Source organism: Setaria italica, chromosome I (genome assembly GCF_000263155.2).
Source record: "Setaria italica strain Yugu1 chromosome I, Setaria_italica_v2.0, whole genome shotgun sequence".
In the NCBI taxonomy this organism is placed as follows: Eukaryota; Viridiplantae; Streptophyta; class Magnoliopsida; order Poales; family Poaceae; genus Setaria; species Setaria italica.
This window is the reverse complement of record NC_028450.1, coordinates 13,985,381-14,057,469: the sequence shown is the minus strand read 5'-3', so window position 1 is coordinate 14,057,469 and position 72,089 is coordinate 13,985,381. Positions and strand designations below refer to the sequence as shown.

General features: G+C 46.3%; 3 protein-coding genes across 7 annotated transcripts; all 3 read left to right on the top strand.

The window, feature by feature from the left end:
* Window positions 1-15,579: 15,579 nt before the first annotated feature.
* LOC106804221 (glutenin, high molecular weight subunit PW212-like) lies at window positions 15,580-16,403 on the top strand. The gene is made up of 2 exons (XM_014804912.1): window positions 15,580-16,075; window positions 16,369-16,403. Exons 1-2 carry the CDS (start codon window positions 15,580-15,582, stop codon window positions 16,401-16,403), a joined length of 531 nt encoding a protein of 176 aa, XP_014660398.1.
* Window positions 16,404-32,977: 16,574 nt separating this feature from the next.
* LOC101773960 lies at window positions 32,978-44,319 on the top strand. Of its 5 annotated transcripts, XM_004952262.2 has the most exons (10): window positions 32,980-33,341; window positions 33,703-33,830; window positions 40,632-40,685; window positions 41,111-41,224; window positions 42,013-42,081; window positions 42,149-42,229; window positions 43,100-43,225; window positions 43,529-43,687; window positions 43,821-43,901; window positions 43,993-44,319. In XM_004952262.2, exons 1-10 carry the CDS (start codon window positions 33,083-33,085, stop codon window positions 44,065-44,067), a joined length of 1,146 nt encoding a protein of 381 aa, XP_004952319.1. In that variant the 5' UTR covers window positions 32,980-33,082; the 3' UTR covers window positions 44,068-44,319. The 5 variants fall into 5 exon arrangements, with proteins under 5 accessions (XP_022679408.1, XP_012699466.1, XP_004952320.1 ...); XM_012844012.2 differs by lacking the exon at window positions 42,013-42,081 and having other exon boundaries at window positions 32,979-33,341; XM_004952263.2 differs by lacking the exon at window positions 43,100-43,225 and having other exon boundaries at window positions 32,979-33,341.
* On the top strand, window positions 34,721-37,727 carry LOC111256097. The gene has a single exon (XM_022823671.1). It carries the CDS (start codon window positions 35,667-35,669, stop codon window positions 37,002-37,004), a length of 1,338 nt encoding a protein of 445 aa, XP_022679406.1. The 5' UTR covers window positions 34,721-35,666; the 3' UTR covers window positions 37,005-37,727.
* Window positions 44,320-72,089: the final 27,770 nt, after the last annotated feature.

The window sequence follows — 72,089 nt, the reverse complement described above, 5'->3', positions numbered from 1 at the left end:
CCCATAAGTTTACCAAAAAAATTAAATGATTTTGATAAAGTTACAATATACATTGTTCACGATGGATACATCTCTCGTATAGTTTCTTATAACTCAAGTCAAACTTTGAGATTTGAATACCTCGTTACATTTTTGAACTGGTGCGCACCTCAAATTTGAACACAACCTTATGTTAATCATAACATTAGAAAATATCAAGTTACATTAGCAATTGTTATGAAAAACATGTTTTTCTATTCTCTATTTAGTTGGAAGAAAACATGTCAAATGATAAAAATTCAAGAAATAGCAATTAACATACAAACAAATGCCATTAAAGAAAATATGATGATTTATAAAAATTTAGAAAAAAACCTCATCAAATTTGGATAATGTATGATGGAGAAATACCATGTACAAATTTTGATTCTAGATTAAATAGAGAAAGATCACTATTCATATGTTCTTCAACCCAAATTAGTTGATCCGTCTATATATAAAAGGATTTGCTTCAAACTTCTAAAACGTCGCTGTAGTCTAGTGGTTTGCTGTTGCCTTACTAAATCTAGTCCCAAGTTTGAACCCAGTGTGGAGCAACAATAGTTCTTCTTTTTTTTTCATTTTTGCTGACCAAATTCCAGAGGGCAGGCCGGCCTAGCAGCAGCAAGCGAAGAAGTGCTCGCGGCCCAGGCCGGCCCAGCTACTCCGCCTGGTTCTAGAGGGCAGGCCAGCCCAGCGGCAGCAAGTTGCTCGCTGCCCAGGCGAGGCATCCCAGGCCGGCCTAGCGGAGCTAGTGTTTCGAGCGGCCCAGTGCCCGGGTAACATGGCGGGGGCATGCCGGGCGCCGTGGCTGGTTGACGTGGCGGGTGGCTGGGTGACGTGGCCGTGGGCTGGTGACCTGGCGTCCGCGCGCGGCCGGTGGCCTGGTGACATGGCGTGGCTGTGGCCGGGTTGCCACGGAAGCAACAGTGCAACAAATTGTGTCAAAACTATTAAATACCTAAAATCTAAACCAAAGAACTTGTAGCTTAGTGGTAAGTGTGGTGGTTCCTAACTAGGAGGTTCCATGATCAATTACTAAATTTTGCATGTTTTTCTCTTTTTTTCCTCAAAATTGTTGTTGAGTACCTCTGTTTTTCCTCAAAATTGTTGTTGAGTATCTCTTTTTTTAATCACTCCATACCATTCCATGCCATCATTGCCCTTGATGACAACACCACTGTTCTGTGTTAATAGATTTTTCTCTACATCTGATGTCCGGAAGAAATACCCATTGATGGAACACCTGCTCCTCACACTAACTATTTGTATGGCTCATTTGACTCCTGATCACCTCTAATTTCACCATGTATGGCACCACTAATTAGCGATGAAAGCAGTTTAGTGGATGACACGCCTGTCGAGCATGCATCCCAGGCCCATGAGTAGGCCCTTTGCAGCCCACTAAGGGGCGTACTCGGACATAATCAAGACTAGGGGGCTACGCGGCAAAAGAAGCGTATCCCACTCGGACTCCCGAAGACTAGTTAGGTATGCATATGGAAACTACTCGGTCTGCACCGAGTAGAACTCTGTAACCGTACTCGACTAGGATTCTAGCTTGTAACCCTGCTCCCCCGAGTATATAAGGGCGGGCAGGGACCCCCTCAAAGACAACTCTCTCAACACATCCAAGTTCAATACAATCAACACACAGGACGTAGGGTATTACGCGATCTAGCGAACCCGAACCTGTCTAAATCGTGTTCCTTGCGTCACCATTGACTCCTTGATTCTCGACGACACCCACCGCACAAAAGACCACCTAGGGTACCCCTAGGCGGGTTGCCGGTCTAAAACACCGACAGCTGGCATGCCAGGTAGGGCCAGTCGCCGAGTTTCTCTGCGCGAGTTCAATGGCACCTATCATTATCAAGCCTGCTTTCACCTTTGAGGCAGGCGCAACCTTTGTTTTCGGATCCTGGCTCTACATCGCTGACGGCGCTGGATCGTTTCAGCGTCAGATCATCAGCATCCAGGAGAAGAAACCCCTCAACAAAAGCTTTTCTTAGCCAAAAACGGAGGATTTTGTCAAGAAAAGCCAAAACTTCAAAGTCAACAACACCGAGTTCGACTATGGTTCGGACTCGACCCCAGTTTCGACTAGTCGACACAACTCGGAGCTCTAGTCACTTCACAAGTCGACTTCGACTCCAAAACGATTCCCATATGGACTCCGCAATACAGCCGAAGTCTACTAAGGTCTCCTCGCTCGAAGTAAACTCGAACACGGGGAAGACAAGGACTACGACTTTAACTCGAACTATGTCCAAGAAATCCCGTTATCAGAGCCAGCCCAAGGTTTGGTAATAACTTCAACACCGCAAGGCAGATTCGTTCACTAGCCATGAATGAGGCCATCTCTCCTCGCCTGCGACTACGAGTCACGCCTTGTCGCTCACATAGACAACCTTCCGTACCAGGAAGGCGTCCCGCTCACTTCAAGCCGCGAGGAGAGCTCCACAGAAATCGCAACATCAAGCTCTAGAAGCTACTACCCAGACAGAGAAGTCTTTGTCATCACTCAAAATAATAATGTGGGTACTAGCCAACAGAGAACCCCGCGACGGATAGCGCAGCTCGACAACGTTTCAAAGGATGAGTCATCAGCTAACGCTCCACAAGAAGAAACTTCCGATCAAAGAAACCAAAGAAGGATACAAAACATTACTCGGGCTGAACGCCGACAGTTGCTAGCTACAACAATTCCCATCACAAACCTTGAAAGAGCGTTTGATGCAGTACAAACTCAAGAACTCAACACTCTACTTGCAGCAATTGCCTCAATCAACCTCATATCAACTCTCATACCTCAAAATAGAGACAATGAAATAACAACTCAACTTGCGCAGCGAGGCAATGGGCTAATTGTGCAACTTGCAGAACAAGCATACAAACTACTCGATAAAGAATCACCAATCCCATATGTCCCTCGCAACTCGGCTCATCAAGAGGGTAGTAGGGGCGCTGCAGTCGACAATGGCCTTCACAAAACCCAAAGAAACAACGAGGTCATCAACCAACCAAGGCAACTTAGCCAAGGACAGAGCAAAAATGAAGCTCCAGTACGACACAAAGGATGTTGGAGAGGCCAGCTGCACCAATTCCGCAAGAAGTCCTCGCCATATCAGGAAAATCACGAAGTATCAAACTTCAGTGATCTACGAGAAATAATCAATAGTCGACGCGAACGAGAAGTCGACAACTACAACCACTTTCCCGCCTTCACAACTCGGGTAATGAGGACAAGACTACCCGAAAAATTCAAGTCAACAGGAATCACCAAGTATGATGGCAACCAAGATCCAATTCAATGGTTCCGATGCTACTCGTTGGCAGTCCAAGCAGCCGGAGGAAATAATGACACCAAAGTCATCCATTTTCCTATATGCATGGAACCCGCGCCTCTAGCATGGCTTGAGTCACTCAAGCCTAGAACAATTGACTCTTGGGAGGACTTGACAAAGGCTTTCACCAACAACTACGTAGGCTCCATGGCTAGACCAGGCAACAAGATTGACCTAAGTCAAGTAAAGCAGAAAGAAGGCGAAACACTGCGCGACTATCTACGACGATTCTTCAAAAAGAAGGCCACTATAGTCAACATTTCAGAAACAGACGTCATCGAGTGCTTCCAAAATGGCCTCTACGATCGTCAAACATACCAAGACTTCGGCAGACAACGACCAATCACTGTCAAAGACCTTAAAAACAGATAAGCCTCAAAGAAGAAGACCAAGCAAAAACAGCCTTCATCACTCCATTTGGGGCCTTTTGCTACAAAACAATGTCATTTGGATTAAAAAACGCGGGCACGACTTACCAACGCGCCATATAGATGTGCTTCGAAAGGCAATTTCATCGCAACATAGAAGCTTACGTGGACGACGTAGTCGTCAAAACAATAAACTAGGAGGACCTAATCATCGATTTGGAGGAAACCTTCTCAAGCCTAAGAGCTTTTCGCTGGAAGCTTAACCCTACCAAATGAGTTTTTGGTGTACCTTCCAGCAAACTACTCGGGTTCATCATTAGCCATCGCGGCATTGAGGCCAACCTAAAGAAAATATCTGCCATCACAAATATGCACGCACCAGCTAGCATCAAGGATGTGCAGAAACTCACGAACTACATGACCGCCCTTAATCGATTCATCTCGAGACTTGGAGAACGGGGACTAGCCTTCTTCAAGCTTCTCAAACGACAGGACAAGTTTAAATGGACAGAAGAGGTAGACAAAGCATTAACGCAACTCAAAGACTTTCTAGCAAAACCACCAATCCCCACCACTCCATCTCCAAACGAGGACTTACTCCTATACATAGCGGCTACTACTCACGTCATCAACACCGCAGTAGTAGTCGAATGGTCTGAACCAGGACACGTTTATAAAGTCCAGAGACCCGTGTACTTCGTCAGTGAGATACTCTCGAACTCCCAAACCCGGTACCCACCTATACAAAAGCTACTCTACGCAATTCTCCTCACCTCACGGAAGCTGCGACATTATTTTCAAGAACACAGCATTTCAGTCATCACCGACTTCCCGCTTGGCGAAATCCTCCACAACAGAGATGCCACGGGTAGAGTTTCCAAATGGGCAGTACAGCTTGGAGCTCTATTTTTGGACTTCAAACCAAGGACAGCTATCAAATCTCAGGCTTTGGTCGACTTCATAGCTGAATGGACAAAAAACCAAGTACCAACACCAGCCGAGAGGCCAGAGCACTGGGTAATGTACTTCGATAGTTCCCTTAAACTCGAAGGAGCTGGTGCAGGTGTACTCTTAATTTCCCCAAAAGGAGACCAACTCAAATACGTACTACAAATCTTTTGGGAAGTCTCAAACAATGAAGCCGAGTACGAAGCACTGCTACACGGCCTCCGTCTCGCGATCTCCCTCGGAATCAAACGACTACTCGTATACGGTGACTCACTAGTCGTTGTCAATCAAGTCAATGACGAATGGGATTGAAACAAGGACAACATGGACGCCTACTGCAAAGAAGTCCGTAAACTAGAAAACAAGTTCTCAGGCTTGGAGTTTCATCACATTGTTCACGACAACAACGTAGCCGCCGACGTATTATCAAAAATGGGCTCAACTCGTGCAGAGGTTCCAGCAGGAATTTTTGTACACGAACTCCATAAACCGTCCATACCGGAACAAATCACACCACTAGTGGTCAAGATTATAGAAACTAATCGAGAAATCATGATGATAGAGGTCGACTAGAGGACACCCTTCATCGATTACATCAAAGACCACAAGCTACCATCCGAAAAAATTCAAGCCGAGCAAATCTCCCGACGAGGAAAAAACTACGTTCTAGTCGGAGACAAGCTTTACAGGAAAAGCGCATCATCAGGGGTACTCATGAAATGTGTCACCCGAGAAGATGGCCAAGAAATCCTGGAAGAAATTCACAAAGGAATCTGTGGCAACCACGCATCTTCATGAACAATCATAGGCAAAGTTTTCCGAGCAGGCTTCTACTGGCCCATGGCGTTGGCCGATGCAAAAAAATTGGTCCAAAAATGTCAAGGCTGTCAATTCTTCACTAAACAGCAACACGTCCCTGCCTACAAACTAGTCACAGTCCCTCCAACATGACCTTTTGCTTGCTAGGGGCTAGACATGATAGGACCACTGCCAACTGCGCCAGGAGGTTTCAACCAAGTACTCATGACCATCGACAAGTTCACTAAATGGATCGAGGTCAAACCAGTTACTTGCCCCAAGGCAGACCGAGTCCTCGACTTCTTAGACGAAATCGTACACCATTACGGTTTTCCAAACAGAATCATCACCGACTTGGGATCCAACTTCAACAACCATGACTTCTGGGAATACTGCAAGAACAGTGGAATTGACGTCCACTACGTCTCAGTTGCTCATCCACGAGCCAATGGACAAGTCGAGCGTGCCAACGGCATGATACTCGAAGCTCTCAAGAAAAGGCTACACGATATCAGCAACACAAAAGGAGGCAAATGGCTCAAAGAGCTACCTAATGCTCTGTGGGGACTACGAACCCAACCATGCAAGACTACCGGGTTCTCCCTCTATTTTCTTGTATATGGATCAGAAGCTATCCTACCCACAGACGTCATGTGGCAGTCTCCTCCAGTTGAACAATACGATGAAGGAATGGCAGAAGAAACAAGACGCCTGGATCTGGATAGTCTGGAAGAAACAAGATGCGCAGCCCTAGTTCAATCAGCTAGATACCTCAACGGGTTAAGACGATACCACGACCGCAATGTTAAGGAGCGATCCTTCAACTTAGGCGACATGGTCCTCAAACGAATCCAGGACATGTCAGGGTTGCACAAACTCAATTCACTATGGGAAGGTCTCTACATCATATCCAAGGTCACAAGACCCGGATCTTACAGACTACAAGAACTTTTAGCAGAACAAATACCAAATTCCTGGAATATAAAACATCTCTTTCGCTACTACCCATAGTAGACAAAACATACTCGGACCTTCGTCCCAAGTCTCTCAAACAAACTCATTACCAGCTACTCGGAGCTTACAAGTCCGACTCCGACTACTGCTGCTCTACTCTTGGTAACAAGACTTTATCAAGACTAGCTCCTATAGGTACTGAAGCCTCAGTACGAGTTCCAAAACTCCAAAGGCCAAAATTTTTTTTTTACTCAAGATTGGTTCAAACAAGAACAAATTTTGAAGTTACATATGATTACTCATAGCAGAGTAAGGGTACTCAAAATACAACATAACAGCACAACAAAGACTACAAGCAATTGCCTACTGGCAGTCTGCATTTAAGTCTCAGGCTTTTTTCAATATCACAAGGACACACGGGCCTAACGACTACTGCAAATGGAAGGGCCCACACGCAAGCAAGCTGCGCAAAACGCAGCCACATCCAGGTCCTTCTCCCAAACAGCACCAGGAACTCCTGCACCGCTGCTACCTTGACAGCGGCAACGATGAATCCCGAGTGCTGCAAAAGGGAGAAAAAACAAGACTGCTCCCTTGGTAGCCTCGACGAGCTGTCCCATACTGCATGCCACACCTCCACCTCTAATAAGAGAGTCGGATAAAGACCGCGGCACTCATCACCCATCACTCGTGAGTTCCAGCATGGACTTAGCTGGATCACGAGCTGCAAGATGAGGCACACGACAAACCCTCCTATGAGGATTCTTCTAGGATCACGGCTATCCCTACGAGTGCTAGAGTCTGTGGAGGGAAGGTGGCTCTAATCTACGAGGAATCTTCTAGCACTGGAGTACTCTTTGAAGGCTCTCTACAATCAAATAACAGCAACCGAAAGCAATCCATTGCTACTCAAGCCTGATCTTGATCAACCCCCATGGCAGTCTATTTATAGCTAAGCGCCACAACTACTACCCACTTGGGAGTTACTATTCGCTCATGACAACAAAGTATTGATGAGTCAGCAAGATGCTCTCTGACTCCATTCACATGAAGGCATTCATGCCACAAAAAGACAAAAGAGTACAATACACCCGTGCACCTCTCTCGGAGAGTAAAGGGACATAGTACTTTCAAAATAGCAACGACAATAATTGACAACCGCACAACTACTCGACTAGTACTCAGACTTACTCTCAAGGACAAAGATTGACAATCATTCATTAGACTTCAAACAAAATTCAAAAGATTGTCTCGAGTAAACAAAATACTCGGCAGATTACAAGGTTACACAAGCCTAAGGCTCCTCCAAAGATACAAACTCAAACATCTTCGAAGCAATTGGCTTAGCCTCCTTGAGATATTGCGCATAAGCATCCTCCATGCAGTTCCGAGCAACTCCATCATTAGCCGCTGTTAAATCTGCCCTAGGGTAATAAGACTTGACCACCGCAATGACTTGTTTACAAACAGCCTTACAAAGGCCAGCAACCTTACCCGGAGCAGTCTTCAACCGCTCGACTAGTGAATGGGGCTCTGCATCATCCTGAAGAGGAGCAATGGCATTTACAACATCTTGCGCAGCATCAGTCAACTCTTGGAGCTCACCCCGTAGTTTTCCTATGGTCCGACCATGATCTCTACAAGCCACATGGCCATAGCGAGCATAACTCCGTTTTGGTTCTTTCTATCCCTCTGATGCTCACATGCAGCCTGAGCTTCAGCTAGAGATGCCCAGAGATGGTCAGCCTCGTTAGCTACTCGATCATGCGCATTCCTCCAGTCAAGAAGCTGGCTACTCACAACAACCTTTTTTCTCTTGAGCTCTGCAAAAAGCAACAAATTCAAAAACTCCCGACTATAGTCAGAAATACTCAAAAACCGCAAGTACTCACCTTGATACTTCTTGTTCAAAGACTTGTAGTGATTCTCCAACTTCTCTTGCAATACCTCATGGTCCCTCCGCTCAACGGCAAAAGACTTCGCAGCCTCCTCATGAACCTTCAAGGACTCAGTGAGACGGCTGCACTCTTGCTCCAATTGCGCTAGCCGTTGCACAGAATCATTTCGCTCCTGGAGGGCCCGGGCATTCCTTTGAGCTCTGTCATAAAGATCCTACAAATAAAAACAAATCGTCAAGTTTTCAAAAAAACAGTCAGACAAAAAGACAACACACCTGAAAGCTCTGGATAGCTCTCCGAAACTCCGACTCCGACGGAAGCTCGAGTACTGGACCTTCAGCATTTTTAACAACATGAGGCTCTGGAGCTCCACCTAAGACAGTACATGACAAGCGACACGCATTAGTCATTACAGGACACAATACATTGACTTCAACACCTGTACCCCGACTACGTACCCGGTGCGCCTACCTCATTGGCTTTAGCCACATCAACTAAAGCCAGAGTACCACCAATAGACGTTGAAGATGGCACACCACCAGAACCCGAAGGAACCGCAGGATTCTCCACTGAGCAGAGTATTTCTTGAAGAATGGACATAGTGGCACCAAGACGGCTTGTGTCAACCTCGGGTACATCATCAACGGTCAAATCAACCAAGGGACCAGAAAGAGTAGTCGAAGGACAAGACTCCACTCATGTGTCCACAGGGATAGTGTCCTCCGCATCCCTACATCAAAACACAAAGTCATCACACGTCCTTCAGAAAGCTCAAAAATGTGTTACAAAGAAAGACTTAGAACTCACCGAGATGACCGTGGCGGTAATCACACACGTTTCTTCTCAGCGACTGACGGTCGAGTACTCGGCACCCCAGGGTTAGCCAAAGGTACAATATTTTCGCCAAGTCCTGGAAAAATTAGAGATAAGACTACAAAAGCTTTAGACTAGCAAAAATAGTCAGAAAAAACTCACCACTGGCGATAGCACCAGATAACAAAGCGCCAGCAGCAATCACCGGCGACTTTGCAACATCTGCCACTTCAGAAGAAGCACCCACGACTACCTGCTCAGGACTGGCAACTCGGTAGCCGACGGCATTGGGACCGCGGCCTAGGGGGCTGCTCCCGAGTCTACAAGCGGCACCCCCACCGGCAAATCTTCAACAGCCGCAACGCTAACAGCATCCTTGGCGGTAGCGACTACCTCACCAGAAGTAGCCTCGTCACCACCAAGAGTCGCGTCGACAGCCTTCCCAGTCAACAAAAATCATCAAGGATTACAGGATAACTCTACAAAAAAAAACAAAGCATGCATGACTATGTACCTTGGTACTCTGCAACCTGTCAGGGATCAAACTCGAGGTCGAAACAGACTTCACAGTACCCCTCTTTCGAACTACTCGCTGCTTTTTCGCAGGAGGAGAAGGCTCATCTTCGGAGTCAGCCACAACCAACTCCTCCTCCTCAGACTGCGCCAGATAGCCAAAAAGAACCCAGGACTGCAAACGAATTGTTACTCGAAGATATCCTAACATCTCGAAAAATACAAGTCAAGCAAAAGAGCATACCTCTTGTGGCCTATACCAACTATCAAATTGACGAAGGACTCCTAGAATAACCGGTACTCCCTGATAATTCTTGAAGAATTTCACCAACAGCGCCTCCACATCATCATTGGATATGTTATCAGGAGACATACGGGACGGGTCATACAAACCCGAGTACTCCGAGCCTGAGCAAGCCCGCTGCTACAAAGGCTGAACTCTCCGCTTGAGAAAACTGGCAGCCACATTGATGCCAGTCATGCCCAATGACTTCAACTCAGCAATTTGACTCAGCAGGTTGGAAATCTCAGGGGTGTCTTCAGGCTCGCTAACCTAGTTCTCCGTGTGCTTTGGAGCATGTCCAGTGACTACCGGCAAAGCAGGGTCATGATTCCCAATATAAAACCACCTCCTCTTCCAGTCACCATGCGAGTCAGTCAAGTTGTAGTCAAGATAAGCGTCCGAGTTCCTAAGTTGGAACCCGGTACCTCCAAAAATGTAACACCCAAAATTTTGAATAATTTAAATTCATTAAATTTGCTCAAATTAAGGTGTCATTTAATTTCTAGGCATTTAAATTCATTTTCCTTTATTCAATTAATTCATCATAGGATTTATTTGTGCATTCATGCTGGTGCATTTATTTTGATTGCTTGAGTTTGAATCCAATTTAGAATTTCAAATTTAAATTCAAATCCTAAAACCCTTTTCCCCTTTTTCTTCTTTCTTTTCCTTTCTTCTTATTTTTCTCTGGGCCGAAACTCCTCTCTTCTTCCTTCTTCTTTTCTTCTTTCGGCCCAACACCCCGCCTCTTTTCTTTTCTTCCTCCGGCCCGCGACAGCTCCGCCGGCCCTCCTCCTTTTCTTCCTCCGCGGCCCAGCACCCCACCGCAACGGCCCAGCTCCGCTCGGCCGGCTCCGCTCGCCGCTTCCTCACCCGCGCCCCGCGGCCCATGCACGCGCACCGGCCCACGGCACCGCGCCAGCCCGCCTCCGCCCGCGTCCGCTGACGGGTGGACCCCACCCGTCATCTCCCTCCTCCGGCCGAATCCGGCCGGACTCCCGCAACCGCCGCGCGCCTTCTCCGCCTCGGTCTCCACCTCCGCTCCGACTCCTCCGGGGGTTTAAACCCGCGCCGCCTCTATCTCCAGCGCCTATATAAGCCGCCGCCCCCTCCCGGTCTCCTCCACCAGCACCCGCGCCCCCGAAACCCTAGCCGCCTTGAGCTCAAGCGCCGCCGCCGCTTCCCCGCCGCCGTCGCGAGTCGTGGACGACCGTGGCCGTCCGATCTCGATCCGACGGTCGGACGCGAGTCAATCAAGACCGCGTACCGGTCAACCGAGCCGCGCCGCGCCGCTTTTGCACTTGAGCCCCTGTCTTTTCCGCAAATCAACCCGCGGTCCAGATCGCGTTGAAAATATTTACAGATCTGCCCTCACCTTTTTCGGTTTAACCCTTGAGCTTTCCAGAAATCAACCCGCCGTCCGGGTTTGTTGTTTTTACGCGTCAGACCCTCGGTTTATACGCATAATTACGTATAAGCCCTCGGTTTTCGCGGATAGGCCCTACAAGTTTTGTTTTTCTTACAGAAAAGTCCCTGGATCTTGTTTTAATCATATCTTTTGCATCTTAACTCCGTTTTTCGTGTTCTTTATATCCACGTGTTCGTTTTAAAGCGTAGATCATCTTTTCAAGATTATTTTCTCTGTTTAACTATGTTTGGTGTACTGTTTTCTTACTTTTGCCCATGTTTGCTTGTATGTGCTCGTGTGACGCGTGTAGACGCCGCGCAGTTCGAGGGAGTTGCCGATCAAGCTTTCGAGGAGTACGAACAGCAGGAGCAAGGCCAAGAAGGCAAGTCATGTCCTTGATCACTACCTTTTTGTCCTATACACCTTTACTTTCTCGTACTCAACATTTATGCTATGCACATATTAAGATTAAATTGATGGGTCCCAATTAAGGTTCGCCTAGATTGATTTACCTTTGCCTTGACCAACCGGTTTACTTTATGTTGGGTAGCTCATGCTTAGTGCTTACTTGGTATATGGTGGTTTAACTAAACACAATGCTTAATCCTGCTTTACTTATGTTATACCTTTCATTAAGACAAGAACATTATTTGTTAATCGGAACATGGAGCGACCACCCAGGAAAACAGTGCTACCACAAGACTAAATGGCTCTGGTCTTGGCTGATTAATTAGAAACCTTAGTCTGGGGTGACCTTACTCGTGATGAGGCAAGAGGGGGGACTGAGTCGTTGCATTCACCTGGGATGGGTGGTGCACGCCAGACACCGAAACCTTAGCGGGTTACCACTGACTAAGGAATCTTTGTAAAGGCCTCGTAGCGTCCCTATGCAATCACACCTCGGAAGTGTGGTATGGTGCCTTGCAAACACCGCGTGGTTGGGTCCAAAGTTCTTATGAACTTTTACGCGACTTGTGGGTAAAGATGTGCCACCTCTGCAGAGTGTTAAACTGATCGATCAGCCGTGCTCACGGTTAAGAGCGGCCTGGACCCTCACATGATAATATTATCGAAAGATGGACTAAACTTGTTATCATTTCATGCATTTGTTGCTTACTTTTTGTTTATGTTTAATTTCGGGTGGTATGAACTTATACTTAGTTAATTGCTAATAAAACTTGACCAACTTAATTAAAAGCGAATGCTATTTATGCCTTAGCCATACCTTGAATTAGCCTTACACTACACTATTCCCCACGACTTGTTGAGTACCAACCATAAGTGTACTCACCCTTGCAAAACCGTTGTTCAGACCAAGCTAATTGGGAAGAGGAGTACTTCCCCGACTTCGAGGAGTTCTAGGCGTACGTTTCTTCAGTCAGCTGCCTGTGGAGTCGTCGTCATCTTTGGAGTTCCGCTGCGTAATAATTAGACTTTGTGGTTTATGTGAGACTTTCGGTCATGTAATAATGGTTAATACTCTCTTTATTCGATTTAACACTGTCTTTGATATTCACTATTGTCGTACATGTGTGTAACTTGATCCTGGCGCACATGTATTTAATGCACACGATTTTGTCCTTAAAATCGGGTGTGACAAAAGTGGTACCAGAGCCGTGTTGACTGTAGGACGTTAGCCTAGTTAGAAAATGGTCGTATTTAAGGATTATAATAATCTAGTAGCCATTCCTACCTTTCTTAATTTAAATCTACTTAATTATTCTTAAACTTGATTTGTCTCATCCTTATTTCTATTATCTAGCTTTGTTCAAAAATTTTATTCTAAAAATTTCTTCTTTCTTTCTGTTAGATGGCTCGCACCCGGTTGACCGCACGCAAGAGCACCCGTCCGCCGCGTCATGGCATCGCGCCGTCGCACGCCCCCGTGGATCCTTGGGACGAGGAAGAAGAGGAAGAGATCTTCCAGCATCCGGGGGATGACTCTAACGAGGATGCCATGACTGTGGAGCAGGAGACCACGCCGCCACCAGCACCGTCGCCAGCACCGGCGCCCGCTCCTGCGCCAGCACCGGCGCCCGCTCCTGCACCAGCCCCGACGCCCGTACCGGTCGTCGATTTGACGGATGATGAGCCTGAAGCAGATCCCGAGCCCGAGACATGGATCAAATGGGTGAAGGAAGATTATGGCCAAGGAGTGCAAATGGCCGACATACTCAGGTGGACTTGTCACCGCTTGGGGTACGGCATGAGGCCACTCTACAAGTGCTCCCGGTTCACCCACCCTCGCTATCCCACTTTTTGGGAGGTGAAGGTTGCCCTTCGTGAGGAGCACGAAGGAGGATGGGAGGTGAAGGCTATTCACCATGATGTGACCATCAGGAGGACCATGGAGTCCGGCATTGCCGAGGCCGCCAGGAGGGCACTTGAGGTCGTCTCCCACAATGAACGGCCGCGACTGCAGCACACTTACCATCGGTTCCTTCCTTACCGAGCTAGTGGGGAAGCAAGAACCTTCATCGCTACCAATGATGGGGTTGACATGGCTACAGACTTCCTCCGCAAGTACACGTCGGCAGCTCTCACCGCACTGAATGAAGCAAACAACCACATCCAGGAGCTTCAGCAGGAGGTTCAGGAACTCCGGTGGGAGAGGGATGTGAATATGGCTGCCGCGACGGGAGCACCGCCGCCGCAGGAGTTTGCTGTTCATCCCGCTTCGTCGCCGTCGCCTAAGCGTCCCCGCTACGACTCGCCCGGCGCCGCCGCAGAAGACCTCTAGGGAACTAGGAGTGTTTAGTTTAAAGTCTCGTAATCGTTAGACGTCGTTCGAGTGTGTTAGTTAAAGAGTGCTTAGCTGTTTGGTTTTGTGCTACATGTTTGAGTTGGATTTTGTAATGAGTGCGGTATGTGGGGCAATTGTCACACGATACTGGTCTTAATAAATAAAGTGTTTAGTTGGGTTTTATTTCTGTTCTAAATCAGTATTTAATCTTCCTTAATCATGATCTACCATCTGTCTAAATCTATCTATCATACAAGTTAAGCGACATTCAATTCTGCTCTCGACATTAACTGACACGCCAGTACTGTTTTATTTATATCTCGAGCTACAGAAGTCCAAATGACATAAAACCAGTGGGGTTAGTTTCAGAATTTCGTGGAGTACTTTCTGTGAATTTTTCAGAATTTTTGGAGTATCTGTCTGGGAGATGTATGCGAATTAGTAAAGCACTCAGAATCTGAAATTGTCGACCGACACTGTCAGCTTGTTAATTTTGTAACTCGAGATCCAGAAGTCCGATTGAGATGATTCCAGTTGGGATGGTTCACAAATTTAATAAGTTACGACTTGGTAATTTTTTCAGTATTTATGGACACTTATTCTGACGGCCACACCCAATTAAATGGAGCTAACAGAATCTGTTTTACTTTTACATCTTGTCGCTTTATCTTTCTCAGTTATTCTTTCACACATCTATCTAAATCTATTGTCTCTAACGCTCAGATGGTAAACACCAGGTCCGGATCAGGAGTTGATCATCCTGCAGTGCCTCGCCTCAGGGACAACAGCAGCAACTCCAACACCGCTCCGCAGCAGAACCAGCAAGCATCTGCAGGGATGGAGCAGTTTCTAGCAGCTCAGACTCAGCTTCTCGCCGGATTGACCAACACCGTGGCAGCATTACAAGCTCAGCTGAATAATAACAACAACAACAACCAGCAGCAGCAGCCGCCGCCAAGGGACAGGCACAGGGAGTTCATGAGCCACAAGCCCCCGACATTTTCACATTCTCCGGATCCATTAGATGCAGATGATTGGCTGAAAACAGTGGAGAAGATGCTGAATATCGCCCAGTGTACTGACAGGGAGAAGGTCCTGTATGCTTCAGGACGCCTGGAAGGGCCAGCTGCTGATTGGTGGGATGCTTACACCGCCGCACATGCCAATGCTAATGGCATTACCTGGGATGAGTTCAGGACGAGCTTCAGAAGTCATCATATTCCTTCTAGGTTGATGAAGCTTAAGAAGAAGGAGTTCCTTGCTCTCAAGCAGGGGAATATGACAGTGGCAGAGTACAGGGACAAGTTCGTCCAGTTGTCCCGATATGCTCCCGAAGATGTTGCTGATGATGAGCAGAAGCAGGAGCTGTTCTTGGATGGGTTGATTGGACCACTCCAATATCAGCTTATGTCGCACACCTTCCCCAGTTTCCAGAAGATGCTAGACAAGGCGATTGGCCTGGAACACAAGAGGAACGAGCTCGGGGAGATGAAGAGGAAATTCAATTCCCAGTCGTCTTCAGGAAGCAACACCCGCCCTCGCTTTGCTCCACAGCAAGGGACGCCGTTCCGCGCAGGGGGCCCGAGTGGGAATTTTGGGCAGCAGTCATTCCCGCGCCCTGCTCAGCAGTCATTCCAGCGCCCCAGCCCTCAGTTCCAGCGTCCAGGGATGCAGACTCCGCGCCCCGGCTTTACGCAGAACCGCCAGATGACCCCTACTGGCACTCCAGCAAGGCCCAATGCTCCAGTGGGTCCTACTTGCTTCAAGTGTGGCGAGGTTGGTCATTATGCCAGCTCTTGTCCTAAGAGAGGTGGACCAGCTACCCCCGTGCAGAACAGCAGTGCTCCTCGGCAGAATCAGATGCAGCAACCGAGGAACGGGAACCAGACCCCACAAGGCAATCAGGGGCAGCAAAGCTTTGTTCGTGGCAAGGTGAACCACATGGAAGCCGAGACTGCTAAAGAGGCTCCAGATGTAGTGCTCGGTATGTTCTTTGTCAACTCTGCCCCCGCATCAGTTTTATTTGACTCTGGAGCATCGCATTCTTTTGTCACTAGTCATTATGTAGCAAAACATAATTTACCCATGCATACCATGAGGCGCCATATGCTAGTAAGTTCACCTGGGGGGTCAATGAAGGCTCAATACATCTGTCCACAAGTTAAACTGAGAATAATGGGTATAGAGTTTCCGGCTGATCTTATCGTCCTTGAGTCCGGTGGAATCGATGTAATTCTGGGAATGAGATGGTTAGCCGCTTTTGATGCAACAATTCAGTGTGCCAAGAGGACAGTTCTGCTCACAGGTCCTGATGGAGAGAAAGTGGAGTTTGTAGCTACTCTACCCTCAGCGGCAGATTGTGCAGTTAATCAGTTGGCTGGAAAATCCTTGGAAGATATCAAAGTGGTGTGTGACTATCCGGATGTGTTCCCCGACGATTTACCAGGTATGCCACCTGACCGCGACATTGAATTTGCTATTGATCTTTTACCTGGTACTGCACCTATCTCCAAACGTCCATATAGAATGTCGGTTGAACAATTAAAAGAATTGAAACAACAACTAGAGGAATTATCAGCAAAACAGTTTATTCGGCCTAGTTCATCACCCTGGGGAGCACCGGTTATCTTTGTGCCGAAGAAGGACGGTACTCAGAGGATGTGTGTGGATTATAGAGCACTGAACGAGGTGACCGTCAAGAACAAGTACCTATTGCCTCGCATTGAGGATTTGTTCGATCAGATGAGAGGAGCCAAGGTGTTCTTTAAGATTGATTTGCGATCGGGATATCATCAGATGAAGATCAGGCCGTCTGACATACCCAAGACCGCTTTTACTTCCAGAAATGGTCTCTTCGAGTACACGGTAATGTCGTTCGGGCTGACAAATGCTCCAGCTTACTTCATGTATCTGATGAATAAGGTATTTATGGAGTACCTGGATAAGTTCGTTGTGGTGTTCATTGATGATATTATGATTTACTCCAAGAGTGAGGAAGAACATGAGGAACACTTGAGGTTAGTGCTTCAGAAATTGAGGGAACATCAGTTGTATGCTAAATTCAGCAAGTGTGAGTTCTGGATAAAGGAAATCTCTTTCCTTTGTCATATCATCTCCGATGGTGGAATTTCAGTGGATCCAGGCAAGGTTAGGGATGTCTTGAAGTGGAATCCGCCGCAGACAGTAACTGAGATCAGGAGTTTTCTCGGACTTGCAGGCTATTACCGCAGATTCATTGAAGGATTCTCCAAGATAGTGAAGCCCCTCACTACGCTCCTAGAAAAAGGAAGGGAATTCAAATGGACAGAGGCATGTCAGGCAAGTTTTGAGGAACTGAAGAAGAGGTTGACCACAGCCCCAGTATTGGTAATGCCAGATCTACATAAGGGGTTCGACATATATTGTGATGCATCTCGACAGGGTTTAGGCTGTGTTCTGATGCAGGAAGGTCATGTGATCGCCTATGCTTCTAGTCAATTGAGGAAACATGAGCAGAATTACCCGACTCATGATTTGGAGTTAGCCACAGTGGTGCATGCCTTGAAGATTTGGAGGCACTACATTCTGGGGACTAAGTGTCAGATCTATACTGATCACAAGAGTCTCAAGTACATTTTCACTCAGAAGGACCTTAATCTGAGCCAGCGACGATGGCTAGAGCTCATCAATGACTATGATCTGGAGATACACTATCATCCTGGTAAGGCTAATCTGGTTGCAGACACTTTGAGTCGGAAGGGTCATGTTAACTTAGCCTTAGCATTCCAGCTACCTGACGAGCTGATGAAAGAATTTGAGAGGCTCAACTTGAGTGTCGTTGCGCATACTGAGGGGGCAACGATGGAAGTGGAGTCGACTCTAGAGCAAGAGATACGGGCAGGACAGCTTGAGGATGCCAAGGTCAAGGAAACTAAGGAGATGGTAAAGGAAGGAAGAGCCACTGACTTCACTGAAGACTCTCAGGGAACCTTATGGGTCAAAGGAAGGATTTGGGTACCCGATGTGGGAAATCTCCGAGAGGCGATCTTGAAAGAAGCTCACGATTCTACTTATTCCATCCACCCTGGTAGTACTAAGATGTATCAAGATCTTAAGCAGAAGTATTGGTGGCCCGGAATGAAGAAAGATGTAGCTGCACATGTAGCCATTTGCGACATATGTCAAAAGGTCAAGGCTGAACATCAGAGGCCAGCTGGGTTACTTCAGCCATTGAAAGTGCCAGAATGGAAGTGGGAAGAAATTGGGATGGATTTCATTGTGGGCTTGCCTCGCACCCGAGATGGGTATGACTCTATATGGGTCGTAGTGGATCGGTTGACCAAGGTAGCATACTTCATACCGGTAAGGACTACCTACACTGGATCCAAGCTAGCAGAGTTGTATATGGCAAGGATTGTGTGTTTACATGGTGTGCCTAAGAAGATTGTGTCTGATCGAGGTACTCAGTTCACGTCACGCTTCTGGCAGAAATTGCATGAATCTCTGGGCACAAGGTTGAATTTCAGTTCCGCTTATCACCCTCAGACAGATGGACAGACCGAGAGAACAAATCAAATATTGGAGGATATGTTAAGAGCATGTGCATTAAAGCACGAAGGCAGTTGGGACAAGAGTTTACCCTATGCAGAGTTCTCCTATAATAACAGTTATCAAGCCAGTCTCAAAATATCACCATTTGAGGCTTTGTATGGTAGAAAGTGCCGGACACCCCTTTATTGGAGTGAAACAGGAGAGAGTCAGCTATTCGGGCCAGAAATTATACAAGAGGCAGAAAGACAGGTCCAGATCATTCAGGAAAACTTGAGGACTGCTCAGTCTCGACAGAAGAGTTATGCTGACACCCGGAGAAGAGAATTGACCTTTGAGGTGGATGATTATGTGTATCTCAAGGTATCGCCCATCAGAGGTATGCGCAGATTTAAGGTCAAAGGGAAATTGTCACCTCGATTCATCGGTCCGTTCAAGATTCTTGAGCGAGTGGGACAGGTAGCCTATCGATTGGAATTGCCTAGTCAGTTGTCGGATGTACACGATGTGTTCCATATCTCACAGCTTAAGAAGTGCCTCAGAGTTCCCGAGGAACAGTTGCCAATGGAGGAATTGAATGTTCAGGATGATCTCACCTACACGGAATACCCCATTAAGATTTTGGACACTTTGGAAAGGGTCACAAGAAATCGGACGATCAAAATGTGCAAGGTTCAGTGGAGTCACCATACAGAGGACGAGGCAACTTGGGAAAGAGAGGACGAGTTGCAGAAGGAATTTCCCCATCTCTTTGCAGGATCTTCCGAATCTCGAGGACGAGATTCTTCTTAAGGGGGGTAGGATTTGTAACACCCAAAATTTTGAATAATTTAAATTCATTAAAATTTGCTCAAATTAAGGTGTCATTTAATTTCTAGGCATTTAAATTCATTTTCCTTTATTCAATTAATTCATCATAGGATTTATTTGTGCATTCATGCTGGTGCATTTATTTTGATTGCTTGAGTTTGAATCCAATTTTGAATTTCAAATTTAAATTCAAATCCTAAAACCCTTTTCCCCTTTTTCTTCTTTCTTTTCCTTTCTTCTTATTTTTCTCTGGGCCGAAACTCCTCTCTTCTTCCTTCTTCTTTTCTTCTTTCGGCCCAACACCCCGCCTCTTTTCTTTTCTTCCTCCGGCCCGCGACAGCTCCGCCGGCCCTCCTCCTTTTCTTCCTCCGCGGCCCAGCACCCCACCGCAACGGCCCAGCTCCGCTCGGCCGGCTCCGCTCGCCGCTTCCTCACCCACGCCCCGCGGCCCATGCACGCGCACCGGCCCACGGCACCGCGCCAGCCCGCCTCCGCCCGCGTCCGCTGACGGGTGGACCCCACCCGTCATCTCCCTCCTCCGGCCGAATCCGGCCGGACTCCCGCAACCGCCGCGCGCCTTCTCCGCCTCGGTCTCCACCTCCGCTCCGACTCCTCCGGGGGTTTAAACCCGCGCCGCATCTATCTCCAGCGCCTATATAAGCCGCCGCCCCCTCCCGGTCTCCTCCACCAGCACCCGCGCCCCCGAAACCCTAGCCACCTTGAGCTCAAGCGCCGCCGCAGCTTCCCCGCCGCCGTCGCGAGTCGTGGACGACCGTGGCCGTCCGATCTCGATCCGACGGTCGGACGCGAGTCAATCAAGACCGCGTACCGGTCAACCGAGCCGCGCCGCACCGCTTTTGCACTTGAGCCCCTGTCTTTTCCGCAAATCAACCCGCGGTCCAGATCGCGTTGAAAATATTTACAGATCTGCCCTCGCCTTTTTCGGTTTAACCCTTGAGCTTTCCAAAAATCAACCCGCCGTCCGGGTTTGTTGTTTTTACGCGTCAGACCCTCGGTTTATACGCATAATTATGTATAAGCCCTCGGTTTTCGCGGATAGGCCCTACAAGTTTTGTTTTTCTTACAGAAAAGTCCCTGGATCTTGTTTTAATCATATCTTTTGCATCTTAACTCCGTTTTTCGTGTTCTTTATATCCACGTGTTCGTTTTAAAGCGTAGATCATCTTTTCAAGCTTATTTTCTCTATTTAACTATGTTTGGTGTACTGTTTTCTTACTTTTGCCCATGTTTGCTTGTATGTGCTCGTGTGACGCGTGTAGACGCCGCGCAGTTCGAGGGAGTTGCCGATCAAGCTTTCGAGGAGTACGAACAGCAGGAGCAAGGCCAAGAAGGCAAGTCGTGTCCTTGATCACTACCTTTTTGTCCTATACACCTTTACTTTCTCGTACTCAACATTTATGCTATGCACATATTAAGATTAAATTGATGGGTCCCAATTAAGGTTCGCCTAGATTGATTTACCTTTGCCTTGACCAACCGGTTTACTTTATGTTGGGTAGCTCATGCTTAGTGCTTACTTGGTATATGGTGGTTTAACTAAACACAATGCTTAATCCTGCTTTACTTATGTTATACCTTTCATTAAGACAAGAACATTATTTGTTAATCGGAACATGGAGCGACCACCCAGGAAAACAGTGCTACCACAAGACTAAATGGCTCTGGTCTTGGCTGATTAATTAGAAACCTTAGTCTGGGGTGACCTTACTCGTGATGAGGCAAGAGGGGGGACTGAGTCGTTGCATTTACCTGGGATGGGTGGTGCACGCCAGACACCGAAACCTTAGCGGGTTACCACTGACTAAGGAATCTTTGTAAAGGCCTCGTAGCGTCCCTATGCAATCACACCTCGGAAGTGTGGTATGGTGCCTTGCAAACACCGCGTGGTTGGGTCCAAAGTTCTTATGAACTTTTACACGACTTGTGGGTAAAGATGTGCCACCTCTGCAGAGTGTTAAACTGATCGATCAGCCGTGCTCACGGTTAAGAGCGGCCTGGACCCTCACATGATAATATTATCGAAAGATGGACTAAACTTGTTATCATTTCATGCATTTGTTGCTTACTTTTTGTTTATGTTTAATTTCGGGTGGTATGAACTTATACTTAGTTAATTGCTAATAAAACTTGACCAACTTAATTAAAAGCGAAGGCTATTTATGCCTTAGCCATACCTTGAATTAGCCTTACACTACACTATTCCCCACGACTTGTTGAGTACCAACCATAAGTGTACTCACCCTTGCAAAACCGCTGTTCAGACCAAGCTAATTGGGAAGAGGAGTACTTCCCCAACTTCGAGGAGTTCTAGGCGTACGTTTCTTCAGTCAGCTGCCTGTGGAGTCATCGTCATCTTTGGAGTTCCGCTGCGTAATAATTAGACTTTGTGGTTTATGTGAGACTTTCGGTCATGTAATAATGGTTAATACTCTCTTTATTCGATTTAACATGTCTTTGATATTCACTATTGTCGTACATGTGTGTAACTTGATCCTGGCGCACATGTATTTAATGCACACGATTTTGTCCTTAAAATCGGGTGTGACAAAAAACTTCTGTCCCAATCACACTAGGCTGCGGCTTACAGCGAAAAAGCTTCCTAAAAAGCTCAAGACTAGGAGGAACACCCAGGTATACTTCACACAAGTGTACAAAAATAGACATATGAAGCACACCATTGGGGTTCAAGTGAACCAACTAAAGTTTGTAGTACTCGAGGATACCTCTGAAGAAGTCGGAAACAGGCACTGCCAGTCCTCTCTCGACAAAGTGTGCAAGCATGGCAGTCTTGTTCGGGTGCTCCTCGAACTGCCATGCATTTCCAAAAGCAAGCCTCCACTCGAGTTCAAGCTTCGACTGCAGAAGCTTAGCATCAACCAAAGCTTGAACAGCCGCTTCCCTCATCATGGAGTTCTGCCAGGTAATCCCAGGCGGCGACGGCGCAATCGGGTTCATCGGGTCACACTTTGGCGCCGGTAGCACTAGCTCCTTCCCCTTTTTTGATTTGATCTTACCTTACCGGCTGCCACCGCCTGGCCTTGAGTTTTCTCGAGCTTCTTCCCCATCTTCTTGATGCGCATCAGACGGTCTCGGAGACAGCAATAAGGAAATGAGTCAACCTCTGATCTCTCTCAAAAGCAAGAAGAAAGCAGCAATGGCGGTGGCAGCACTGGAAATCACGATGGCTCAACGACGAACATGAAAAGGGGGGGAGGGGACAAAACAGATCTGCTAAAAAAGAAACGTAAGCCTAACCGCCCCCCCTCCCCCCGTTATATCTCCATCACCTCCGGATTCCAAGCGTCAATTACGCAACGGTCAAATATAAACCGGATTTATCACCATAATATCCAACGGCTACTCAAATCAAAAGGTTTGACCACTTCATCGACCACGAAAAAATCACCTAAGTGCTCGGGGGCTACGGATACCGCATCCGCTGGACAAAGTTTTCTTTTCTTCGAAGACTATTAAGAAGAAATAACCAGAACACGGGATTGACCTTCAACCTAATTCTTTGATTCAAACTAAGGTTCGGGGGCTACTCCATATGGAGTGCGATTGTCATCGCACTACCATATAATTTCTCAAGACAGAAGCAACTCGAAGAAAAAAACAAAAGAAGAGTACCTTCCAGCCACATGACAGTATTCGAGTACTCGAAGACACTACAACCGCTGCTGAGAACTACTCAGATAAGTAGAATCTGAGTACTCAGAACTATGCCGCTCGACTACAAAGTACTCGGGGGCTTATCGGGCATGCATCCCAGGCCCATGAGTAGGCCCTGTGCGGCCCACTAAGGGGCGTACTCGGACGTAATCAAGACTAGGGGGTTACGCAGCAAAAGAAACTTATCCCACTCGGACTCCCGAAAACTAGTTAGGTATGCATATGGAAACTACTCGGTCTACACCGAGTAGAACTCTGTAAGCGTACCCGACTAGGATTCTAGCTTGTAACCCTGCTCCTCCGAGTATATAAGGGCGGGCAAGGACCCCCTCAAAGATAACTCTCTCAACACATCCAAGTTCAATACAATCAACATGCAGGACGTAGGGTATTACGCGATATAGCGGTCCGAACCTATCTAAATCATGTTCCTTGTGTCACCATTGACTCCTTGATTCTCGACGACACCCACCGCACAAAAGACCACCTAGGGTACCCCCTAGGCGGGTTGTCAGTCTAAAACACCGACAACGCCATCATCATGATCACCTTCTTCACCTTCACAAACGTCCCGATCATCATCGTTCATAACAAAACGTTTAGCAGATCTGCCAGTATGATGCTGTTTTATGTAATGCGGATCGAACCCTCTGGTATTCAAGTGCAACTCAACAACTTCTTTATTTTGATATGCCATGCGACGACATCATCTACATGGATAGGGCGCAGTCGTGCGAAGAAGGAGGAGAGGCAACGCTAGGACGACATAGACTAGGATTAGGCCTCTCAGCTTGTGAAAGAAAGGCCTGCCATATGTGTGGGCCAAAATAAAGGCCCACAAACATAACCAAGCTGGCGGCACCCACAAACTCATCTATTGCAACCATGTGTTCCCCTATATTGCAACGACTATATATTATTGCAATAGCACCTCCTGTATAGCAATGGTTTCAGTATTTGTTGCTATAACCAAGATTTCTTTTGCAACAATACCATTTTCGTTGTTATATCTAATACTAGTTGCAACGATTTATATTAGCGTTGCAATATCTAAGACTCATTTGCAACATTGTATTTTTTCGTTGCAATAACCAAGATTTCTTTTGCAACCACATTATTTTCGTTGTAATAACCAAGATATCTTTTGCAACAACACCGAGTTCGTTGCTATATCTAAGACTCTTTTGCAATGCACGATAATACTTATCACAACGTGTTATAATCGTTGCGATATGGACAACTAAGTGCCACCACTATAAAATAGCGTGGCAATACGTCGCCGCAATTACAACCAACAAATATTCGTTGTGATATAGCGTGCTTATTGCAACGATTAAGTTGTTGTCGCAATGCTACACAAATGGTGGCAATATGACACCCCTATTGCAACCAAAACGGACTATTATCATAATAACCCCTATGTATTGCAATGAAAGTCGCCCGTTGCAAAAAAAATTGATCGCATTAGTGACAAAACCTTGTAGTGCCAGTTTGTTGCTTTTCAATTGTGTACATAACTTATTTATTCATTAGTTAAAATTGCATTAAATTTTAAAATTACACCATTAGCATTCCCCAAAAATTAAAGTTTATAAGAAAGATCATGAGACATTAGGTTTTTTTATGCTTCTTCTCATGTATTTGATAATTGTATAGAAGCATGTTTGTTTATGTTATTTTAGTTTATTTTTCTTTTCTAACTAAGTACATGAGGCTTTAAAATATTTATGCAAACTCCTGAAATGTAATGTTAGTATGTATTAACATATTGATTTTTTTCATCGAACAATGCATATAATCAAACATATAAAAAATAGTGAGGGTGAACTTGTCAATATTGAGTATGAAATTAAATGTTCGTTATAAGATGCACCAATCAAGTTATTGCATTAAGTTGAGCATTTTACAAGTTCTTAGACCAATCTGCACGCACCTATCAAGTTATTGTACAAGATTAAGCATTTTACAAGTTGTTGGACCAATCTACACCCACCTTACAAGTTGTCATATGGTGAGTACAATTTACTCAAAGATAATTATATTCATGCTTCGATGTAAAATTTGGGAGGTCCATATATAGGTCCATTCATCCTTGGACATATTATCTTCCAGCAAAGTGGACAGTTTCTACACCATGCCACTAATTCTCTCCTTTTCATTGGCACGTCTGTGATCTCTAGCGGCACTGCGGCACCTCTAGCACCCGCGACATCTCACGCTGCCGCCGCTATCCATGCCCAGCATCTGTAACATTTAAATTAAATAAATAAATGTATGTAATAATTTTTGTTAACTTGTGAGCATGTGGCCATGATTTATCTTTTAAAATGTGATTATTAAGGTGTTTAGGTTATCTTTACAGCTAAAAATAAATTAAAAGTATAAATATGAAAAGTATGAAATTATGCACAAATATAGTTTAAAATGACACATGAATCATTTTTGAGCCACCAACACTTTTAGTTTTTCAAACAAACTCAAAATCCGCATTTAAACAAATGTTTGCTTCAAAAAAGTCAAAAAGTATAGGAATGCTTCGTAACTATGTTTAGGTGCTATTTAAATATAATTTCACTAAACACTCAACTTTTGTACAACATGAAAGTTGTACTCTAATGTGTATATTTTAACATGGGTGTGTTGTGGATCTAATAAAATAATGTTTACATACTCAAAAATATGGTCAAAATCTGGTCAAACTCATGTTTTCAGCCTTATCCTGAAAATGGCCGTCTCCATTTAAATGGCTGACAGTCTAGGTTTCGGGCAGTTTAATTTTTGTTTTTACCTAAACAGATGACCAAAAACTATATCAAAATGGGTTGTACTATACATGGACTTTATGTGCATGGGCTTGTTGTTAATTTTGGATCACGTTTAGGCCTCCTAAAATGGAATCGCAGTCAACTAAATGGAATAAAATCCTGGTGAACAAACACTTATGAATGTTCAGTTCGAGGGCCAGATTTTGGCCAAACTTCAGGCCTCTTAGCCTTCAAACCATTGTGAATCTTACCAGGGGTTGAATACAAGTTTTGCCCTGTCTGATGTCCTCTCCAACTTTGGTTCATAAGGATCATCGACTTCCTACACAAATATATTGAGAATTTTGATCGAAATTGCTGCTTTTCCATGGCTTAACTGATGAACCTGAACCAATCGGTTCACTTGGTAGCGTTTGGTTGGAGAGCGAGGTAGGATGGAATGGTTCATTCATGATTTTGAGAATGGGACAGTTCTATGGCATGTGTTTGGTTGGAGGGATGGAACGGTTCCATTTCAAGTTTGGTTGGTGGTAATGGATAGAATAGTCACATACTCTGTTAACTACCGTCATATGGGGCCTGTCTGTCAGCCACCTCACCTTCTCCTCCCTCTTCCTTCCACCCGCTGCTGAAGTTCCACCTTCCCTCACGCAGGGCCTTGATCCGCGCAGAGCTCCGCCATCCCCAACACCGCCAGGCTCCGCGCCGCCCCCCACGCTGATGGGCTCCTTCCTCCCCCATGCCGTCGGGCTCCACCGTCCCGTGTGCTGCCGAGCTCCGCTGACCCCTGTGCCACCCGTGAATCGATCCGCGCCGAGCTACACCATCCCCTACGCCGTCGGGCTCCTTCCTCCTCCATGCCATCGGGCTCCGCCGTCCCGCATGCCATAGAGCTCCACCCACCCATGTGCCGTTGGGCTTCGACCTTCACCACCACTCGACGCCACCACCCGCGTCGCCCGACCTTCGACCTCCCCCACCATCCGAGCTCCATCACTCGCGTGCCACTTGAGCCTCGATCTGCACCGTTCGCATCTTGATCCGCCACTTTCACACCACCCAGTCGCCCGAGTCATGGCATGCGATGCCGTCGAAGTGGGATGGCTCGGTCCACTCGATTTTGCGTGATCGAGCCATCCCGAATCTGGCACGAATGTTCGCTCTTAGATGGCTCCATCCCCACACTCCCGAGACATATGACGGGACGGCTCTGTCCTATTCTGCTCCCCAACCAAACTATACGGCCAGCCACGACACCGACCGTTGTCTGAGCACCGTCAACCTGCGGACGTCGAGGTCACACTGGTACTAGCTTCTCGCCAGCGCCCCACCTCGCCGTGCCACTACCCATCCCTCGCCGTACCGCGCCCACGCTCTGCCCATGCCGCGACCACGCGTGCCAGTCAAGGCGCTGCTAAACGCCAGCCGCGCGAGTCCACACTCATGCCTCCTTGCCTGTGCTCACCACTGCTCGAGCTTGTCCTAGTCGTTCTTACCCACTACTCGGCATTGACGGACGCCAAGCCCCGGCCTTATCCTCCTTTGACCGTCGGTCTCCACCCTCATCCCCCTCCCTTTTACTTCCTTTCTTCTCCCTGCGGCCAAAACCAAGAAACCAAGCAGAGCTCACCCGCCAGCCAAATCCTCGAGCTCCGTCCCGCCATTTTCAAATCCACGCAGCATAGATCTCGTCCACCCTCCCAACTACCTCCTCCACCTCTCCTGGTCCTGTGCCATCACCTCTGGCGCTAGGGATTGAAGCCCCTGCACTACCAGTGCACCACCGCCCGCCATGGCTACCCTCCCATGGAGCCCCACCTTCCGACCATCACCAACCCCGTGTGACCCCTCAAACCAACCCTAGGTGAGCCCCTAGTTGTCATGGTCTCACCACTTCGCCTTCTTAGCCTTGTTGTCGTGCGCGTTCCGCCGCTCGCCGCAGGGCTCGTGCCGCCGCTAGTCGCGGGGTAGGCTAGGGTTAGGGATTCGCGAAGATGAGTAGTGGAGTAGGTGCGCGAGAATGTGGGAAGATGCTAGGGGTAGTTGTTGGAGAGGGAGACGGAGCCCCCACACCGGCGCCGTTGCGCTGCCACCGCCGGCTGTGTGCGTACCAGGAGCTGAGGAGGAAGAAGGGTGGAGTTGTGAAGAGAATAGAAGTGTAGGGGGATAAGTAGAAAAGAAAAGGTGTTAAGTGTGCGGTGGGTTGTATCCAAGGGGCCTAAATGTTAGATCTGGGGGCTTTAGTGTAAGAGAAGGGGTGGATTCGCTAGGAAAAGTTGTTTCGGAGGGTGTATCCGCAAAGTACCTTTTTCCTCTTTCGTCTCTTAGTTTTGTTTAAAAAGGCTGAAACTTATAAAATCTAAATAAAATTATAGAAAAATGGTAAAAATGCAAAATAATTTTTTCTTGGTTTCCTGATGCTCTGTTCTACCTAGGAAAAATACTTGTTCATGTGAGATATGTGTTTCTATTGCTGATGAAAATGCATGTTGTTTAATTTCCTTAATTTGGAACAAATAGCTCCAGCTGTCATAAAATTCTAATAAATTCACAGTAATATAGCTTAGTGTTGAAAAATATTCTGGGAAGTTTGTAGCACCAAATTGCTTATATAACTCTAGCTATAATTCATCCTTTTGCAATATTTGATTTTTAATAAATTCTGTGGTAATCCAATCCTCGTGAAATTTTTACAATAATGTGTTTGTGTGATGAGTAAGCTCCTGTAAATGATTCATGTTCATATAACATAGAATGCTTCCTGAATAATTATTGTTGCGGTGAGCTAGTTTGATTTATTAAAAATACTTGCTAGAGAGATTAAGACCTAGCAAATTACTTTTATTCTCTTTATCAGTAGCATGTTCATCCAGGAAAATGTTGCTGGAAGAATCTAGATGGTTGCTTGTATATGTCATTTATTTGGCCTCTAGTATGTTATTGCTATAGATTCATTCATAAGTATGTGTTTACTTAGATCTTGCTACCATCATGGCATGCTAATCCCTTGTTTAGTATCTAGTATTCGTGCCATGCTGCAACCAAAACTACTGAAATGCTATTGGCTTAGTTTGATAATTGTATGTCTCTCATGAAACTCTAGTTAGTTCTTTTAACACCAACCATGTTTATTTGTGTAGATGATAATATACTTTTATACTCTTCTTTTGGTCTTTAAATGTGGTATGATTGAGTTGCTGCAAAGTTAACTTGATGTATGTTTGAGTTGCTGCATAAAACTTGAAGTTGGTTGTCATGTTTACGATTTATTCACTCACTTGCATTGCATCATGGCATGCATGTAGATTCCGTAGCTGAGGACGTGGTGTACTAGATCATGGGTGATCAAGGAGAAAAGACCAACAATAGCATCTCAAAGACTCGACCCAAGGTCGGAAGGGCTCAAGGCTTAGTTGACACTAACTCTGCCGCTTGGGAGGCAAGCCCCGGAGTATAACCCTTACCTTTAAAACTATATAATGTCCTTATTTATGTATCTATGCATTTACATTCCTAGGTGTTGAATGAAACCATAGATGCATGATTCCTAGGAGTCCCAAGTTAAATACTAGCATGTGTAGGTCGATAGAAATGCCATGCTTAATTAAGAACGGTAGAAGCCGAGTGATTAGTTGTCACTCGCGGGATTAGGTTCCTTCACTTGTTATGGTTAACATTGAAATGAACGGTTCACATGAGAAATTTAGAATGAATCACAGAAGAAAGAAAAATGGAGACCGAGCGAAGATGAGTTGGTTAAGTATATGAAAGGGATGGAAAGTAAACCTCTGCATGTGTTGATTAAGGCCCATCCGTTGTGGCCCCTTTGATCGATTTTGAACTGTACTATCCACATGCCGGGAGTAGGGTATTGAAACCGGTAAAACCTAGTACCATATTGCGCGATACTAGATTGAGTTCGGTCATGTTTCCTATTCGTGTGCTACTCTATAACTCATGTCTGGCCCGGAGAGGTACCGATGGGGATTAGTACTCGAGGGTCGCAGGGTGGCTCAAATGCTATCGCTCTCTAAGGGAACCGTTTGCCATATGCGGCTCGACGGGGCATGCATATGTTGTGTGTATAAGCCCACCTTGCAAGGTTATAAAATCGGATCGATTCATCGCCGCTCTCGGTTAAGAGAACCTTGATCACTGAGTTGCATCGTAGTAAGAAGTGGAAGGAAAGGAAATGTGAAGGTTGATGTTGTTGTGGTCTAATCCATTGTTTTTCTACACTGAAAAGTTTTGAATATCTTGTTCACTTAGAATGGTAAAGTTCAACTATAAATTGGATGCTAAAACTTGAAAGTAAGGATTCACTCTTAGTTGCTTTTTAGCAAAACAAACCCCTCAGCCAAAAGCCTTGCATACTAGGAGTCAGCTAAGTATATACCATAGTCGGGTAAGGCTTGCGGAGTATTAGTATAATTAGGATTGTTGTTGTGCGTCACTAGCACTTGTGTAAATAGACGATTAGCTTTTGTTTTTTTAAACTTTACTTCTGATGTACCTTTAAAATCTATGTATTATTTATGTATTTGAACTGTTTTTGTAAACTTCCGTATCACCCTTTGTGTTGTATCCTTAATTTGTGTAAACTTTGCCATGTTTGTACTATCCGCGCTCACCTTCATGTGAGACTTGTGGTGTATTATTTCGATCGAGATATTCAGTGGTTGCATTGGGCTTGACTTGACAGACTGCCATATTACACCATTTTTTTGAAGAGTCAACGGGGGGCTAAGGAAGCCCACCTGAACATTCATTTCGTCAAAGGTGATAATACAAGATCAAGCGCTCAACCCCAATGATGGGTGTTGGTGATCAGGATGGATACAATTTTAGAAGGAGAAAAGGGAACCACAAAGGATTACTTCGCAGCACACACTCAGTCGACAAAGGAGAAGATCAAAGCAAACAACACATAATGAGAGTGACCAAGCTACACCGAACGCACGGGGCAAAGCAGCCAGCAAATCACCGGAAGGAATCATCACAAAGTAGCCCAACATCCAAAGGCATCCGGACTGCAAAAGGAAGGTGAGCACCAAGAGGAACGAACTCGAGACCAATGAGTATTTGCAACGGGAGGACAAAGCCCCACCTAAACCGACTCATTGGCACCAATCTGAATTGCCAAGTTTGGCCACGGATGGTTAGGCCGTGCGGAGGCAGAACACCTCCCTGTGCCCCGGGCGTGACACTTTCGCTGCACGGCCATTGATGAGAGAAGGGATGGTTGTTGGAGCAGGCAGGAATTCGTGGAGGAAGTGTAGAGGTGCTTGGCATCCCAGCGTACTGAGCACGTTACTTTCATTGTACAACACTCAGATCCCAAGAGCCAGCCTTGCAACACTGCCACACCCGGCCACGTGCAATAATCGCCGGAGACGACGAGCGCAGTAGACCCAGCTTGCAGCAATTCGGTCCCGGCATTGAGCTCCGCCGCGGCACACGAGTCCCATCTAGGATTGCTCATGGACAGAGCGGCACCACGGCCAATGTGCCAGTGGCAGAAGGGCCACAACACTGCCACCAGCTGTGCGCCGACGGCACGGTGGGCAACGGATGCCTAGCCCGGCGAGGAGCCCCACCCTGTCTAGCGCTGCTACCACGCGCCCCTCACCCTTCATCACCGGTAGGAGCCCCTGACCAAGAGGCCAGTGCAAGGGGGCAAGGGCCAGGGACCGTGGGAGGAGAGGCACATCAGGGGCAGCCCAGGTGAGGAGGCGTGGCCGGAGAGGAGCCGGAGCTAACGGGGGAGGAGCAGGAGCCACCAGAGGTGACCACGATTTTGAATCACGGAGATGTAGATCTGGATCTGGGACAAGCAAAATAGGAGGAGAGAGGAGGGGGGAAGCTAGCTCAGGGTCTTGTTGTGACTCTAGAGCCCACCACTGCCGCCACGAGCAGCAGTTGGAGTGACGGCGGCGGGCGAGCGGACATTGGGTGTGGGGCTTTCGCGGCTGCGGCGAGTCGCCTCCCGAGTCGCTCGGGTGAGCGGCTCAGGAGACGGGCTCTAGCAGTTTGTTTGTTTTCTGGTGATCTTTCAAAAGTCCGATTACACCGTTTTAAGTACGTATTGATCGGATTAATCATTAAGAGAATGGTTAGCGTTCTTAAGCTGGTTTAATTTGGACGGCTCTGCCATAGCATCCTATGACCATCTTCTTAAGTAGCACCGCGAGGATGGGAGTTCTCCTTGGACGTTGCTACCGGATTTAGCCGTGTAGCCAATAGAGCGACAGGCGCGGCTAGGGCGGGTTCATGCTTGTGTTGTGCTATTGCTATTGCTGCCTTGCTGGCCAAGGCCGCCGTTGCATAGTGAAACGAGGGAACTGTGTGCTCAATGTTCACAAGCATGGGCATCAGTTGACATGTGAATCGATGCTCCATGATTTGATCATGGTCGGTACCAGCACTATGAGCGGTTCGGTCACTGGTCCTTGCCATTCGTATTTGCTACAGAGATTTTTAGTTATTTGTGGCTATTGGTAGGATACACAAAACTACAAACAATTGGTCAGATGAGAAAGAATGCCTTCAGCGACGACTGTAATGGACCACGTTCCATTTATCCTAGCCAAACAAAATATGTATACCGAACAATATGCTAGTTAGCTACCATTTTGTAAATTCTTTTATTTTATCAGTTTTCATTATTACTCCTCCGGCCCAAATTAGTACATATCTTTGCTATGTAATACATAACATATATCTACGTGCATAACAAAAACTATATGTATCTAGGAAAGGCAAAATATTAATTATGCTATCATAACCGAATCAAATAGCACCCTAATTGTTTTCCCAGAGCTAGCGTGGTGTAGTTTTTTTTTGAGCTGCAACTTGCCTTCCTCGCTGACGCGGCGTGCTGTGAAACATGTTAATTTTCACTCATTTCTCTTCCAAACATATAATGAATATACAATATATTTTAATACATTTTCAATCAAAAAGACTTTAAAAGTTGCCTGCAACATGGAAATTTCATTTAAAACCTTATTATAAGCATGACACATTGACATCAAATAAAAAAATAACCGTCACCCGAGATGGCGGATCAACACCTTGGAAAGTTGGAAGGTCCCAGCCTCCCACAGGCTCCCAGCACCCTCACGCCTCCATCCCGCTCATATTTGGACGCCGCATTGTGTTCCCCGCGGCCACCGCGCCGCCTTAAACCCTAAACCATGGCCTCCCGCGCCGCCGTGGCGCTCCTCCTCCCAGTCCGCCTCCTTTCCCTCGCGCTCCGCCCGTGCTTCTCTCATTCGTCCACCGCCGCGCCCCGCCGCGCCCGCGCCGCTGCGGCGCTGCTCGCCGTCGCCGCGCTCGTCTCCGCCATCTGCGCGGTGCCCGACGCCGGAACCCGCCCTGTAGTCGCCACCGGCGCCGACGCCGACGCCTTGCGATCGGAAATTGAGGCGCTCAGGCTAAAGATCGCGCAGTTGGGTGAGATTGCCTTCTCCCTTCAATGCAGCCCTTTGACCACCCTCGTCGCAACTGTAGTGTCGATTCATATTAGCAGGGGGTTGGAAAATTGTTGTGGAAGTACTGATGTAAACGGATAGCTGACCAATGTAGTGCATGCAATTTGAGATGATCAGTTGGAGCCGGCCTGCCAGAGGCACCTTTGTCCAGATCTCCTATTTTTTTTAAACTTTAAAGAGTAATTTACATGCTTGTTCTTGTCACAAAGCATATAAGTGAGGTTGCATCCGTAGCTCTTTGCTGCTGGATGATATAATCGGATCTTATGCATTTTACTTAGTTTACTGTACCTCAGTGTTTATTTTACCCATTTCTTGAACAGAATCTTTGCTGGAGGAAAATACAAAAACGTTGAACAGTAAAGCTAGTATTTTGGAGGAGGATAACAAACTCATTGAAGCAATGGAATGTGACATCCAGCTTTTAATTGATGGACCAGAGAGTACAAAGGTATGCATGTGTTTAGATCAGTAAGAATGATGATGTATTACATTGCTTTTGCAACATAAGTGATTTTTTTTATAAAATCATAATCTGTTTTCACTGTTAGTGAAACAAAATTTAATTTGGACTGTGCAATAATCCATTTTTTTCATTTTTCTTTTAAGAAAGCCTTTTACTACCTATAAAATGGGAGAACTAGATTTGCTTTTGTAATATTTACAATAATCCATTTTTTTTCATTTTTCATGGTATTGTCATTGGTTTTGTAATACTTAGAGTTTTAGACTCATGCTACCATTGTGTAAAATTTGTTTCATTTATGCCATGGCTGTACAATTTTGAATGGCAAGAATTGACTAAAATTGGTACTGCAATGGAACAAGTTTTACATGGTGGTGGCAAGATTATAAATACTAGGAAAAAGTCCATTTTACTCCCCTCACCTATTTACTTTGTCCACTTAACCCCCTAAGCAAAATTTAGGCTCACTTTGCTCCCTAAACTATTTCGTTTGGTCCAATCTACCCCCTAATTATATTTCTCTTTTTGGTTCTTCACGTACAAGTTGAGTTTTAATTTCAGATTTTGCTAGTTGACTTATAACATGATGCTCTAAGTTATAAAAATACATTAGCAATTTTTCATGATTACTTTTCATACAGTTTTGTATATCTAAGATCAATTTCATATTAAATATTCCTAATCTATGAAAATAATCATGAAAAATTCTTAGTATAATTTTTTAACATAAGGCATTATATTTTGTATCTGCTCACAAAATTTGAACTCAAAATTCAACTCATACACGGCACGGGGAAACAAAAAAGAAAAATCTAATTAGGGGGTAGATTGGACCAAATGAAATAGTTTAGGGGAGTAAAGTGAGCCTAAATTTTGTTCAGGGGGTTAAGCGGACAAAGTGGATAGGTGAGGGGAGTAAAATGGACTTTTTCCTAAATACTACAAAAGCAATGGTGGTGGCAAGATTATAAATGACAATATAATTTTCCCAATAAAATAAAAAATGCTAAGTTCTTGGAGATTTCATTTTTTAGCAACTGGACTTGCTTTTCCAGTAGCGTAACATAAGGCTATCGGGGAAAGCCATAGGTGTTGCATTAGCTAGCAGCAGAAAATAGAGAAATGCTGCAGGGGAGATTTCTTCTGAAATATATGTTTTGAAAGTAAACGATACAAGTTGCATGATATATTGAATCTTCATTAATTCCTGACTCACAATCTCAAGTTATGTATAGTTTCTGTTAATATGTACAGATTTATGTTTATCCCTTTCTGGCCCATGTTGGCCTTATGGCCCATTCGACCCATACTTTGTATACTTGTAACCCTAGACTGAATGCAACGAGGGCAGTCTGGTTATTCTTCCCTTCTTCTCTAACATGGTAACAGATCCTGGTTCTCCCCAACGCCGCCACCGCTTGCAGCCTCTCTCTGCCGGCAAGCTTCTCTTCGCCGGCGAGCCTGCTGCTGACAGGATCCTGCGGCACACCCTCCCTGCTGCCTGATTGTGGCTCTCCCTTCGTTGCGCCGCCTGTTCCCGCGGCCTTTGCGTCACCGGTAGAGACGGTGCCCCTTCCCCTCTGCGTCGCCGATTGAGGTAACGCCCTCACCCTCTGCGTCGCCGGTCGAGGCAGTGCCCCTCCCTCTCTGCAGTGCCGATTGAGGTGCCGCTCCTCATCTCCTGTACGTCTACGTCTCCGATTCGGTTGCCGCCCCTCCTCTCCTCTCCATCTAACCAGCAACAGAGGGAGTTCGTGCTGCTGTTTGTGCTGCTGTGGCGTCCACCTCTCCAACGTCAGCCTCGTCCCTCTTCTTACGGTCATGGGGTCATCTGCTGCTCCTTCTACCACTCTTGCACCCGTTTCATTTGGTGCCCCTGTCATGGATGTGAAGCTCAATGGATCAAACTACAGAGAATGGGCTTTCTCTCTCAAAATGCTGCTGCGATCTGCTGATCTTGCCTCACATCTCACTGATGCCCCACCACCAGCCACTAATGATAAAGAGGTCAAAGCTTGGAACCTTGAAGATGATCGGGTAATGACAACTATCTGCATGAGTATTGATCTGAGCATTCGCTCCTGTCTTGAGGATCACAATACTGCAAAAGAGATGTGGGACTACCTGAAAGGTCGCTATCAACAAAGCAGCTCGGTCCTTCGCTATTCACTTCGCCAGAACCTTCATCATCTCCAACAGCAGGACATGTCGGTTGAGGAGTATTATAATGCCTTCACTAAGATATCACGCCAGCTTGATTCAATGGTTCCCAAGCCTTCTCCCTTATGCAAGGATTGTGTCCCATCTTTGACTGACAGAGACAAGTATGATCAGCAGAATACTATGTTTGACTTTGTGATGGGTCTGCGGTCTGAGTTTGAACCCATTCGTGTTCAGCTTTTGGGGAGACCTACTCTTCCTACATTGTCTGAAGCACTATCTGCCCTCATGGCTGAGGAGACGCGCCTTAAAACTCTTACTGCACCAGTGTCTCAGCATTCAGTGCTAGCTGCTCCTTCCCTGTCTGTTTCGGTTGCAGCACCAGCCACCTCTCAAAAGACTCCTTGCAGCCAATGTGGCAGGACGAATCATCCAGATGAACGGTGTTTCAAGAAGTATCCTCACCTCTTGGCTGAAATGCGAGCAAAGCGTGCTGCTTCATGCCGGGGGCCACTTGCAGCTTCTTCTAGCACCCAAGCAGTAGCTGCACCACAGTTCCAAGCAACAGCACCTCAGTTCCAACAAGCAGTAGCATCTCAGTTCCAACTTCACTCAGCACCTCAGTTCCAACAGCAATCTAGCAGCACCACCTCTGCTCCAGTTAGTGCATACATGTCAGCTAGCTCCTTGTCCTCCACATTGCACCCAGGTACTAGTTTTTGGGTGTTGGATTCCGGAGCTTCTTTTCATATGACTTCCGATTCCTCTCATTTGGATTCTTGTCAGCCAATCGCTGATACTCGTTCTCGTTCTGTTCAGACCGCTGATGGTAACTTTTGCACAGTTACTCATCAGGGAAATCTTGTCACTTCTGATTTTGATGTTTCTCTTGTGCCAAAACTTTCCATGAATCTTATTTCTGTTGGCCAACTAGCTGATATGAATTGTGTTATTGGGTTTGATGCCACCTCTTGTTTTATTCAGGATCGGCAAACCTGAGCACTTCTTGGTACTGGCCGTCGCCATAAAAGCTCATCAGGTCTCCACATCCTTGATCATCTTCGGTTGCCGCCATCACCTTATTTTGCATCATCTGATGGATAAGTCTTTGTACTGCTGGTCTTTGTGGGGCTCTTTGTACTTTTGTTCTTTGTGGGGCTGCAGCACTTCCTGCATGCTGCAGCACTAGGCCATCATCTTAGACTAGCTTTTAGGATAGCATCTTAGACTAGCATCTAGCATATGCTTGGCTGCCCACCAGCCTATATATATGAATCCCCAACCCCTTGGTTGGTCATGGCATTGTGTGAGAAGTAAACCAGAAAAATCGCCCCAACCTCTAGTGTCATCCTCTCAATGAGAGTAACAATTCAGCTACTAACATCATCGTCATCAGCTTCTATTGCGGCCACTTTCCCTCAATGGCATCATCGCTTAGGTCATTTGTGTGGCTCACGTCTGTCTACCTCAGTCAAGCAGGGTGTTCTTGGTCATGTATCAATTGATCGCTCTTTTGAATGTACTGGTTGTAAACTAGGGAAACAGATTCAACTTCCTTATCCCTCTAGTGACTCCAAAACTACACAACCTTTTGCTCTTGTACATTCTGATGTATGGGTACCTGCTCCTTTTGCCTCCAAAGGTGGCCACAAGTATTATGTCATATTCATTGATGATTATTCTCGCTACACCTGGATTTATTTCATGAAGCATCGGTCTCAATTGTTATCCATTTACAAGTCTTTTGTTCAAATGGTTCATACTCAATTTTCTTCTCCCATTCGCATCTTTCGTTCCATTTCTGGGGGAGAGTATCTTTCTAATGCTTTTCGTCAGCTTCTTTCTTCTGAAGGAACCTTGCCTCAGCTCTCTTGTCCTGGTGCTCATGCTCAAAATGGTGTTGCTGAGCGTAAGCATCATCATATCATTTAAACTGCACGAACTCTTCTCATTTCCTCTTTTGTGCCTTCTCATTTTTGAGCTGAAGCTGTATCTACTGCTATATATCTCATCAATCTTCAGCCATCATCTCGTCATCAGGCCAAATGCCCTGGAGAAGTCTTGCATGGGTCTTCTCCTAAATATACCCACCTTTGTGTTTTTGGTTGCCCGTGTTATGTTCTTCTACCTTCTCATGAATGCTTAAAGCTCACTGCTCAATCAGTTGAGTGCGTTTTTCTTGGTTATATTCTTGAGCACAAGGGTTATCGGTGTTATGACCCTTCAGCTCGTTGTATTCGTATTTCTCGTGATGTCACTTTTCTTGAAAATAAGCCATATTTTTACTCTTCTACTCCTCCACCCTCCTCATCTGTTGAGTCCCTCTCCTTCCTTTTCTTGCCACCTATATCTAGTTCATCATGTCCTTCCTCTTTTGACACGGCTCCATCTTCTCTTGATTCCTCTACCATTCACTTGAACCAGCTCCATCTCTTGATCCAACACCTCCACCTCCGCTGTTTGTTCCAACTTCACAACCACTACCTTCATCTGTTACATCTTTTCCTTTTCACTATTCTCGTCGAGCCCGTATTCCTTCTCATACCTCTAGTCCTCCTTTAGACGATACTTCTTCTCCTGTCCCAACACCACCTTCTTCTCCACCATATAACCTTAGGGATCGTTCTACTATTATTGTCCCTGATCGACTTGGTTTTCCCACTGCTGGTGCTGTTTGTGAGCCTTCTTCTTATCAGGAAGCTGTCCATCTTCCTGTTTGGCAAGATGATATGTCTGTTGAACTTCATGCTTTACAACGCACGGGTACTTGGGAGGTTGTTCCATTGCCTCATGATGTTGTCCCCATCACCTGCAAGTGGGTATACAAGGTTAAAACCAAAGCTGATGGCTCTATTGAGAGGTACAAGGCTCGCTTAGTTGCTCGGGGATTCCAACAGTCCTATGGTCATGATTATGAGGAGACTTTTGCTCCCGTTGCTCATATGACCACAGTCCATACTCTTATTGCTGTGGCTGCCATTCATTCATGGACTATCTCTCAAATGGATGTTAAGACTGCTTTTCTTCATGGTGATCTGCAAGAGAATGTCTATATGCATCCACCGCCGGGAGTTGAGGTTCCTCCTGGATATGTTTGTCATCTTAGGCGTGCTCTTTATGGTCTCAAGCAAGCACCAAGAGCTTGGTTTCAGCGGTTCAGTTCAGTTGTTACTGCTGCAGGTTTCACTCCGTGTGACCATGATCCAGCTCTGTTTGTTCATACCTCTCCACGAGGTCACACTTTAATTCTGCTATATGTTGATGACATGTTGATCACTGGGGATGATTCAGAATACATTACCTTTGTTAAAGAGCGCCTTTGTGAACAATTTATGATGTCTGATCTGGGTTCCCTAAGCTATTTTCTGGGCATTGAAATTACCTCCACTACTGATGGCTATTATCTCTCTCAAGCCAAGTATATTCAAGACTTGCTTGCTCGTTCTGGCATTACTGACACTCGGTGTGCTGCTACTCCTATGGAGCTTCATCTTCATCTAAAGCCATCAGATGGTCTTCCTCTTGCAGATCCGACACGGTATCGCCATCTTGTTGGTAGCCTGGTCTATCTTACTGCTACCAGACCGGACATTACTTATGCAGTCCACATTCTCACACAGTTTGTCAGTGCACCTACCACAGTTCACTATGCTCATTTGCTTCGTGTTCTGCGGTATCTGCGGGGGACAATCTCTCAACGACTGTTTTATGCCGCATCCAGTCGGCCTGTGCTCCATGCTTACTCTGATGCTACTTGGGCTAGTGATCATACTGATCGAAGATCTGTGACTGGTTACTGTATCTTCCTTGGTGACTCACCAATTGCATGGAAGTCCAAGAGGCAAACTGCAGTTTCCGGTTCTAGCACTGAAGCTGAACTAAGAGCTCTAGCCACAACAACAGCAGAAATTATTTGGCTCCGTTGGCTGTTGGCTGATTTTGGAGTTACTTGTGCTGATCCTACCATTCTCTGTTGTGACAACACTAGTGCTATTCAAACTGCCAACAATCCAATCAAGCATGAGCTCACTAAGCATATTGGTGTTGATGCCTCCATACGATCTCACTGTCAACAATCTACTGTTGATCTTCAGTACACACCTTCTGAACTTCAGCTTGCAAATTTCTTCACCAAGGCTCAGACTAGAGATCAACATCAATTTCATATTCTCAAACTAAATGTGTCTAATTTAGATTCTTCTCAGCCACTTTTAGTTTGAGGGGGGCTGTTAATATGTACAGATTTATGTTTATCCCTTTCTGGCCCATGTTGACCTTATGGCCCATTCGGCCCATACTTTGTATACTTGTAACCCTAGACTGAATGGAACGAGGGCAGTCTGGTCATTCTTCCCTTCTCTAACAGTTTCAAGGGCATATTAATCTGAATCACAATTGGGAATTTAGACCCAACTTATATCAAAATGTGTAATATGCCAACTTTTGTTATTCAGTTTTGACCTAAATTTATGAGCTTTAGTCATTAGACGGGCTAATTCTTCTAAACTTGACAGTTTTATTTTCTCATTTATAGAATTATTTTTGAGGTTGTATAATTGTCTGGCAACAGATAGATTATGTCCACAAGCTTTCTTGCACATAAACACTTGTTTCCTATGTTTGCAGGATTCCAAAAGCAAATCATATTCTGCTGGCAACATTAAATCTATGGAAGATGAGGTACCTCCTCTTTATGTCATAGTGTGTGTCATTCTTCTTTTTGTTACACATGTATGTGCAAGTCATATATAAGAAACTAATCTCGATATTTGAGTAGTGCTATAAACAAATGTTCCTGTATCTATTCTACGGATCATGTGCGGTGAAAGTCACATGCATGCAGTGGCGGAGCTTGCAGCTAAATGCAGCAGGGGGGCAAATAGCAAAGAACAATAGGAGTGCTTAGTGTAAAAACTTTTCTAAGCTGGTACAGTATACATCAATGGAGTTTGCAAAAATTGAGGGCGGGCCATGGCCCATTTTGGCCTGTGAGAAGCTCTGCCCCTGCATGCATGTTTTAAAGTGTAATGTTTAGTAAAATACATAAGAGGCCGTTCTTAATCAATTTCACATGTCATAGAATTCATGTTATCGATGCTGTATAGGTACAACAACTCCAGCAAGAGGTCAGTAAGATAAACAAAAATTCTGACACGATAGAATCGTTAGCACGTGATACTGAGAGAAGGGTGGAAACTCTGAGTTCGGAGGTCAAAAAGGTATGTTCAGAGCCTCTTACACGTGCCCTTGGATTTGCATTTTACAACTCTTACTTGTGCATATGATCATTGTTAACTGTTGTTACGGGAGCATTAGAGATGCTAAAATGTTTGAGAACTATTTGGAAAAGTAGAAAATCATCTTCATGAGTTTGATGGTGGTGATTGTCTTAAAAAGCAGCCAAATATTGTGGTTTGTTGGAGCTAGGTACAAAAGTTATCCGGTACACATCATGGAAGCGAAAGAAAATCCTAGGATTTTTCCACTGAGTTCTGCAATGTACTATGAAAGGGAAATGCTTATTCCTTCCATATGGCCAGTTTTCAATCTTCTTTCCCTCCATGCCGTTGCTATCATCTCTGTCTGTGTATTCCATTTTCTCTCTTCATTTCACCCCTGGAAAAATCGATTACGTTATCCTTGCCATGAGTTCCTACATTTTGATCCTTAATTGACCATGGAGTTGTTCCCAGTAATACTAAAAAAAGTATGACCCTCTACCTATCTTATTCACAGACCCCTACATCAAATTCATTGCAATGTAAAGCACAACCTAATTACTGGAAATTGGCAGCTCAAATGACATGGAAAACTCACACGAAATATGTCAATTGATTGCCATACTCTTGACAATCCAGAAAATAACAGTTTTTTTCTCTTGAAACAACTGCTTGACATTAAACAGACATACAGCACTACTGATTGAACTCATTGTTCTTTTGTGCCACTAGACTTCATGAAGATATCGTATAAAATAGAATACTATTTTAATTTTGGAACTTCCCAGATAGAGGATATAATTGCGGAGCAATGGATCCAAATTCGACAATTTGAACAAGCATTTGTATTAACTAAGGTAATCCATCATGCATATCTTTTACATTATTCAGACGCAGTTCTTTCATTGAGTGAAATGAACACAGATGATGGCATCAAAAGTTCATGAGAGAAGTAGGCCATTGCAGATGGTTTTCAAGTGGCCTGGAAAAGAAACAATTCTTAAGGTACCTTACCTTGGCACCTCCAACTGCAAGCAGCATTGGTTTCTGAATGTTGTACATGTTGCAATATTTAGTTGAAGCTTGCTATATCTAGGTACAAATAGGGTACTGCATTAAATGATGCGCCGTTCAGCAAATTAGAACCTTTTGTCTCTTTGAGATCTGGTGCAAGATTATAGATACCCGTTGCCCTTGATTCTGGTGGAATTTTCCTCCCCCATCCTACTTGTCACCTACTGCAAATCATCTACACAGAGCACTTACTAGAACTCAGATCAATATTGAGGTAGACAAGTCCTATTATAGCCAATTTGGTTGCAATGCCTCTGATCCAGTCCAAGATTGACCTAGATTGACTAGAGATAGGGTTATTTAGCTGAGTCCATACTCCATACCACAAAAAAGGGCACACTTTGCATCCTGGTGATCAAGCAAATAATCTCTCTGCTGTCACTCCAACTTGTGCTCTGAGTTCTGGGCCCCTTTTCCACTGCTCCAGTCTCTTTGATGCCATTTTTTGTTACCTTTTTTTTGTGGAACTTACCCTGTGGACCTGACAATCCATTTGGTACCAAAGTCAGCCTTTCACTCAAGGTGTTATGTAATGTAGTGAGCTTATGATAGTTAGGAAAACTTGGTATTATTTTGCTTTAAATTTAGAAATGTCAAAATATGCGGCCATTTGTATCAGAATGCACTGCACTGAATAAAGAAAATTTCCATGGGAATTTAGAATGGCAATGTGGATCTAAACACATTCACTAGCTCACATATATACTCTGCGCATCATTAATCCCTTATTATGTCCTTATATATGACCTACAATTTTTCGTCTGTTTTTTCGGTACTATTTCTTGATATTTCCATTTGCAGTATGCTGGGGATATCGATCTCAAAGATATTTTTCTTAGAGGGGCATCATATGCATGGTCCTGTTTTTCTCATACATATAAACAGTCCAGTAGTTTTCGACAAGAAATAAACAGATACTATCATGAGGTACCTGCTATTGCTCCCTATCTTATGTCACTAATATTTTTGTAAGCATGAAGTGCATCATCATGAATCTAATTGTATTAAACAAAGAAAAAATGGTACCAGTAATAGAAAGTATATTGAATTGACTGAATGGTGACGAAATAACAACCGGAACCACCTCTCTGATGTCGTTTGTTTTGTTTATTAATTTATGCAGTCAAAAATATCTTCTATTGTTCCTCCAGCTGTTCCGGCAGCAACCAATGTCTAGTAACAAAACTGTTTTGGCTATTGGTTTTCTTAAGTGTTTTCCTCTTTCTGTAGGCATATCGATTCCGCAAAGCAATCCGTCGCCAATATATTCCTGACACAGACAGGCCTGACGTCTTCTTCTTGGGTGGTTCCGTTTCAAGATCAAGCATTTCTATTCCATATGACCAATTCAAGCTTTTTATTTCATCAACACAAAAGTTTCATCATAAGGTGTCTGTCTTGCATTATCATCTCTTCAAACAAATATATCACCGCATAGCTGTCTTTCTGTGAGTTGACATGGCGCACCTCACATCACTAATTATGCATGGATGCGAGACTAATTCATTGATGACTTTCGCAGGTCCAAGTTTTTCTCCATGATGCTCTGGAATCAAACACATACAGCAGATGTTTAGCGAATGAGCCTGTTACATTTGTCTTGGTGGGTATTTCTCAACTCCTATGGTTGTTGGTATTACCTCTGCAACTCTACCGAACTGAAATCATCAGAGTTTCCTTGGGTTAAACTGCAGGCATATCTTCTTGTCGTTTCACCAATGTGGATCGCTTGGTTCCTTTATTCATGGCGATTTGGCTCAAGAAAATGAAAATTTGTCAGAAAAAGAATTGTGCAGTCCTGGGTTCTCTTTTATTTTTCACGCAAAAGGTATAGAAGAGTGTAACCAAGAAAAAACATGTGAAAAAATATGCAATCATCATGGGGTGAAAAATATCTTGTATATCTATAACTGTCATAGAACTATTTAAACCATTTCACCCAATTGCAATATGGACATATCATATAGCACAGTTCAAAGTGTGAAAATATGCTAGCAGCCGGTTGTTTTCTGGAACCGAAAGGCGCAAAGGGGTACACTTCTACATTTTCCATTACTAATGAATTAATGATTGCTCCTCCCAACCATGTTGTCCAACATACTCCCACTGTATAGATACGCTAAGGTTGCATGTAAAAGACTAACACGCCCCTAGATAAAAGGATTTCTAAGATTAAGGTTGCATGTAAAAGACTAATATGTCCTTGACTAAAGCCTTAGAAATCACACAGAAAACTTATGTGTTAATATATATGGAAGGGGGAGTTACCCAAGTTTGGATTATTGGTTGGCATGCCAAAATGCCTTTGCACCGGTGTAGCCTGCCAGCTTGTGATTAAAGTAGCCATAGCCGTTTTGCTACTGAAAAGCACATTGCATATTGGAGAAACTACTGGATACTAAGATGGAACATCACGTCTACGGTCATCATCACTTTGATAAGCGAAGGACCATCAAGGTGCTAGTACAAGGGTTCGTTTTAGTTGAAGCTCATTAGAAGTCATAAAAACTTAAGATACAAGTCACAATCCTTTAACTCCTATTTATCCAACCGATACTAAGAAGGAACATCACGTCTACGGTCATCATCACTTTGATAAGCGAAGGACCATCAAAGAGCTAGTACAAAGGTTCGTTTTAGTTGAAGCTCATTAGAAGTCATAAAAACATAACATACAAGTCCCAATCCTTAACTTCTATTTATCCTACTCCACATGCTCCGGGTCTTGAACCCCCTTAACCCCCATCTGGACTTTTGGTTTGTGAATCACCACATGCATCTACTTGTCTACACTCACCCTATTGTAAGGTACTCCCTCCATCCCAAATTACTATTCGTTTTGCATTTCTAGGTATATAGCTTTTGATATGCACATAGATATATACAAGGTCTAAATACATAGTAGAAGTTATATATCTAGAAAAGCCAAAATGAATAGTATTTTGGGACGGAAGGAGTACTTAGTAAGAACCATATTAGCAATCAACATCTATGATGGTAAGGTGGGTTGATAGTGTTACCATTGTGTTCACAATAGTTATTCTGAGGATAACCCGAAAGAAATAAGCTAGTAAACCATTTCTCATTCAAAAGGTCCCTTGATCCGTAAGCATACAGATTAGTTGTAGCTTTTTTAAAGGTCCCTTGATGTCACTTAGGAGGGGTGAATAGGCATTCCTACAATCAAACTTAAAGTGCAGCGGATAGTAGAATGTCGGCTTAGCTAGGTCTAAAGCTTGAATTCAAAATACAAGCTATTTTAACCAGCAAAAGTCAATCCAAGGGTTACCACAGCATAGTAGGAGAGTAGACTTGCAGATGTAGCGAAGACTTGTGCTCAAAACATGTTGACTAAGGAGATCGAGGAAGGAACCCAAAAGTCAATTCCCACAAGGACGAGCATGAAGAACACAATGAGACACAAGATTTAGATCCGAAGTTCACTCCAATGAAGGGAGCTACATCTCCGTTGATGAGCCCACAGAGAGCGGTGTTGCTTTCGATCCTTCCCTCTCTCAATCAACCATGATGATCGAGATTGAGTTACTTACTATGAAATTCTCCGCAAGGATTGGTGATACAAATGTCTGGGGCACACCACACGAGTTGGGTGCTCCATGGTGATGCCTATCTATCTAGGAGTTCAAGAAATCCAAGAGTAATAAACCCAAGGCGATGCTTGACTGATGACTTCAAAGCTCAAAGATGCAGATGATGCTCACAAGGTCTCTCACAAGTTCCACTCAAATCTTAGTCAAAGATGTGCTCTAGTGTGGTTGGGAGAGGGAGATTAAATGCTAGGGAAGCTTTTATCCCAGGTTAGGTAGAAATGGTCAAGAGAGTTGAGAGGAAGGGGTGAAGGGGTATTTATAGTGGGGTCCTACACCCCTGGTTTCACGTAGCCATGTTGGAGTATAGTGGGGTCCCGCACCCCAGGTGACATGGAGTTCAAGAGCAGGACCACGGTCGTGGTTCCACACCGCCATATTATGTGGAGGCCAAGCGCTCCTATCTTCTTCGATGGTGTGGGGACCCCATATCCTATGATGCTGACACTCCCCTTTGGCATCAAGCACCAAAAATTGGAGAAGAACTATGAAGTCTAGTCTTCATCCATGTTGTCATCATTGCAGTGACTTGTGGAAGTTTGTTGTGCCTTCCATTGCTCATAGTAAGCATCAAGTGTCTCATGATCGACCACTATCCTTTCTTGCACATAACCACTACCACCACTATGTTATCCCCCACGATAACATCAACCTCCATAAATGCTGCTACTCCCACCAACATCATTGCTCATACTAGCTTCGGGTGTGTTGGTAGTATCTATATAATCATTTAACCAATCAAACATGTTATCAGTGTTGCAGATGGCACAAGGATGTGGCATATAAGGAAGCACACGAGGAATGGGAGGCTGAAGATTTGCTTCTTGAGATAAGCGATCTTGATTTTCTTGCACTCTATGAAGATCTCTCCTTACGCTCTCGGTTTGGTCATAGACATCATAGTTAACATTCTTAATGTAGCCAAAGAGAGTGGCGAACCATTTCTTAAGCATGTTAGCCACATCGTGAGAGCCACGATCAGATTGATGAAATGAGCTATTAGTAGTAGCAACTCTAGATGATGAAGGATCAATAAGTGGAGAAGGTACCAGTTAAGAACTTGAACATGACGAGATGTTAGGCTTGCAAGTGCGATGAGTGGGGTTTGTCACATCAACCCTCATAAGAACATAGCTAGCTTGAGGCAAATCCTTCACAAAATGCTTCTTGGTCACCACTTCAATCATCCTCATAATATATGGAGCATGGGTGCAACTCTTGGTAGACATGCAAGAAGTAACGATTATATCTTACCAAATGATCTCAAAGACAATAAACTCAAAATTATAATCACTAAGAAGATTGAGAAGTATCTTGGTCACCACTTGAACTTGAGTCTCATTTTCTTCTTTTGGCATGACGATGTTCCTATGTCCTTGTAATAGGACTCTAAAGTGCTAGATTTCCAATATTGACCATAGTGTGTCCCACTGCAAATCCTCCACATACTCATTAGGTGGCATTTGATAGGTGTGTACCTTCAGCTTGCCAAAATCATCATTACCATAGCTTAGAACACATGCAAACGTTGCCTTGGAGCATCTATACAATTCACCTTGAATCATGAAACTAAAGCAATCTTTAACACCCCGAGAAAACCAAAGAGTGGTAAAGAATTAAGCAATGGCCTCATTGTTCCAATCATACCTAAATGTCATGACCCTATCCATGTTGGCATTCTAAAGATTGCTCAAGGCATGCATGATTGAGATCAAGATCATTTACGTCTGATCCAATTTTGAAGAGTTATAGTAATCAATGTGGAAAAGATTGTAGGAGAGAGGATCATCCATAAATAAGTCTGTCACAAACATAGTAGGATTGGTATACTTTTCCTTCTTAAATAGCTTGGTTTTTTAGGATGAATAATCATTCTCCCCAGGTGGCATGTCATTCCCATGCAATCTTCTCCTAGCTTTCACCATCATAAGAGAATCAATAGGACTAACATCATGCGAAGGCCCTTCAATGTCATTTTTATTGTCAACCCGGCGTGCACTATCACTGTTGGTATATTTAACAATCACGAATAAATCCGCAAGTGCACGGATATACCATTGTAGCATTTCACCCAAGAGTATTCCTAAGGGTATCGTATTTCCCAAAGGAAGGCGGGTAGGTCAAAAGAGTTTACTATGCATATGAGTATATCAATAGATGAGTAGATGCACTACACAAGACAGGGTAAGGATAATGATAGATAAGGTAGTGTGACACACACAGAAGAATCATCTCAAGATAACTAAGCTAAGGAGAAGGCCTAAGAGTCAGCTCTAGGTTCATATGTACTTCCTATATACTGCACAGATCATACAAGTATAACATACATACACATTGTATAGGACTTAGTTCTATGCACACAGGCACTACAGGGAGACAGCATCCCAACCGGTCTACTGGCGCAGTTGCTGCTAATTTACGAACTCCTACAATGTACCCGAATGTGGGGGATTATGAAGGACGGACAGGACTGTCACCACCTGCCGTCTACCCCTAGCAACCCGTGGGACAAACTCATATCCAACGAAGCTAAGCATTCCAAGCACCACGCTTGCATTGTTAACAACACTCCAACCATCCTGAGCTATTGTGACCAGGGCTAGAGCTACCATAGACATGGCCATTGAACCGATGCCGTGGCATAGACGAACTAGCCTATACATGGTATATATGCACACAAAGTATATACTATAGCATGGTCTAAAGGCACACATGAGAGCATATAAGCCTATACTACAATAGCAAGGGTACATGACTAGCATATGAGCGTTATCAACATAGCAAGGGTATAAGACTAACTCATGCATATAAGAACCAAGCACAACACTAAATGAAGAAGATGAATAACTTGAATAGCATAAAAGATACAAGAGCCATACCCTGAACTCCCAAGAAGACTTGGAACCTTGAGTAGAGCTACTCTAGCCTAACTCCACTAACTTGGAAACTACGAGAGAGAGAGAGAGAGAGAGAGAGAGAGAGAGAGAGAGAGTGATTCAACTTGTGGTGTGTGTTGGAAGAGAGAGCACACCCCTCTATTTATAGGTCCATAGAGGTGGTTACATGAAGGAATAATTGGGGAATGTACCCTAACTGACCAAGGGACACCATCAACCATCACCATGTGGAGGCTGATTACCAGAGGAGACAGAGGCGGTTCGGCCGATCCAAGGGTTCGGCTGAATCCCTGGTGGCCCCCCTCGCAACCGTCTTCATCTGGGAGTCTGACATGTGGGTCCTGAAGGCGGTGCTCGGTGTTTGACATGGTGTTGAGGCGGTTTGGGACCGTTTATGGGCCCTCCAATGCATGTGCTTCCCATGTGACAATCTCTCATTGGTTGGAGTTGTGTTTCTTCATCATGGGAGTGTGTTTTCTCCTTCCTTTTGTGTTTATTCACTTGCACTCAAATAATCTCCAAGAACATGTGGAACTACATTATTCTTAACTAATTATGCATGTAAGAAATGTCAATCCTCCTTTATTCATGAGAATATTGACGATCATATTTGGTACTTAACGACCATCAACAACTTCCCCAAGCTAGCCCTTTGCTCATCCTGAGCAAATGCTAAGACTTAGGTTGGTTGATCAGGAGTTGCTACTATGCTATATTCCTAACTTATGCCATGCCTACAACAAAGTATTCTTCCATGATTTGAATAAGTTGGCATTGATCTTATCTCTTACCTTACTCCTATGGGACATGTAGTTTCACCTTATCTTGGGCAGTTGAGAGATAGAACAGTTTCATAGGGCACCATTCACTCATCCCTTGATTAGCTATCAATCTGGAGGTTTTGCAAAGTTTTTCAAAAGAAATCAAAGTTCCTCAAATGATACTCTCGAATCACTCAATGTGTATCATTCCTCACCAAGGCATATGATTGCCTTTATTTCACAACCTACTCCTAATGGGCTTATATGTGGAGCTATAGGTGGGCAAGATGAAGGCATGCCTATTTCTCATTTGTTGCTAAGTCAAAGACCGGATCATTTGGAGAAGCAAGTCATACAACCTGATCAAGATGTACTTGTGTGTGGATGGGATATTGTGGATGGTATATGAACTCCCTTTGTATGATCCATCTTTCTCCTTTGCCTTTTCTTTTAGGACATGGGCTATCTTTTTCCTTTTTCTCTTTTTTTCACCATGCTTTCATGAGCATGTCTTTTTTTTCTTTCTGCATTGCCCATATCTCTTTTGCAAGGATAACTTTAGAGAGAGAGAGAGGTCATAAAACAACATGGAGCTTTATTTTGTGGATGGATGGATGGCATGATTGCTAATTTTTGGTGTAGAAGTTTAGCATATGGTGGTGGCGTGTACGTGATCTTGATCATGGGAGTATGAAAAGCATTTCACTAAGGGTCACAACAATTTGACAAAGCTCAATGAGAAAACAAGTTGCATATTTGGAGGATATTCAATAGGATCAACATATGGCCTTGGATGGGAATTTTCATCATTGAGGAACTTATCATTTTATCATTTTCAAAAAATAAAACTTCGGATACCAAGCATCACGTAGAATAAGATCATAGCAACTCTATTCTACCATATCATATCTCACAACAACCTAGACTTGGATCATGCTTTTTGCTACCCACTAGTTTCAAGCTAAGGTTTCATCATGCAAGCCAACAAACTCAAAACTTGGTAGGATACTAAGTTGTAGCTAGACATATGAGAGGAAATAAACAGAGCAACTATATTCATTGTTCCAACCATGAAGAATTAAGGCATTCTTACCGCGCATAGGAAAGCAGTAAATATTTTTGATCTTTTTATTTTTTAAGATTTTTATTTGTTTTTAGCATGCATATTCTGAAAGCAATGAAGATACAAGTTACCTCTCGTGGGGGTCCTCCACCAAGCTAGCTTCAGGCTCACTGTCCCTGGTTGGGGTTGTACCCCATCCAATGAAAGTAAGCCCTCAACTCCTCCTCCTGCTGCTAAAGCTGCTGCAGGGCAGGGATCCTCTCACCGGTCTAGCACTGCCAAACCTGAGTGGACTGGATGTGCTGGTTCAGCGACTACTCCATGTCGTCGGTGCACACGGTGAACTCACTCAGCTACTGAGCAAGACCGGAGTGGTCTCGAGCGGACAACGAGCGTCGAGCGGCGTACGTGGAAGGAACACCAGCTGAGCTGGAACTAGTGGATCGATCCCAATGGATCGGTTGTGCCCACTCATCACTGCCCGCGCTCTGCCACGCCAAACCACTAGCCTCGTGCTGATAGGAGGGTCGGTTTGAACCGGAACTGTACTCGGGTGTTACCACAGGCACATATCTAGCTGTGGCCCATCGTGCCTGAGCTGGGTACACGGGAGGTTGTGGCTGTGGTTGCGGCTGTGGTGGTGGTGGCTATTGCATTGCTGCACTCCTTGACATGCTTCATGTCATCCTGCCACGAACACCAGAAGCATTGCTTCTACGATCTTCCTCTTGTGGGACAAGAGGTTTGGTTAGCGACTGGCAGTTATACAAATGAAACTCCGGGTTAGGTAATGGGATTTCATTTGTATAGCTAGGAAAGAAGAAAACCAAAGAATCATCTGGACCTTTCTTGAGTGTGTGGCCATAAACCATACGTTTCGCCGATGATGAGATGGGGGCCCTCAATGAAAGGAATAGCATTCCCATCTAGGGCCCCGATCTTCGAAGCGATGCGAGTAATCAAAGAAGTGCACTCAATGGGACCCGTCATCTTAAAATTCTCAAGCCATTGACTAACCATAGCTCTAACAGGAAAAATCTTGATCTTGTTGACCATAGCATATAGGATCATCAACTCATCGTTGTGCACAGGCCTAACATCATTCCTTGGAAAGAGAGTGATGGCTAGCCACTTGTGCATCGAATGAAGAGTTGGATTTTGAATTTCATTGCACCGAGGTGCAAACTTTCCATTGACGACTTGACTAGATATTTCAGCCCAAAAATCATGTCAAGATAAACCGCGGCAAGTTTTGTCAAGAGAAACAGAGCAGCGAGAACCAAACTCGAGGGGAAGGCTAAAGTCCTTCCAAGTAGAATAGTATTCCTTCCCGAAAAGTCGAAAAGAAACACCATCCTTCACCTTCCAAAGAGTGCAAAAAAATTGGATGGTGAGGGGCCAAGAACCAACCTCCTCAACGGGCACGAAATCATCCCACCCAATAGCAAGCCAAACAAGAGCAAAGTCAATGTCCATACCTATTTTCTCCAGAAGTTCCAAGTCGTAGGCCTTGGTGTGACCAAAGGCCTGGCTCTTGAGGATGGCGTAGGCTTGCTTCTCTCAAGCATCACGCAAGTCGAGGTAGGGGGCATCACTTTCATCCACCTCCATAGCCTCAGCTTGCTCTTCTTGCTCCTCTTCGTAGTCCATCAAGGTTGTGCTTGGTGTAGGTTCAGCAGAGTGATGAGGGCTCTCGCTATCCCACAAACGGGATGAGCTTGAACCCGTCATTCTCCTGAACACACCGACGACCTTTCGCGCTTCCTTCTTCATGCTTGCCACCCCAAAGCAAAGGAAACACAAGATCTACTCGAAACGGGTTACGTTAGTATAATCGAATGAAAATCTTACCTGAAAGTTGCTCCTCCAATGCTTGGCCAATCTTGCAGCAAAGAAATCAAGAGAAAGAGGTTGCTTGCACTACACTTGATCAAAACTTCAAAAAAAACCCAAGAGCAAATTGTAGAGAGGGAATGAGTGAATGAAATGTGTGAAATGGATGAATATCACCCCTTCTCGACCTCCTATTTATAGAGCAAGGGGAACAAACGGTCGGATTCCGACTATGGCCAATGGCTACTAGCCATTGGCATTGGTGGGACCTAGGGACCGTTGCCCCTAGTTCGGCCAAACCCAGGGGTCGGCTGACCCCTGGTAGGCCCCATTGGCTGCCCTCTTTGGCCACGGTTCCCTAACGGCTACATGATGTCATGCCTGGGTGCCTCGGCCAAAGTTTTACTCCCGAATTGCTCAAAAGAATTTTTAAGGAAATTTTTAATCTCAAAAGCATTTTTAGATTTTTTTTGTGAAAAGGGAAAATGGCCAAAAAAATTCTAGCATGCAAATGAGGCTTGAGAAAAATCAAATATGCAATGGGAAAAATCAAATGATGGGGAAATAAAAATTTTTGGAAAGCAAATATGAGATAACGGCCGATTTACTTGTCGGCGAAGGGCTCACCATTTTGAGTCCGACGAGCAGGACTCTTCTCCGTCGTGGCAGGACTCTTCTCCATCATGTTTACCACTCGGCGTCGATTCCTGGAGAAGTGGATGAGGATGCTCATTCTACCTTCTCCATACCTTCATGGTTTTCTTTGGCTTTAGTGGTGCGGTTGGTAGCTTCTTGGATTGGGGCTGTGGGTCCGTCCAGTCCCCGTGCCACTCTATATGTCTTGATCAATCATGGAGCAATGCTCCTCCCTTGGTTGAAACCTGAACATCTTATTCCTCTTTCCAATGCGGAGTCGGATTACTCCGGCTCCAACATCGATCCTTGCCTTGGAATTCAGGAATGGTCGCCCAAGAATGAGCGGCATTCCCGGATCACCTTCCGTGTCGAGGACCACGAAATCTGCGGGGATGTAAGAACCTCAAATTTTCACCGGAAGATTCTCTACTATTCCCTCTTTCGTTGTCAAGATTAGTAGATCAAGACTAAGACTAGTAAATTTCTTTTATGCGCGTAAGGCTTCGGATGGTGGCGTGGGAGACACGGGGTTTAGACTAAGAGCGGTCGGCTTGAAGCTAGACCAAATATCGTGAGGCAAAGGGAATAGCATGTATATTATGTTGTGATGGTTCGTCTGATATGATCTTCGTGTGCGTATAGGAGTTGGCACGTCTTGCTTGAGGCCGCTACCGACTATTGGGCTGAGTAGGAGTACTCGGGCCATGTCTATACGTGTCCGAACTCATAGGGTCACACACTTAAGGGGCTGGAAGCCCAATTCGGATGTGATCCGAATTGGATTAGGTTTAGAAGTACTAATGGGCCTCGGACCCAGAGGCCCATTAGGAACCTCTATAAATAGAGGGGTGGGGGCGCCATAGGGTTTACACCTTTTGGCAAAACACATCTACCGCGCCTCCCACGCTCTCGCCTGTTGCAACTCGCGGATCTAGCAGTCTGGCTTGTGATGCTTCCTCCATGCACGTGTGGATACCTTAGAGGTGTTGCGCCTGCAGCACTTGGATGAGCCGCCGACGAGCCACGACGAGCTGCCGACGAGCCGCGGCACGAGGGAGATCTTGCTGCACGTGGACGAGCTGCTGAGGAGCTACTGGACGTCGACGTGATCGACTACATACGACTACGCTGATCCACTTCGCTGCATCAACATGAATCTACATCTTCCGCACCAGTAGTGCGTCGAGTGGTAATCCCGTGATCCTTATACGGCAATTTTGCTGGTTTACGCGGTAGAAAATTTTGTTTTGCGCTAGTGTAGCCTACCTCGTATCCCAACACTACAGGAGGTCCCTGCTAGGAAGGCCACGATGACGTCGGTGTCGGCGACGTTGGAGAGCTCGATGCGCTTCCTGGAGAAACGTCAGATGTACTCTTGGAGAGTCTCACCCGACCCCTGGCGGCAGCTTCGGATGTCCTAGGAGTTCCCGGGGTGCATGTATGTGCCCTGGAAGTTCCCTACAAAGATTTCTTTCAGGTCTTTCCAGTTAGGGATCTGACCTGACGGAACCTGTTCCAGCCAGGCTCGCGCCGAGTCGGCCAAGAATAGTGGGAGGTTGCAAATGATGAACAGGTTGTCATCCGCTCCGCCGGCCTGACAGGCAAGCTGGTAGTCGCTGAGCCAAGACCCAGGGTTCGCCTCCCCAGAGTATTTGGCCACATTGGTGGGCTGTCTAAAGCGCGCTGGGAACGGCGTGTTAAGGATGCGCGCGGAGAAGGCCCTGGGCCCCGCTGGGTCGGGGCTCGGGCTCCGATCTTTTCCGCCGTCGTGGCGCCCACCACGGTGTACGCGGTAGCCGCGGTCGGCTCTGTCCTCCCTGTCCACATGGGAGGGCCTCCACGCGTCCAAGGTGTCACGAGCGTCGTGGATGGGGCCGACGCGGTGGTGGATGGATGAACCCTGCCGCCCACGCGTGGTGGAGTCCGTCGAATGGGTGAGGCCCGGTTTCCCCCGTGGGAGGAAGGTTGATGGACAGATCCTCCACGCCTCTCAAGAGGCGCGTAGGGTGTGACCCTGCTGGCGCCGTGTGTGCGCCATCAGGACGCGGAGCTTTCTGCCTGCTGGACTGCTGCACACTCAAGCAAGTCGCGTACCTCCTGGTGGGCCTATCGCTCCTCGGGCGTTGCTGGCTTGGGGAGTCATCGGAGTAGGGCTGCCGTGGTGGCGATGTTCTGGCTGGTGTGTGCGAAGAGTTGAGGATGACCCTCGTTCCCGCAAATGCGCCGCTGGACGTCGCGGGCCTGATGACATGCCCCGCCCTCGTTGCGGCGGTGCTCGTCCTCCCGGTGGGGCGCCGCGCGCGCCTCTGGCTGTCGTGGCCACACCGGGACCCTGGCAAGGGCCTCAGTCGTAGCTGTGGCACACGGTGGGGGAGTGCGCTGCTTCCCTTCGGCGCCGTTGTCGTTGGATCCCTTGGAGTGCACGTAGGCCATGAAGCACTCGCGCGAGGGGTGGTGACTCCCGTTGTTGGGGCCGGCATCGGAGGCTATTCTCGCCACGCCTACGAGCTCGTTGCTCGCGAGCGGCATGGTCATGGGCTGCGCGGGGAGACGACCATAAGTCGCCACGGCATTGCGCAGCCCGAAGGGCCGCTCCTCCGAAGGAGGCCCCTCGATGCGCGCCCGGCCGCTTGCCACTATCCCGGCAGCGGAGCTAGAGATGATGGGGCTGTTGGAGGTATGCCCTAGAGGCAATCATAGAGATGATGATATTCCATTTGTATCCATGATTTGTATATTGTATTCATTGAATATCCATTAAAGGCTACTTGAATTGATTTGCAATTATGTGAATTGTATGTGAAACTCTTTACTTGTATGGTTATTCTAAAGTTGTCCCTAGTCGGAGTTCATGTGAGGACACACATGAATATTAGACTAGCACATGCATTAGTTGATGACTATGTTTCACAAGTCATGGACATGGAGATGTTGAACTAATAATGTGGACACATGTGGAGACATGTGCTAGGACTGACTTAACACGAGAAGTAGTTCTCTCTTTAAACAACATATACGCTTTGTCCTTAGACCTGAGATTGTCGCATGTATTCTAGATGTGGATCGACCTACTTAGGGGCTATCAAACGCTATACCGTAACAGGGTAGTTATAAAGGTAGCTTTCGGGTTTGTCAAGAAGCATGCTATGAGACATGGTCAATCAAGATGGGATTTGCCCCTCTCTGATTGAGAGTGATATCTCTGGGCCCCTCGAGTGATCGGATCCGAAAATGCATGGCCATGCTACGTACGGTTAAGAGTTAACCTACAAAGGGATTCCGAATCACAGGATCGAGAAAGAGCGGTCGGCTTGAAGCTAGACCGAATATCGTGAGGCAAAGGGAATATCATGTATATTATGTTGTGATGGTTCATCTGATATGATCTTCGTGTGCGTATAGGAGTTGGCACATCTTGCTAGAGGCCGCTACCGGCTATTGGGCCGAGTAGGAGTACTCGGGCCATGTCTATACGTATCCGAACCCATAGGGTCACACACTTAAGGGGCTGGAAGCCCAATTCGGATGTGATCCGAGTTGGATTAGGTTTAGAAGTACTGATGGGCCTCGGACCTAGAGGCCCGTTAGGAACCTCTATAAATAGAGGGGTGGGGGCGCCCTAGGGTTGACACCTTTTGCGAAACACACCTGCCGCGCCTCCCATGTCCTCGCCTGTTGCAACTCGTGGATCTAGCAGTTCGGCTTGCGACGCTTCCTCCCTGCACGTGTGGATACCCTGGAGGTGTTGCGCCTGCAACACTTGGACGAGCCGCCGACGAGCCACGACGAGCCGACGACGAGCCGCGGCACCGGAGGCGATCTTGCTGCACGTGGACGAGCTGCTGAGGAGCTGCTGGACGTGACGTGATCGACTACGTACGACTACGTTGATCGACTACGTACGACTACGTGATCGTCTTCACTGCATCGACGCATATCTACATCTTCCGCACCAGTAGTGCGTCGAGTGGTAATCCCGTGATCCTTATACGGCAGTTCTTCCTGGTTATACGTGGTAGAATTTTTGAATTGCGCTAGTGTAGCCTACCTCGTATCCCTACAGGGGCGAGGCGGTCTGACACAGCAGCGGCAAAACTCTACCACGGCGGTGATGGGGCACCTTGGCGCGGCCGGCGAGGGCGCAAGCGAGATGAGGCAAGGCAGAAGGGGTTGAAGGGGGCTTCCGGTGCGATTGGGGAGGAGGACGCGCTGATCTATCCTGTCGCGGCCGGCGACTGGGCGAGGCGACGGGCGTCGGAGAGATCAAGCCACGCGGCAGAGGAGCTCTGAAACGGCGCATGCTACTCAGGAACGTCTGTCTCGAGAGAACCGAGGAAAAAGATTGCGGGTCCACCAGTCAGTCTCGGGTTCCCCACTGCTTCAAGATTGGAAGGAACACTGCCTCTGAATCTTAGAGATGAACCGGCGGTTTTGGTTGGGTTTTTCAGGGGTCGGGACTGAGAACCGGACCTTGGGCGCTTAAGCTCAGGAAAGCTGAGTCAGCGGGATTAGGGACTTCGGTTGAAGATTAACTCAGCTGATTATCCAAGGTCGTTACAGCCTACCCCCCTTAAAAAGAATATCATCCCAAGATTCAGGTGTAAGGGTAACCAGTGGGGGTGTGCAGTCCTTACCTCCTTGGTTGGAAACAAAACCTCGGAAGTGTTTGTTCAGATACTCTTCTATTTCCCAGGTTGCTTCTTCCTCTGTGTGGTTGTTCCATAGTATCTTGTACATTTTCACAGTCTGTCGTCAGGTATGTCTCTCTTTTCGGTCGAGGACCTTGGCTGGATACTCAGTGTAAGTCTGGTCGGGCTCGATTTGAAGTTGCTCCTATTCCAAGACCTCAGTTGGAACTTGGACACACTTCTTCAGTTGGGATACATGGAAAACATCATGTATGGCCGAGAGCTATCCTGGGAGTTAGATCCGGTAAGCAATGGGTTCACAAATTTCCACAATCTCATAAGGACCAATGTAACGGGGAGCCAATTTTCCCTTTACTACAAACCGTTGCACTCCTTTGGTCGGGGAGACTCGAAGATATACGTGATCACCAATGTCAAACTGCAGGGGTCTCCTTCTCCTGTCGGAGTAACTCTTCTGTCGAGATTGGGCGGCCTTGAGATTTGCTTGGATTACCTTCACTTGCTCTTCCGCTTCTACTACTAAATTAGGACCATAGGTTTGTCTTTCGCCAACTTATGACCAATTCAACAGTGTCCGACATTTCCGACCATATAGGGCTTCAAACGGTGCCATCTTCAAGCTAGTCTGGTAGCTATTGTTATAGGAAAACTCTGCTAAGGGTAAGCACTTATCCCAATTCTTGTCATAATGGATGACACAAGCTCTCAACATATCTTCAAGGATCTGATTTACTCTTTCGGTCTGACCATCGGTTTGAGGATGATTGGTAGAGCTACGAATGAGCTTGGTGCCAAGTGATGCTTGTAGCTGTTCCCAAACACGCGCTACAAACTGAACACCTCGATTAGAGATGATCGTTCTAGGCACACCATGTAGAGAAACAATGCGGTCCAGATACAATCCACATATTTCTTGGTCAGGTAGGTGGTGTGAACAAGAAGAAAGTGGGCAGACTTGGTAAAACAATCCACAATAACCCAAATGGAGTCATGTCGCTGTGATGTAAGGGGCAGTCCAACAATGAAGTCCATGCTGATGTCCTCCCATTTCCAAGAGGGAATAGGTAGTGGCTGCAGGGTACTTGCTACCTTCAAATGGTTGGCCTTGACACGCTGGCAAGTGTCACATTCCGAAACATAGCGTGCAATCTCTGGCTTCATTCCACTCCACCAGAAAGTTTGACGGAGATCATGATACATCTTATTGCTGCTAGGATGGATCGAGAACTTGGAGAGATGAGCTTCATCTAGAATTTGTTTCTTCAAATTGGTGTCGGATGGTACAACAAGTCGATTTCCATAGTACACTCTCCCATTCTCATCCTGTCGGAATTGCTTGTACCCTTCATCCTTCCATGAAATCTTCCTTTTGATTCGCCTTACTTCCTCATCCTCTAATTATGCTGACCCAATTTGGTCCTCTAGAACAGACTCAAGGGATATATGGCCGAGGGTTCCATGGGAAACAATTTCCAAACTGAGCTTTCCCATCTCCTGGCACAGGGTCTCTGTGAAGTTGGTTGCCGTCAAGCAATTGCAATGGGTCTTGCGGCTAAGAGCATCGGCCACCACGTTGGCTTTGCCGGGGTGATAATGCACTTCCAAATCATAATCCTTTATCAACTCCAACCATCTTCTCTAGCGCATGTTGAGGTCGGCCTGAGTGAAAATGTACTTGAGGCTCTTGTGATCGGTGTAGATGTTGCAGTGGGTGCCCATCAGATAGTGTCTCCATATCTTTAAGGCATGAATCACTGCTGCCAACTCAAGATCATGGGTTGGATAGTTCAGCTCATGAGGTCGCAATGCCCGCGAGGCATAGGCAATGACTCGGTGGTCTTGCATAAGAACACACCCAAGTCCAGTGCTAGAGGCGTTGCAGTATACGTCAAACGGCCTGAAAGGGTCGGGTTGAGCTAAAACTAGGGCTGAGGTCAGCAGGTGTTTCAAGGCGTGGAAAGCTTCTTCACACTTGTTGCTCCACACGAATTTGGCCTCCTTCTTCAGCAGTTCAGTCATTGGCTTAGCTATCTTGGAGAAATCCGGGATGAAACGCCGATAGTAGCCTGCTAGTCCAAGAAAACTTCGGATCTGGTGAACTGAAGTGGGTGGCTTCCAGTCCATGACTTCCTGTACCTTGCTGGGGTCATTTGCTATGCCATTCGGAGAGATGGTGTGTCCCAAGAACTTGACACTCTCTAACCAGAATTCACACTTGGAGAATTTGGCATAGAGCTGATGATCTCTCAACCGTTGAAGAACCACATGAAGATGTTCGGCATGTTCTTCTTCACTCTTAGAGTACACCAGAATATCATCAATGAACACCACCACGAACTTGTCCAGTTCGGGCATGAACACCGAATTCATGAGATACATGAAATAGGCGGGTGCATTGGTGAGTCCAAAAGACATAACTAGGTACTCGTAGAGTCCATATCTTGTGGAGAAAGCAATTTTGGAAATGTCACAGGGTCTGATCTTGATTTGATGATAACCAGAATGAAGATCAATCTTGGAGAACACTCTGGCTCCAGCTAATTGATCAAACAGAACATCAATGCGGGGAAGTGGATACTTGTTCTTGATAGTCACCGCATTGAGGGGTCGGTAGTCCACACACATGCGTAGACTTTCATCCTTCTTCTTCACGAACAGGGCTGGGCAACCCCAGGGTGAAGTACTGGGTCGGATGAAGCCTTTCTTCAGCAGATCATGCAACTGGGTTTTTAACTCGGCCAGCTCGGCGGGTGGCATCTGATAGGGTCTCTTGGATATCGGGGCAGTGCCTGGCTGCAGTTCAATGGTGAACTCGATATCTCTATCTGGCAGCATGCTGGGTAAGTCATCTGGGAACACATCCGGGTACTCGCAGACAACAGGAAGGTTTTCTATCCAGGCTTCTGATGCAGGGTACGCACAAGGAGTTGCGTACTCAGGGTGGGTCAAGGATAGGGTAGAGCTGCCATGCAAGGGTGAGTTGATGTGGAGAGCTCGGGCAGCTACATCTAGAACCACTTGGTGTCAGGTCATCCAATCCATCCCCAAGATGATATCTATTCCTTCCAGGTCAAGGATGATGAGATTCTCCCTAAAAAGAGTTTGGCCTAGCTGGATAGGTACAAGGTTAACTATCTTGTCTGAGGCTATCCTCCCTACCGGGGTAGAGATCACATATGACCCTTTAGTGTGGCCAACGCTCAGCTTACATCTCTCACCAGTCTTATTCCCGATGAAGCTATGGGACGCTCCCGAATCAAACAAAACAACAACAATTTGATTATGGACAAGGAAGGTACTCATCATCACTGGCGCACCTTCGGGGAGCTCGGTCAGGCTGGTGTAGTTGAGCCGACCTTGGTGAACTTGCACCTTGGGCCTTCTTCCCCTATTGGTCGTGGTGTTTTGGCCAGGCCGCTGATTCTTGTTTCTGGGGCAGTCCTTGGAAAAGTTCCCTTCATTTTCGCAGGTGAAACAGCGGTTGCCATTCACAGGGCGCGGCGGCGATAAGGTCGACCGGGGCGCCTGTGGTTGGAAACCGAGGAAACGAGGTGCCGCTGGCGGTGGAGGGCGAGCAATCCACCGTCCCGATTGCTGTGGCCTGTGGGGCACCGGAGGGGGAACCATCCTGAATCTTCGAGCGGGCGGGCTCGGTAATGCCACTGAGGCCTTCCGCTTCTGGTCGGCCTTGAGGGCTTGCATGCAGTCTTCTTGAGAGATGGCTAGATTCACCAACTCGTTATAGGTATCCACCTTGATGGGATTCAACCTCTCCTTGAGCTCCAGGCTCAAGCCTCGGCGGAACCTTCCTTCTTCTTCTCGTCGGTATCCGCGTGATAGCCGGCGTAGCGGCACAGGTCATTGAAGGCTTGTGCGTAGTGTAGGACGTCACGGCTTCCCTGGGTTAGGGCCAAGAACTCGTTGAGTTTGCGTTCCAGAAGACCTTCTAGAATGTGATGCCCTCTGAAAGCGGTCTTGAACTCGTTCCAGCTGACAGCATGGTCGGCCGGCAGCATGGCATGGTAGTGGTCCCACCAAAGCCAGGCGGAACCACGTAGCTGTTGAGCCGTGAACCGGGCCTTGTTCTGGTCGGGGCACGGGGTGGTGAGGAGTTTGAACTTGGATTCGATTGTACGAACCCATGCATCTGCATCGAGCGGGTCTTTAGTCTTGTGGAAGGTCGGGGGCTGCGTGCTCAAGAAGTCCTCATAACGAGCAACTTGTGGTTGTTGAGGAGCCCTCCCTCCATGGGGCTGCTGTTGTTGCCCTTGTACAATGTGCCTTAGCAGCTCAGTTTGAGCCGCCAAGATGGCTTCCAGCGAAGGTGGGGACGGAGGTGGAGGAAGGTCCTGCCTCTGCTCACTGCCACTGGACACAGAGCCAGATCAGGTGCGGTGCGCCATCTGCAAGAGTCAACGTTCCATTAACTCCAAAAGCTCAAAAGCATTCCAATCATGCAGGAACGTATACGTTAAATCCTCAAATGCGACTCTTGCCGATAGTGCAGCACAACAATATTTCTCATTAAGGAGATATACACTTCTTCTTGCCATCTTAGTTAGCAACTAGCTTGGTTCTGCACACAACCTCGAGCGAACCAAAATCGTATCCCATGTGTTCTACTTTATCCGACCTTAGGCGCTCGGGTCGGGCGAAGCGAAACCGAGCAACAAGGGGTCGGGCGAAGCGGAGACCTGCCTCAAGGGGTCGAGCGCATCCGACCTTGCGACTCGGGGTCGGCCAAGCTTTGGACAGACCCACATAACGGAACTTGCGTGTGGTCATGGCACAAAACTCACACAACTTGGCATCCAAGGCGTGTCACACAGGGTCAAAAGTCAAGTCAAGAACTGATTTCACCAAGACCATTTCATTGTTGTTCTCATAGCACAAGAGGAATACTCAACTCAAGGCTAACCTATTACATTGTTGGAGGTATGCCCTAGAGGCAATCATAGAGATGATGATATTCCATTTGTATCCATGATTTGTATGTTGTGTTCATTGAATATCCATTGAAGGCTACTTGAATTGATTTGCAATTATGTGAATTGTATGTGAAACTCTTTACTTGTATGGTTATTCTAAAGTTGTCCCTAGTCGGAGTTCATGTGAGGACACACATGAATATTAGACTAGCACATGTATTAGTTGATGACTATGTTTCACAAGTCATGGACATGGAGATGTTGAACTAATAATGTGGACACATGTGGAGACATGTGCTAGGACTGACCCAACACGAGAAGTAGTTCTCTCTTTAAACAACATATACGCTTTGTCCTTAGACCTGAGATTGTCGCATGTATTCTAGATGTGGATCGACCTACTTAGGGGCTATCAAACGCTACGCCGTAACAGGGTAGTTATAAAGGTAGCTTTCGGGTTTGTCAAGAAGCATGCTATGAAACATGGTCAATCAAGATGGGATTTGCCCCTCTCTGATTGAGAGTGATATCTCTGGGCCCCTCGAGTGATCGGATCCGAAAATGCATGGCCATGCTACGTACGGTTAAGAGTTAACCTACAAAGGGATTCCGAATCACAGGATCGAGAAAGAGCGGTCGGCTTGAAGCTAGACCAAATATCATGAGGCAAAGGGAATAGCATGTATATTATGTTGTGATGGTTCGTCTGATATGATCTTCGTATGCGTATAGGAGTTGGCACGTCTTGCTAGAGGCCGCTACTGACTATTGGGCCGAGTAGGAGGACTCGGGCCATGTCTATACGTATCCGAACCCATAGGGTCACACACTTAAGGGGCTGGAAGCCCAATTCGGATCTGATCCGAGTTGGATTAGGTTTAGGAGTACTAATGGGCCTCGGATCCAGAGGCCCATCAGGAACCTCTATAAATAGAGGGGTGGGGGCGCCCTAGGGTTTACACCTTTTTGCGAAACACACCTGCCGCGCCTCCCACGCCCTCGCCTGTTGCAACTCGCGGATCTAGCAATCCGTCTTGCGACGCTTCCTCCCTGCACGTGTGGATACCTTGGAGGTGTTGCGCCTGCAGCACTTGGACGAGCCATCGACGAGCCGCCGACGAGCCACGACGAGCCGACAACGAGCCGCGGTACCGGAGGCGATCTTGCCGTGCACGTGGACGAGCTGCTGGACTACGTACGACTACGTGATCGTCTTCACTGCATCGACGCACATCTACATCTTCCGCACCAGTAGTGCGTCGAGTGGTAATCCCGTGATCCTTATACGGCAGTTCTTCCTGGTTATACGCGGTAGAAATTTTGATTTGCGCTAGTGTAGCCTACCTCGTATCCCAACATACATTGCTACCCAAAACTTAGGTTGCCGAGGAGTACAACAAAATATTAGCTTCCTATAGTTTCCAACCTAAAAGTTAGCTAGGTTGCCGACCGAGGGAACACTATGAGTCGGAGAAGCGGCGTCGCCATCTTCAATGTCCATACTGGACGCTCCTACTACCTCCTCAGGATCCTCTTGTTCGTCCAGCTGCATCTCAATGGCATAGATAGCATCGAGCTCGGCGTGGTGCTCGTCCAAATGAGCATTAGCAACTGCGAGCTCCATCTCAGCTTCCATCTTTTCTTCGGCAAGGTGGATCATGTCATCCTCCATGCCTGTCACTTCTTCTTCCAGCTCAGAAATCCTGGCCTGCATGTCATGGATCTGTATGCCTCTTTGGATGAGCTGATATGACCGCTCCACAAAATCTCTCTTGGCGGCGTTGAAATGCCCTTGGGTGTCTATGGCTATCCAAGCCAAAACAGCCATAGCTCGGCCTTGAAGCTCAATCAGCCCATACAGGGCTGACATGCACCTGGTGGTGGTAGAGAGGGTGACCAACGAGTGGGAGGTTGCCAACACCTCCATGTTGTTGACGCGGTCAAGCCAGGCCGGGTCCAGCCGATCCCTGGCGGGAAACAAGCCCATTGGGTCCAAAGTGACCTCAAGCGGGTGTAGCCAGCAAAACTGGGTGAGGGCCTGCAGGGCAGCTGACTCCCAGGTGTCCTCCAAAGCATGACCATAGGTCAAGACCTCGAGCGGGGGCCACTCGGGTTGTACAGGGGGTGGAGGTACAACCACCTGCACGTTGCATCTCTGCACTCCGTGCTCCTGGTACTCCCATCCCACATACAGAGGCGGGGACTGATACTCAAACCATCTCAAGGTATCCCACAAAATAGCAGGAAAACCCTCAAAGTGTAGTCCTGTAGAGTGGGAAGTGCCGTCAGCACCGTAAAACACGTGTCCGGGGGCAGCCATCTGGAACCAAGAACCGAAACAATGTGAGATAGAAACCCCAAAAGAAGAATAGATCGGGCAGGAAAAGCACTCGGACTTTCACCAGAGCACAAACTGGAAAGGTAGCTAGAAATCCTTAAAGCGAAGAGGAGCTTTCCCATGGCAAGGTTGTTTTAGGGAGGTGGTTTCACAGATTTTAGTTTATGACACATGCACGACTTGCTTTGTCCTCTTAACCAAAACAACTGCCAAAACTTTGGTCTTACACAGTCAGTGCCAGTGGCAAGGCAACCAGTACGTCTCTTCCTATAGTAGCTAGTCGATTTCTAACAGCGTCTCCCTAAGCGAACGCGGTTAGTGTACCTGCAGAAAACACAGCCACCTGAACCTTTCGTGCCAGCACCCACGAAAGTGTCCCCAAGCATTACCATTCACTATAGAAACGGCACCCATACGTTTAATGCTGCATGGACAGCACAACAACCGTGGAAATAGGTCCCCTTTGAATGAAACCATATAACCCTTCGCATACTCGAGATGTAGAATCTGCGCACGTATAATAGACGTGGGCGAACAACCGTGATGATAGGCTCGTTGGAATCGAACCATACCACCCTTCGTATGAATTAACATACGGAACCTGCGCATGTATGATAAACGTGGGCGAAAGAACCACGATGATAGGGTCCTTTGCATAGAACTCCCTATCAACCCTCGCATACTCGTGATGCGGAACTCGGCACACGTATGATACACGTGGCGAAGTGCTAGGGGTTAGCAAAATAACCAATAAGTAATAGCCACCTAAAATAACCCCAAAATCCCCTAGGGCCTCTCGTACTAAAGTGATCCTTAACGATCGTACGAGATTTTTCAACCTTTTTCTTGCAAATTTTTATTCAAAAAGAACGCGTTTTGGGACCCATTGTGTTCTCTGTCTTGCTAAACCAGCTCTGGTACCAGCTGTGGCGGAATACCTCAGATTAACTTAACTAAAGCACGGTTAAGTCGCTTGACACGCGATACTCATGCCTTAATCAAGTTAACTCGATTTGCCGTCGGATTTCATCCAATTTAACCACTTAATAGGACCGAGTTAGCATAGCTCACACGAAGGTGAGTGGTTTCAGAGAATACAACAGATCCACCATTTGATTAACAATTCATGACACAATGGTTAAAAATCAGAGTTTTACAAGTTCTGAAGGAAACAACAAAAGGTAAAAGCATCGCGGAAGCTAGCATCGGGGTCGGATGTCCCTGGTGAGGCCAGAAAGGACATCAATGATCCCATTCCCCGCCGTCCGAGGAAGGATCCCACTCGACCGTCCACCCAGGAAGAAGCTGGGGCAGCCAAGTGCCAACAGCAAGTTCTGAAGTTTCAACTTCATCTGAAAAGAAAAGCCACAAACAAGGTTGAGCTGCTAAGCTCAACAAGACTTAACCGACCGGTGGGAAAAACTACTCTACCACGTCTAGACATGCAAGGCTCTTTCACTGAGGGGTTTTGTTTGCCAAACGCAACTATGTTGGTTCTTACTTCCAAAGTTTTAGCTCAGATTCTAAGTTCATTAACCAGTCTACATTTGCAACTTACACTAAGCAAGCATAGATCCAACATTGTGTATATAAGCTTAACATCAAAGCCATGTCATCATCAGACTCCTTCATTACTCAGTGTAGCATAGCGATCAAGCAGTCTCAAACTATGAGAGGCAGATGAATCGATTCGAGTTCTTTAACCATGCATGGTGAACCTAACCTCACGACATCCACGCACCACCGAGGGTCGCTTCCTGTGTCGGCCTTCCCCATCAATCCCCTAACCCATGTCGAGCCCACTTCCCTTGGTGCAAGGTTCCACAGACCTGGCCTCTGCCGTTCTGTGATCACACTTGCCACCACGTGCGGCCGCAGGGGAACTTTGTTCCAGAGACAGTGGATCGAACCGCTCACGTCTAGGTTCAATCAGGTACTAGGCTTCCCCATCCCATAATGGGCATGAGATTAGTACTTTCAAACACTTGATCACGAACACCACCACTGTCGGGCCTTAACAGATTCCATAAACAGACGGGGCGATCAGCCGACCACCAAAAGAGTTCACCAAAACCCTGCCCCGTCCATTGTCCTTATAGTTGTAAACAGAAGAGAAACAACCAACTCCTATAACTTGCGAGTGACAGGAAATCACTCGACTTTTACCGAGTCCTATTAAGCATTGCCACTACTCGACCCAACAGACTAGTGTTCAGATCAAAGGAACTGAGTCATGCATCTATGGTTTGAAACAACTCCTATACGTAAATGCACATTCATGAGAAGGAAGGCATGTGCAAGTTTAGAAAGTTGGGTGCATGCTCCGGGGCTTGCCTTCAAGCGGGGTGGAGGGAAACTGATCTTCAGCGGTTGCTGCTTCGGCTTCTGGGATTGGTGGCTCTGCTACAGCTCCGTCTTGAGGCGCTGGGTGTAGCTCGTAGGTGCCGTCGGTGAGATGTAACTCTACACAAATGCAAATGCAGGATTTAGCATATAGACGGTTATTTCAACAACACTTGCAAGTTAAAGCTCAGACACTTGTAGCAAAGCTACAGAAAAGGTGGGGGAGTTCAACTTTAGTTGGTGGAGAACAGTATAAAAGGGTCGGATGGGGGGTAAACTTGTGATCTGACCCTTAAAGTTAAGGAATAACTGAGCTGGGGTCCTCAGACCTAACACAGAGAAGTCCCCGATATTTTACACAGATACCCTCAGGTCAAGGAAAAAGATAGAGCCGAGCCCTCGAACGAGGTGGATAAGGGTCGGTGAACAGATAGGGTTGGGCGAGATGGAGAAAGGGGTCGAGCGAACCGGAAAAGGGTTGGCAGCTTACCTTCAGGTTTACTGGTGAAGGTTTTGGGGTCGGGAAGGAACAAACTTGGGCGAAAAGACTAAAGCACTAAGGCTTGGGCGGCGGCGAGGTTTGACGGTGCTCCGGCAGCGGCGGTGCTTCTTGTGGGTAACAAGAAAGCTCTAGCACAGCGTGGAGGAGCAGACTGCTTGGTGGATTGAGGAGAAGCGGGTTTGAGCGGAGAAGGGAACTTCTCAAGAGCTCAGCGGGAGTGCTCAAGTGCGCTCAGAGTTGGGGCGGCGAAACAGCGGTGGCGAAGGAACTCCGGTGGGACTCTCGTATGCCTTTTAATAGCTGCGCGAAAGAGAGAGATTTTCGAGCAGCACGAATACCGGGAAGAAAAGGATGAAGTGTGTTGCCATGGTGGCGATTGAGCGGCGATGGGCGGCAGAACAGAGCCTTGGAGATAGGGTCTTCGGCCATTGGGCACTGGAGACAAGGCCGGCGCAGGCGCGGCTTTGCCGGGATTTAGATTTGGCAGAGGCGGGCGTGGTCTGGTCACGTCGAGCGGCGGATTTGACTGGCGTGTGACAAGGAGGAAGCTGCTATCAGTGAGGTTGCAGTAGGCAAAGTGACAGGACGAGCGGCGACGCGGGCGAGCGCGAAACAGCGGCTTGCCGGGGCATATTACTGGCGAGGCGGAAAAAAGGAGCTGTCGCGGCCGGAGTCGGGGTTGGCGAGGAAGGTATCGTCATGGAGCGAGCTCATGGGTGGCGCGGCTGTGGAGAGGCGGAAAAACCGGAAGGCATCGGGGCTTGCAGCCGGGGATCCGGGCGAGATGATGGGCGCGGGTCGCGAGGCAGTCTGACGCAGCAGCGGCAAAACTCTGCCACGGCGGCGACGGGGCACCTTGGCGCGGCTGGCGAGGGCGCGAGCGAGACGAGGCGAGGCAGAAGGGGTTGAAGGGGGCTTCCGCTGCGATTGGGGAGGAGGGCGCGTTGATCTATCCTGTCGTGACCGGTGACTGGGCGAGGCGGCAGGCATCGGAGAGATCAAGCCACGCGGCGGGGGAGCTCTGAAACGGTGCATGCTGCTCAGGCGCGTCTGTCTCGAGAGAACCGGGGAAAAAGATTGTGGGTCCACCAGTCAGTCTCGGGTTCCCCACTGCTTCAAGATTGGAAGGAACACTGCCTCTGAATCTTAGAGATGGACCGGCGGTTTTGGTTGGGTTTTTCAGGGGTCGGGACTGAGAACCGGACCTTGGGCGCTTAAGCTCAGGAAAGCTGAGTCAGCGGGATTAGGGACTTCAGTTAAAGATTAACTCAGCTGATTATCCAAGGTCGTTTGGGGCACGAAGAGAACAGAGCAGTTACTTGCTTTGCAACTCTTCTCCAAAAATTTGAACCGCGCGCCAATTGAAGCCTTTAACAAGTTTCTGTCCTTTAACCCGTGCACAACTTTGCCAAAAGAAGTTAGATCAAGATCGCAACGGATTGGAGTGAAAAGGCTCCAAGGTTGAACTTGTCTGATAGATTTAGAGCTCTGGCAGGCTAAGGAAAAACAAAAGCTTGAGAACCAAGATTGCTAGTATTTAAGTAGTTGGACAACTTTCTTGTTGGTGAAACTTAAAGTTGTTGTGCAAAAACATGGTTTAGGATGTAAATAGTAGTTTAACTCCTTAAGGTCATTGTGGTCTTTTTTTTTGCTGTGAAAGCTGCTAATTCATTAGCTCAATAAGACTCTAATGATCTTGCTGATCTTAATGATGTTCATTAGAGAGCTCAATCGTTACAGTCTACCCCCCTTAAAAAGAATCTTGTCCCGAGATTCTATGCAACATACCTCCTTGCTCGAAAACAAAACCTCGGAAATGAGTGTTAAGGTACTCTTCTATTTCCCATGTGGCTTCATCCTCAGTGTGGTGATTCCACTGAATTTTAAAGATTTTGATGTTCTAATTCCAAGTCTTTCGCTCCTTACGGTCAAGAATCTTAACCGGATGCTCTGCGTAAGAAAGATCCATGTCCAATGTCACTTCTTGTGTGATGACGTCCGTGGGAACTTGGACACATTTCTTGAGCTGAGATACATGAAAGACATCATGCATTGCTGCAAGGCTTCGGGAAAGCTGACTTTATATGCGACGGGTCCGCATATTTCCAATATCTCATACTTGCCAATATATCGGGGAGCTAATTTCCCTTTGATCCCAAATCGTTGCACACCTTTGGTCAGCGAGACTCGGAGGTAGACATGATCACCAATATCAAACTTTAGGGGTCGTCTTCTTCTGTCAAAATAGCTCTTTTGTCGAGAATGGGCTGCCTTAAGATTGGCTTGAATCACCTTAACTTGCTCTTCGGCTTCTACTACTAGATTAGGACCATAAGTTTGTCTTTCCCCAACTTGTGACCAATTTAAGGGTATCCGACACCTTCGACCATACAAGGCCTTGAATGGTACCATCTTCAAGCTAGCCCGGTAGCTGTTATTATAAGAAAACTCTGCTAACGGCAGGCACTTGTCCCAGTTTTTGTCATAATGGATGACACAAGCTCGTAGTATATCTTCTAGGATTTGATTCACTCTCTCTGTCTGACCATATGTTTGAGGGTGATATGTTGAGCTATGGATTAGCTTGGTGCCAAGTGAAGTTTGTACCTGTTCCCAAAAATGTGCTACAAACTAAACACCTCGATCAGACATGATCGTCCTTAGTACACCGTGCAGGGAAACTATGCGGTCGAGATACAACTCTACATATTTCTTGGCTATGTAGGTGGTGTGAACAAGAAGAAAGTGTGCAAATTTGGTGAGGCGGTCCATGATAACTGAAATAGAATCATGTCACTGAGAGGTAGGGGCAATCTAACAATGAAGTCTATACTTATATCCTGCCATTTCCATGATGGAATAGGTAGGGGTTGTAGAGTGCCTGCTGACTTCAAGTGACTGGCTTTAACTCTTTGGCATGTGTCACATTTCGAAACATCACGTGCAATCTCTGGCTTCATGCCATTCCACCAAAAGTTTTGTCTAAGGTCATGGTACATCTTGTTACTGTTGGGGTGAATAGAGAACTTAGACATGTGTGCTTCAGTCAAAATTTGCTTCTTAAGCTCAGGGTCGTTAGGAACAACCAATCAATTCTTATAATATATGATTCCCTTTTCATCCTGTCGGAAGTGTTTAAATCCATCTATTTCCAAGCAATCTTTGTCCTAGTGAGTTTCAGCTCTTCATCTTCCCTTTGTGCTAGAATAATTTGATCCCTTAAGGTGGGCTTGAGGCTTAGGTTACTTAGGGTACTTTGAGGAATAATCTCTAAGTTGAGCTTAGCCATCTCGTGAAATAGAGTTTCCTCGAAATTGACTGCCGACAAGCAATTGCAATGGGCCTTGCGGCTAAGAGCATCCGCAACTACATTTGCCTTGCCGGGGTGATAGTGCACTTCCAAGTCATAATCCTTGATTAGCTCCAACCACCTTCTCTGACGCATATTCAGATCTGACTGAGTGAAGATATACTTGAGGCTCTTATGATCAGTATGGACATTGCAATGAGTGCCCATCAAATAGTGTCTCCACATCTTCAGAGCGTGAATCACTGCTGTCAACTCAAGATCATGTGTAGGATAATTCTGCTCGTGTGGCCGTAATGCTCGGGAGGCATAGGCAATGACTCGGTTGTCTTGCATAAGAACACATCCAAGTCCAGTGCTAGAGGCGTCACAATAAACATCAAATGGCTGGTTAGTGTCGGGTTGAGCTAGAATCAGGACGGAAGTCAGAAGTTGTCTCAAGGTGTGAAAAGCTTCTTCACACTTGTCACTCCACACAAACTTAACTCCTTTCTTCAGCAATTCAGTCATAGGTTTTGCTATCTTGGAGAAATCCGAAATAAATCAGCGATAGTAGCCTGCTAGACCGAGAAAACTTCGAATCTGATGGACTGAAGTAGGTGGCTTCTAGTCCATGACTTCTTGCACTTTGCTTTGGTCAACCGTGATGCCGTCTCGAGAAATAGTGTGTCCTAAAAATTTCACACTCTCCAACCAAAAGTCACACTTAGAGAGCACATACAGCTGATGGTCTCGTAAGCATTGGAGAACGATGCGAAGATGTTCTGCATGTTCCTTCTCATCCTTCGAGTAGATTAGAATGTCGTCGATGAAGACCACGACAAAAGTTTTGAGCTCGGGCATGAACACCAAATTCATGAGATACATGAAGTAAGCAGGTGCATTCGTGAGCCCAAATGACATAACTAGATACTCGTATAGTTCGT

What these genes read in the sequence shown, in the direction of transcription:
- LOC106804221 (XM_014804912.1), top strand. Translation starts at nt 15,580, where the DNA reads ATGAAGAGGAAATTCAATTCCCAGTCGTCTTCAGGAAGCAACACCCGC. An exon ending in GGCTCCAGATGTAGTGCTCG is followed by an intron (nt 16,076 to 16,368) that starts GTATGTTCTTTG and finishes GCAACAATTCAG; the next exon opens with TGTGCCAAGAGGACAGTTCT.
- LOC101773960 (XM_004952262.2), top strand. Translation starts at nt 33,083, where the DNA reads ATGGCCTCCCGCGCCGCCGTGGCGCTCCTCCTCCCAGTCCGCCTCCTT. An exon ending in GAAAAGAAACAATTCTTAAG is followed by an intron (nt 42,230 to 43,099) that starts GTACCTTACCTT and finishes TTCCATTTGCAG; the next exon opens with TATGCTGGGGATATCGATCT. An exon ending in CACAAAAGTTTCATCATAAG is followed by an intron (nt 43,688 to 43,820) that starts GTGTCTGTCTTG and finishes TGACTTTCGCAG; the next exon opens with GTCCAAGTTTTTCTCCATGA.
- LOC111256097 (XM_022823671.1), top strand. Translation starts at nt 35,667, where the DNA reads ATGGGGTCATCTGCTGCTCCTTCTACCACTCTTGCACCCGTTTCATTT.